We start from the raw sequence: 72,089 nt of genomic DNA, 5'->3' as shown, positions 1-72,089 counted from the left end.
ACCCTCAGCTGCCAGACCCCAACATTCCTCAGAGTGAAATCGTTCCCATACCAGCTCTGTGGCTATTAGAGCCCATGCTTCCAGGAAGTGGGGAGGTCTCTTGTCCAGGTGCTCATGGTTTTGGAGGTTCCTGTTAAGGCAAATTTAAAGCTAAGAAATAATTTCCAGGAGCTAGAGAGATGGTTCAGCAGTTAAAAGGACTTGGTCCTCTACAAGAACAACCATCCCTGACTCGAGTTCCAGATGATCTAACGCCCTCTTCTGGCCAATGAGGGTATTGCATGCAGGTAGTAGAACTACCTATACAGGCTAACTCTCATAGACATAAAAATAAAAACTGGTAAATCTTTAAAAACCAAAAATGGAGAAAAGAAATAATTTTCAATGTCAATTTGGTAGAAGTCTAACACTTATAAAAAATCCATTGTTCTTTGCATTTTCAATAAATGTCTATGTGGCCAAGTCCCAAGCAGGTCCTGCACATGTACTTGCAAAACAAAAGCTGACTAGTTCTGTGATAATTAGTCAGCTGGCATTGACTGAAGCTCTTAATGAAATGAAGCATGAACTGTTTGAGAAAGCAATTGAAAGCCATCATCTACGCCATGAATCATCTCTCAAAGGCACATTTATTAAATCAGAATTCATAATTTTGATATTTTGTCTAACAGTTTTGGTACTCTTTCGAGACTCTATTGGTGGATAAAAAAAAAAGACAGATGTTTCTAGAGCTAGATTGAAAGGGGTGTGGGAATCTGACAGATACCAATTAAACAGACCAGGCAGAAAAATGCTAGTACCCAATGTCTGTGGGGTTGTATTATGGTCTTGAGATAAAATTCAAAGACTTCTTTGTGTATGTATGGGCACTGAAGCAGGGTGAGACAAGGATGCTTTGGGGATCTGCCTGAGATCAGACAAACGGAGTGGTTCAAGAGTCTGATCAGTGATAGATTTGGGAGTTTGAAAAATGTCTTCATTTGGAGAAACTTCAGTCAATCTAGAGTCAGGATGATGCAGACACCTGTTTTGACTTGCTCAGGATACCAGGCAACTGGGGAATCAGACCCCTTCCTTAGTTCTGAGCTCCTCAAAGACACCTGCTCCTTTTAGTTGGAGCAAATATATATCACATCAATGTCACATCCAACGACTATTGTCCCGGGCACCTCTTTGGGTGATCAAATGAAAGTGGATTGAGAAGCCTGTGAAGATGTTTGGCTCTTTTGACTGCTGGCAGCAGTAAATTGGTGGATCAAGGTGACATTGTCCCCCACAGCTCAAAACGGCAATACTTCTTAGAGCCTCATATTCATAAAAGCAGACCTGGAATCCTTGTAGATGTCCCCTTGTGCTGAGAGTAAAAGGGACTTTCCCTTTTAACTGCTTTGACACAATACAGCCATTCTGCAGACTTTTAAGCCCATTCCTCTTCTGACCTGAACATGATCCAGCTGTTAATTTAGTTCATTCTTTGCACAGAACAACACCTATCCAAATGATGCCTTTCCTCTATTATATTTAAACCCGGTCCCTGAAGTTGGGGGCCATCACAAGAGTGAAGCTTGGCATGGACACATTTTAAAGAAAAGCAACTATCCTAGCAGGAGATGATATGCCCTTCCTTTTTATCTACATTAATTAAACAAGAGATAGCCAATGCCAAGGCCAAATGAAAGTCGAGAAAAAGTTACATGATGTGAATAAAAATTGCCAATGAATGCCAACAGATACAAACTTTCAACCTCTCTTTTCAAACAAACTGTAAGACTGGTTATTCTCCAGATGCACATGTTTACCCCCATCATCTCCTGACACAACAGTGGAGTAGGGCAGAGGAGAGGCCATCCATATCACAGCAGCATCTCTCAAGCTCATGTTAACAAATGTGTCTTGTGACCACCCAATTGCTTGACCCTCCCAACTGCTTCTGATCCAGTAGTCTGGGCGAGTATGGATCAACAATCTGCACTTCTAAGATCATCTTAAGGAACATTGATACTGGAATTGCTGGTTCACAATCTAAGAACCACTTCTTGATATCCCAAAAGTCCTACTGGCAAACCGACACTATTTCAACAAGAGAGTGTGGTGATATGAAATTCATAGATCTTCTGACATGGTATTAGTGCCACTGAGCAGTTCATTGTACTTCTTAGTTTGCTTTTATTTTATGTTCTGTAAACATCCTTGCCTCTCTTGGTTTAGAAATATCTACAGTATGACACAGACTGTAGCAGACAGGGATGCGTGTGTGCGCATATGTGTATGTGTGTATGTATATGTTATGTGTATGAATGACAGGGAATTATTATAATAGCTTACAGGCCATGGTCCAGCTAGTCCTACAATCGCTATCCAGCAATTGAAGGTCCAATAATCCAGTAGTTGATCAGTCAACAAGGCTGGATGTTTCAGCTGGTCTTCACTATACTTCAGAGTCCTGAGGGAGTAAGCTCTAATGCCAGTGAAGTAATGGACTTGCTAGCAATAGCCAGGGTAGGCAGGCAAAGAGAGAGGCAGCTTTTCTATTCTATCCTTCATATAGGCTGACAAGAAGGTGTGGCCCAGATAAAATAAAAAGATGGATCTTCCCACCTCCAACATCCTGGTCAGAAGTGGGTCTTCCTACTTCAAATGATTTATTTAAGAAAAAATTCCTGCATAGGTATACCAAGTCATATGTGTTTTGGTTAAATCCAAATGTGGTCAAATTGGCAATCGAGAATAGCCACCTCATGTCATGAGAATCATCAGGGTTGGCATGGAAAGGGCACTCAGAAATTCTTCAGATGCATGACAGCCACAAGCCCTACACTGGGATCAGAGGCTGAGACACTTGCCTGGATATTCAATGTTAAGCTGGAACTGAAACCCAGGTCTGAGGATACCTTGCTCAAGACATATCCCTAATACTTCTCTGGGGAAAGTGAATATCATGCTGAAAATAAGAGTGGCTCCCTGTTTACTGGATGGTCCCTCCCTGGACCAGTGGTCCTCAGCCCTGGTTGGCTTCATTTTAGCATCCTCGGGGGAATTAGCAAAGATAACAATGTCAGGCCCTGCTTCAGAGATTTTGACCAATTGCTTGGAGTAGAGCAGGTACATAGAACATTTTTAAAGCTCCCCAGGTGATTCTAAGCTGCAACTGAGCTTGGACGACTACATGGACCACGGGTTTCTCGAAGGCAGAGTATGTTACAGAAAAACAATTCTTGGCAAAAAAAAGAGTATTGAATGGAAATTCTACTGCAAAGCTTTATTAAAATAAAAAAGAAAAGAAGCAGCATCTATTGAGTACTTGTTAGAAACTCAGGCTCTTGGTTTTCACGAAGACCTCTCTTTGGGAGTACCATGGGCTACCCTTTAGCCCGCCCACTAGGACTCCAGACCTTTCTGATGGATGCTGTTACAAAAGATTCCTGGAACTGAGGGACACAACCATGTCTGGAAAAGCTGAGATAGATAAGAAACTAAAAGCAGAGTGTCTGAGGGACAAGTGATACATTGTCCAGAAAGATGGTGAAGCCAGCAGAAACTAGGCTGGAGATATTACCAGGGCCTTGATTGACAAGACATGGGAACTGATACAAGGAGAAAGCAAGCAGTGGAGGTGACTGGAGAAGTTCCTGGAGCTTCCTGAAGTGTGCACTCAGAAATGGGAGGTCATGACTTAAGCAAACAAGTAGTAGAGGGCAGTATCACTTCAATGGAGAGGAAGGGCCACCACCAAGGGTAGAACACTACAGCACTCAAGCATCTATGATTTATGGAGCCAACCACTGGGACTGAACAACAAACCAATTCTGATACCCTCTTGCTGCTGGCTGTGTGGCAACTCAGTTATCAGCCCTTGAGCAAGAGACAAAGTCTCTGAACTTTACCTTCATCATCTTCAATATGAGGTCAGGTTCCCATAGCAAGGGTGTGATAAAGACCAGAAAACTAGAAAGCAAAGACTGCAGTTAGCCCGGGGCTTACACTGAGTACTGCTCTAGGATGAAGACTGTATTGAGGGTTTCACATGATAAATTACAGCCCCAAAGCCACCATCCACATGGGACAGTAAGGAGGATGCAATCCCCCAGTCATGTAACAAGGAACAAGGAGTGTAACCCATGAGGAAGACGCACAATGAGGGTAATTTGTTCTGCACTTGGTGGTTGGGTTCCAAAGCTAGTCCACTAAATCTGCTTTAGTATGGGGTCTCGTTGAATTCATACCCACGGCCCCGACATGAGAAAACCATCAAGGTTCCTAAACTTGTCTAGTTTTCCAACCCAAGGACTGGCATGGCTGGCAGTCATACAACAGGCAGAGACTTGTCCTTTGAAGCAGTATTTAATGCAAATACAAAAGAAAAAAAGTAAAATCTCTATCTACAGCTATTAACTTAAAAGCATATGAACAGCCTAGCTTCGAAAATCAGCACATACAACAGGTGGCCACATTTACTCCTTCTCCCATATACCCATGGAGAAGGAGTGTGATCACATATGTTCTGTGCATGGAGCATGAGAAGAGCTGAGCTCACATAGCCAGATATTGTTGCTCTTCCATAGTTAGTGTAATCGTGTGCCATGCCTTACGCTAAGAAGCCTGGAGAGAAGGATGATAACAGGAAAGAGTATGTCCCATTCAGCCTTAATTGGGTTTCCATACTAGACTGCTGAAGACATCCCTCACACTATTAGGAGGGCAAGGCTGTTATTCCCATTTTATAGATAGGAAAACTAAGTCCCCAGTGGAATAAATAATTACAGCAACTGTTTTGATGATTAAAAGGCAGGGCTGGAATCTGAACTTACTGCATGTAAAATGAGAATAAAGATCATGTCATTCCTCTTCTTTCTAAACCTTGGGATTCTCATCCATGAAACAAATGGCCTTTTAAAAGAATTTCTTGAGTCTATACTGTCATCATCTATCTTTTTAAATTGGCAACCTCCTGGCGTTTGAGGTAAAGACACTTCTTTGTAGCCTATTGAATGTTAAGGCCAATCACCCACTCTTGTCTCTGACAGATCAGCAACTGAAATCCAGAGAGGAGAAGGGAATTCTCCAAGGCCACACAGCATAAACTATAGAAAACTAAAAGTCTTAAAGGTAGGGCCTTGGAATGAACATGTATCTTCATTTTTGCAAGCATACAGACATGTACACAATTAAACACCATGAATAATGCCATTCGTTATAGCCAATTATTGTGTGTGTGTGTGCCTGTGTGTGTCTCTGTCTGTCTGTTTGTCGGGGCATGTTCACTAGACTACACGTGCACCCATGCAGCTTACTATTTTGGATATGTTAGCTGGCCAGTGAATCCCCAAGAGCTCTCTGACACCACACCCAGTTTTGACATGGGTACCATGAATCCTAACTCCGGTCCTCATGCTTGTTCAGCAACATGTTATCACTGAGCCAAGTCTCCGGGCACTGCCATATTTAATTTTTACTATTAAGAAAAGAAACATTGGAAGAAGTGGTGACATAAGCTTCTCTGTCTAGCAAAGGATTCTTCTTGCTTTGTTGAGTGTCTAAAGGGAAGGCTCTAAAGGGAAGTGACTAAAGGCTCCAGAGAGCCTTACCTAGCTAACAGGAAGCCATTCTTCCAGGACAGACAAGGGGACTTACAAGCTCATCAAAGTCCTAGCAATGAAGCCTGGCTCTTTCCTTCTTCATCACAGACAAAGGACCCAATAGAGGAGAATGGCATAAAAAGCTGCCACACAACCACATACTACGTGTAACTAGTCTATATCATCATGCTGTGCGGGTAGAGGAAACAGCACCTATGAAAACTCTGAAAACCCAAGTTTGTCTCAAGAGACTGATCCACAGGAAGCATATTCCAAGTGACAGGCAGCTCAGCCCCTCCCTGTTAGAGAGCTAGAATCCGGGCCAGGCATATATGCCTTAATACTACCCATTCCACTCACCTCCCCAAGGCTCGCACTACCTCATCTGTCTCTGGGTTTGTGTTCTCTGTATACATGCATGTGGAGGCCACATATAGACACCAAGTGTCAGCTCTATCATTCTCCACCTTATTTTTTAAGACAGCATCTCTTCAATTCTCAGAATGCATTGGCCAAGACAATCCTTGTTTGGAGGCAGGGAAATGGTAGCTGACATGAGGTGAAACCACTAGCAGAGCATCATGCCCTCACCTATGTGCAGGAATCTCAGATGCTTTATACAAACTGTGCTTTACCACCCCTGACTTAGCCTCACTCTGTGCACTGAGGGGACTGTGTGGTTCTTCTACAATCAAACTCACAGAAGTATCTACCCTCCTACCATGTCCTCAGGATTTGCAGTCTCCAGATGTAGTAGGTATCAGATCTCTGACTTGAGCCATCTGAAAACTCCTTAAAAGCTGACCATGCACTCTCCCTCATGACTTGGACTTTATGTTGATAAATACAAACAAAATGTTAAATATACAGAGATGCATACACTTAATAATGTTAATTCTCATGGGAAAGTTTAAAAAATTCCTACATTAACCTAGCCTGGTTGGTCTTCCATGTATACTAATTCTCTAGAAGCCATGTACATAATGTCAGTGTGGCAAAGACATTGTCGTGTGCAAGTCTGACATCTGTACGGAAGGGAAGATAGGCTTCTCCTATGATGAAAGATGATTATTTACTTGATCAGCTTCCTAAGAATGTCAACTCACTCTATGAAGAATAGAGCTGTTTCTTCTGTCTAGTCAGAATCAGAAGAAACCTAGGAGAAGACCCAAGCACCAGAGAGGTTTCTTGAAAATGGATGCACTTGTCTGTGTCCATACCATCCTGAAAATACCCAATACATCCTGATCTCAGAAGCCAAGCAGGGTTGGGCCTGGATAGTACTTGGATGGGAAAATAGATGAACTTACATTAAGCATAGATAGATAGATAGATAGATAGATAGATAGATAGATAGATAGATAGATAGATAGATAGAGATGTGTGTGTTATATAGCCTGTAATATATATTTATATAATAAATAATATTTAATAATTCTAAATTTATTTTCTTAAACAGAACAGCCCCTAGTTTATGCCCCTGGATTTCTGTGGTCTGTATTGCTATTCCAAATCTGATGCTCAGTTCAGCTATTGGTGTACTATGTGTACTTAGTAAAATTTTGTTGGCCAGTTCAACACATCAAACAAGTGAGAAGGAATGTGCTATCTGTTGTTTAGATGGTTTTTTTTTCAGTTATATATTTCCCCCATTATGGTCAAAGATGGTCATTCCTAATTTTGTGAAATCAGCAGGGTATTTGAGGAATGAACAACTCTGAGTTAGAGTCTGTATAAATTAGTACAAAACAATCATCTGTGAGGCTCTGGGGGCATCGTGTTTGGTTCCCCACTGCAGCTGCTCTACAAGGAGACTCAGGCTTTATTACTCTTTAAAGAATTTGCAGGTGATTCCTACAGTGGCCAGGATCAGTGGTCCTTTAGCAATGATTCTGTGTCCCCAAGAGGAATGGCCTCAGCATCATCTGGATACGTGCCAGAAATAAAAAAGTGTGTAGGCTCTCTGCACATTTACCAGAGACAAAACACAGGAGTTGTATGGACTCTACATAGCTCTGCAGGTGAGTCTGTGAGCAAACCAGTAATGAAAGCCAGATGCTGTTCCCTGTGGGATTCCAGCCCAGCATGGGAAGATGAGGCAGGATCCCCTCCTTCAGCTCAGAGCTTGAGATACAGAATGGAGCCTGCAGGAGTTGAAGCAGCCCCAGGGTATGTGTCACTGCTTCCTGTTCTAAAAATTGCTACATCTGTGCGTGCAACTGCTAATAAAAATGTCTGCGCCGTGGGCTTGAGGGCTTTATTAATCACTACTTCGGTGTTCCAGATCATCCCTTTGCAGAAAGAGCGCATGCTCACCAAAGGCAGGCTAACACTATGTCTCAGTAGTTTCCCTGCATCCCAGCTCTAGGCCAGTGGGGATGTCCCAAAACTCTGTCATCTTGCAGTGTGCTTCTCTGGGTTCTTCCTTCATCCTTAATCTGTTTTGCTTGGCCTGTAGCCAGTGTCTCCCTATCTCAGGCCCACACAGACTCTGAACTTCTCAAGGGCAGCCCCTTGACCTTCTCAGCCTCCAGGACATCTTGGGGACACCAGGAAAAATGGGAAATTCCTATAGAAATGCCATACTGAAAAGCAGAGACAACAAAAGGAGAAGACCATAGTATCCCAACATAGAAAAGGTGGGCAGAAAGCAGAGGCTCAGAGTTTCAGTAACCAGCAGACCCATAGTAAAATGAGACAACCTCAAACAAGTAAAGATGCCCGGGTGCTACACTTAAGAGTCACAAAACAGTATACTGGACTCCATTACAAAGCTCAAAAATCATGTGTAGCAGCATCTAGCAAGTCTATTGTTACCATTTAGAGAATGACACTAAACACAGTCAAGTACATTAAGGGGAAATGGGAAGATTTCTGACTTCAGGTCAAAATTTATGGGCATCAAAAACTCAGTGATCAAGATATACTTTAATGCAATTTTAACAAACCCCCAAATTAATATTCTCAAATCTATGGGGAACCAAATAGCAAAATGTTGAATGCAGATAGCATTCCTTCCTATACTGATCTAGCTCTGCCTCAGTTTCTTCCTGATAATCTCTGTACTAGATTCAATAACACTATTTCCAAAGTGAAATAGACAGTTTGGTAAATTTAACTCCTAAAACCATGCCCAATGTTATTTAACTTGGTAACTGAGCCTGTTTGGTGTCTGAAGGTGAGTACCTAGCTCTCTTGTAAGTCATTTAAAATATACAGATACAAAACCAACTCAACTGTCCTTTTTTTTTTAAAAAAATCTGATTTTCAAGATCAAACAATGGACTTCAAACCATATAATGATTTGGTGACACTGTGAGCTCCTAGAAATATAATTCCACACTCTGTTGATTGCAGAGGCTGGGTACTTCACTAGAAAATAATTGAGTAGTAATCTGGTAAATCAAGTGAATGCTTCCATTCAGCTTTTGAAGAGAGAATGCTGAAGTAGAAGTGTTAGTGTGAATCCCCCCTCCCCCATCCTCTTGAGTAGATGACTGAGGGGAGTCCAGAGAAGCCCTTGTCTGACTTCCTTGTTAGGTCAAGACATATGAATCCCTCTTTTGGTATTATCAAAAAGTAGCCAAAGCATGTGTCCAAAATATCCCTCATCTGACTTGGCCCACATCTCTTCAGACCAAACACACTGAACTTTTGAAATAACAGATTAGAAAACAAAAAATTGTTATTGTTGTTTTTTAATTTTATTTTTGCATGGGGCTTAGTAGATATCAAAAGCATCATATGCAGGCGCTCTACACTTCAGAGGACCAGAGAGATCCCCATGAGTCCCCAGCTCCACATAATTATGCCTCAAAGATGGAAAGTTGGAACTATAGTTGGGATTCTTGGTGCCATCTGCATCAAATGTGTCATGGCCCAGGCTTCCTCTAGAACATTTTCTATGTGTAGTGACTAATCTCTTTCCTCACGCCTCTGGCCAGCATGGTTCAAGATGGTTCACATATCATATTTTACAGAGGACATCCTCAACAATTCTATTGCTTTTTCTGTATCTGTTCATGTATTCATTCATTCATTTGTTTGTCCATTACATAAATATCTGGTGGGGTTCTGAGGACCCAGTATGAAGGGGAGCTCAGATGTGCTCTACTGAGTTCAACATCTCCTGTTCTCCAGAAACCTAACTTGTCTTGTGATAAGCCAGTTAGTTTCACACTGTACTCCACTGACCTCTTCCCCTTGTTCTCTTGGCTTAGCTCTAGCACCTCAAAGCCAAGTCCTATTCTCTTTAAACCCTTTGGCACAGCAAGACCAATCTCAGAACAGTGCTCTGGAAGAAAAATATGAGTGAGAAAGCCAAGTTGCTACTGATCTTGAATCATTGTCCCAAGGTCTGTCATGGTGACCATATCCATGGACTTACCCTGTCCTGTTTCCATCTTTCCCCAAAGTCTCACTTGGGGTGTCTATAGGGAGCAGTGTTTTTTATGTCAAAGACAGCATCAGTGAGCTTGGGCAGGAATTTTCTCTATAGCTCCAATCAGTGTTCATTCTTGAGGCAGCTGTCCAACTGGCTACGAAAGGAGTTTTGAAGGCAGCATGCCTAATGTATTGCTTTTGATTGGAAAGGGAGAAGAGAGCACTCAGTGACCTACTCTCCTTAATTACGTGAAGTAAACACCTCCTCAAGTACAGCCACAGAAGCCTGATTGAGTCTTTGCTTCCTGGCCTTCTCTCTGGCCTGCTGACCAGCAGAGTGCAAGTAGAAATGCAACACCTGCTGGATTGCATAAGCAAAGGGGCCACAAGCACATCTGCTGGAGGCAGTGGGATTCTGCAGCACCCATTCTAGATTCCTGTTTCTAGATTCTGCATATATATATATATATATATATATATATATATATATATATATATATATATATATATATATTGATGTGTTCTCATCAATCTTCCAAGTTATACCCTAAACCTTGTCATGAATTACGGATTTGCTTATGAGGGACTGTACCATACCAGAAGGGACTTCAAACCTGACGAGCCATTGATGTCACTAAGAAGGATCCAGGAAATGGAATGAAGAGCACAGATCTCTCCATTAGCCTGGGTCTTCTCTTTAATAACTCTGAAAGTGGGGCAGGAAGAGACCTGATAATCTCATAAGTAGATCTAAGTAAGGCTGTTGTAAAGGTACTTTATGCAAACAGCTAAGCCAGTTCATAGATCTGGGAGAGAGGAGAGCATGACACACACAGGGAACAAATACAGCCTTCTCTTTTTCTGTCTGACCTCACTTTCCCTCCCATTGACTACAATCAAGAAGCTAAAGTGAGGAGTTGGCTGATATTCCAGAAAGACCAGCCTCTTAAGACAAAAAACAAGGGACATCCATAGTTATCCAGGTCAAATGGCTGTGTGACGCAAATAGCAGGATACATCAAGTCCCACTGACTGCTGAACAATTGACAGTATGCTGTCAGTTGGTCATACTCTTGCCTAAGTCCTCTGGTCACTAGGATGGATATAGACTCTTCTGCTGAACATTCTACAATCGCCTTCCCCTCTTCCTAGGAGGTATTCTCTATCTTAGAGATAAATCAAGCTTCCAGCTCTGAAAAGGGCCAGTCAGCCCCGAATGGTCTTGGTTTTCTTGGGTTGTGACAGTTGTTACCTAAGACCCTGGGAATGAAAAATTAAGAGTTTCCCCGAAAACTCCTAGTCTTACATTCCCCTGATCCACTCCTAAGGTTGTATAGCAGCAGCCTGATTTGTCATGGTAATTGAGATGCTTATCTGCTGGACCAGTCGAAAGACCTTGTTGGTCTAGAGGCATGAAGAACCCACAATACCCAGGAGACATTTTAGCTTCAGTTGTACTCTGTCTCTTGACTATCACTTCCTCCCCAAAGGCCCGTATATTAAAGGCTCATTCCTCAGAATGACATTATATGGAGATAATGAAAGTTCCCCAAGGTAGGGCATTATGGGAAGACCTTAAATCATAAAGCTATGTCCTTGAAAGGGATTGGAGAACTGTTTCATCCTTTTTGATCCTTGATCATAATATGAGAACTTTCGCTGTATCATGCACTCCTGTTGCAGTGTGCTGTTTAGTCACAGGCCCAAAGGAAAAGGCTCTCACCCTGTCTTAAACTAGAACCCCTGAATGTGAGCCACAATAAACATTTATGCTTTATAAGTTGATTGCCTCTGGCATTTCATTAGTAATGAAATGCTAACTAACACAGTATCCAATTCACAAGCTCCACATTTGTGTTCCCCAGTGGAATGACTCTTGAGTACCAGAACCTCTCAGTTGAGGATATTTAGAGTAGCTCTTTAAACAGGTACAGTGCTGTTTATAGAAATTGCATGTTTGTCAGTAAAAACTTATGGGAAAAAATCATAATCTATTCCACAACAAAAAAGAGAAACTGAGAAGAGGGGATTACTCTCCCCCAACTCCTGCCACCAACACTGGAGTACACTAATTTTCACACTCCTTCACTTGAACCAAGTGCTTCTCACAGGGACACACTGCCTTTGATTCCCTCATAAGTGCTTCATGGTTATGCCCAGACAGGCCTACAGACTCCTAGGAAACATGATGTATTTCCTTGTAGATCCCAAACATTGAAGAAGTGGTAGAAACAAAATGTTCTCTTATTCTGCAGACATTCTAGTATAGGTTTCTTCATTTTGACTGTCCAAGGTCAACATTTTACCTGGAAGAGCCTCTCATACCCACCAGTGACTAATTTCCAGGCCTCTGATGGAAGACCAAATGATAATCAGAGATAGAGGCATTAGTAAGGGCACCTCTGTAAAATCCCAAAGCTCCTTCTTGTGCCCTTTCAAATTAAAGAGTTCCCTCTACTAATATATTAATTAAAATGAAAAATTAATAACTGACCTCTATTATTTATTGGCTGTTTTGGAGAATAAAATATTGATATCCAAAGAGGAATCTATTTCAATGAAAGCTCCCTTTCTGGAGCATGCTTGATTTCAGTCACTTAATAAAGAGATAAGCTTACCTGCTACATCAGTTCAAAGACATCAGCTGTAAATGTTGATTTTGAACCAATAAGAAGATTATAAGTACTGTCATAAAATACCCTTCCAGGATGTAAATTATTCAAAGCTCTTCATGGGCAGACATAGTCTCTCATGTCTCAGTGATTCTGCTATCTGCACAACACACTTCATTATTAAAGCTAGAGAAGCCCTCTGTTGATAAAGCCCCCTAAATAAATGATAACTTTCATCTGCTTCTTCCAAATTATTTTCACACTGAGTTGTGGAATTTGAAATGTTTATGCTGGAGGTGACATGTCAAAAATCACAGCCTCTGTGGGCCACAGATACATCTTCATTGGGACACTCAACTCCTCATGACAGTCAATCCCCCTTAATATGATTGTCCCAAGAAGTCCTGGCAGCACAGCTTAGCTCATCTTGAAAGTCTCAGCAGCAAGAAGGACTGCAAGAGCTGGAAGTCCAATGGGGCTTGATAATTTACTCTTGGCATGACTAACCATGACTCAGCACTACTCAGCATGACTCAGCACAGTCTACACCAGTCATTCAGCCTCTCCCAAACTGGTGGTTTTGCATGTTTCTCTTGCATGGAGGTGGGAATAAAATGAATACCAGGTAGACTGATCCACAGTGGATAATTGCTTCTGACTGGATCATCAACTCTGGTACAGTGTCCTGGGATCCTCTCCAGAGCCTCCTAGAATATCACAAAGTACCCAGGGCCTGCCTCATCCTGGACGTACCTCTGGAGTTTGTTCACATAAAATCCAGGGAAACCCTGCTGCTCTTGAATACCCACTGCACATGCCCTCTAATCCTTGAAGTATCTTGTGGTTTCCTCATGTGAATCCTTTTCCTTTTTATCTTTCCTCAAATATTTATAGAGTTCCCCTCAAGTCAGTGGGTCAGGCGTTGTTCTGGGCTGTTTGCACATACAAACTTATGAAATCTTTGTTGTGATACTGCAATAAAGTACTATTGCTCTATTCTTTTTGCCAGAAGATGGACTTGAGTTCCAGGAAGCTAAATGGCTTGTTCAGAGCTACCTACTGAACAAGCAGTAGGGCTAAGATTGCACACCAAGGGTGTTTCCTATTTTATTTATTTATTTTTTTTTTTACTTCAAAGCTCACACACTCTTGCCTTCTCATTCTATGACCACTCTATTGCTCTGATCCCATATCTCAGTGCTTCTTATCTAGGTCTTTTATCCTGTGGGGCATGCTGGGTATTCTGCTGAAAATTGGCCTTGGGACTCATGATATATCTCTGCTCACTTGGGTTCTCCCTGAACCAGCATTCATCATTCATAGCATCCTAAGTAACATCCACTTTTTCCATGCACTGCTCTGTTTCTCCTTTCCTTCATCCTTAGAATGGGATCACAGTGGTACCTATATTTATATTAGCTACCGCTGTCATCCTAAAGGTTTCTGAGTATATCATCCTGACTCTGTGTCCAAACAGTCCCCCAACCCACACACACATTTCACTGAGCATTATGCAGCCATACAACTGAAAACTCAGCATATAGTGACTGGTAAGTAAGTCTAGAGTTACTGGTCAGTTATTATGTTTCTCAGAACACATGCTAATTGGAGTCAGAGCAGCTACAAGGGACATCAGAAGATGCATAGGCTTTGGGGAGACAGATGGCATAGATGTCCTGCTTATAACATCTAGGAGATATTCCCAGGTATATCACTGAGTCTTTACTTTTATATCTACAAAATATAAGCTGGAAAGAAAAGCTAGATATCAAAGCTGTCAGCTCACTACTGTTGCAAAAGAGAAACTGCCTCCAAAACACTGTAAATGGTCCTTTCCTCCCTTTGTTTTGTTTTGTTTTTTTTCATTTTTCCTCTTCAGCTCTACTTCCTTAGCACTAGCTCATACATACATAAGCATCCTCTGTTATAAGTGTCACCAATGTGGCACTATGTTCTCTTTCCCGCTACTGTTCTGTTTGGAGTGTTGAAGGTTTGACTTTTGTCTCCTATGAATGGCAAAGTGTAGTAAATGTTGCAGAGACAAGAACAGTAGTTTGCCTTATCTTGATTGACAGTTCCTTAGATATGTCCCGCAAATGCCCTTGGATGGAATTTTTTCTATCAACCACAAAAAAAATGATCTACTGTATGGAAAAGGGGAGCCTCAAACTGAACCATCTATCTCCCCATCTGCCTCTTGATGAAGACTCTGTTATTCTTGGATAATACTAACAAACAAAATAGCTGTCCATTGCAATACCCAAACAAACCTTAATAATTGCTCAACACTAATCTTAAATGCTCCCAGATTTACAACACACACACACACACACACACACACACACACACACACGTACACGTACACATGAAGCTTGTAAATCCCCTTGCTAATTCTTCAGAAGGAGTACGTTCTCAGAATTACCAAACATCCCCAGGTCCAGAGCAGACTCCATCTTACTATTTTGCTCTTGCAGTCATTTTTTCCTGTCAGGAGCTGACAATCAGACATGCAAAACAAGTGCTGTCTATGAATTTTGCAAAAGTATCACTTTGGGAAAACAGAAACCAAAACAAATTGAGAAATCATATAAATAATTACTTTGAGCTTCAACTCTAACATGAAAAGGGAAGGCATACAAGCAGACATGCTAATGAACAGGATTGTTTAATTACAGGGCCCAAATTAATAAATTGAAATCACTCCAGATTTTTAGTAAGCAGCCCGTCTCCCCATGTGATCTCAGAAGTGTGGGTTCTGGCTCCCAAAATGCTTTTCTTTTCTCTTCCAGTGTCCATCTAGAATGTCAAGAGGAAAGGAGTAAGGCCCTCATGAAGGAAAGCTAGGTCCACCAAGTCCTCACCTCTTTGCAGAGCTGTGTTGAGCCCTCGTCCTGATCGGCAGGTGCAGGCTTTCATTAGAGCATCTTCTCTAATTGGAAAACCCTAATTCACCAGCTACAAGAGTTCTCGCACATATGCTAAGGGCGAAGTTAAACCCAATACCACCACTGAACGACTGAATGGAACTCATTAAACACCCACTACATGGTGACACTCTCCCCTGCCACACACCTTCTCTACCTCTATTTTCTATCTCAAAGTGCTACATTTACAAAATTCATATGTATCACCCGTTTTTCAAGGAATAAAGAATGACATAGACAAAATCATCACACACATAGATACATTTCAATCTTTGTTGATTAAGGTTACCTTATTAGTAAACCTTTGTCACTGTGACCCACTATGTGAGAGAATGGCTTAAGAGTCAAATCCATCAAAGCTTCAGAAGATTCAGTCATGGTTGCAATAGCAATGGGATGCAAAGGAAGCTCTCACCTCATGTCAGATAGGAAGCAGGACAGGGCCAGAGATAGGATATCCTCAAGGATATTTCCTCAGTGGCCTACATCCTCCAGCTAAGCCCCACCTCCCTTGCCAAGTACCTGGATAGACTGGCAATGGAAAAGAGGGAAGGAATGGATCTTCTAAAGGAGAACTAGGTCCTCCTAGACCCCACCTTTCTGGCTAGACATGCTGAGCCTTCATTGGCTGGTCATCATCTCCCAAAATAGCACTAAAAAATGAGGACCAGGGCAATTTCACAGTCAAACCATAACTGAGTAGAAGGAAGACACAGGGCTATGAGAACTTTTAAAAGAGAGAATACAGTAGCCAGGAATCTCTTCCCTAAAGAAGTAGTAGTTAGTATGTGAGCAGAAAGGCAGGTATAAAAATGTACAACTAGAAAACAGTAAGAGCAACATGGTGGGCTTTATTTCACTTACCCTATGTTTTCTTTCCATCTATCCACAATTTTCCTGCTCCACATCTAACCAAGCTTCTGCTCCCAATACTGCCATGGAAAATTTGTGGGAGGCATGGAGGTTCTTGTGTTCACAGAGAAACACTAGGAGAACCAAGAATGTTTTAAAAGGGGGTGGAGGGATGTTCCTTCAAAGGTAGAGATTCATTACCCATTATCCTCTCAGAAAGCTGGGAGCAAATTTAATTAATAGCCTGTTGACCTTTGCTACCTATATGGCCAAGACCACACAAGATCCTCTCCCAGAACCTTATCATGAGTTTGTCGATCTATAGAACCTACCTTTATGGAAGGTGTCACATGTAGTCAATAAATAGAACCTATCTTCATTGAAGGTGTCACTTATTCTTTACATAGAGCTCTGGTTATATAACATGTCTTAAGCTCTACTGAGCACACAAGATTGAGCCAATTATCACCAAGAAACATTTTGGCAAAATTTTCCTGTTCTTAAATATGCCTAAAATAAACTACTCAGGATCAGACTCCTGGAAATCGAGACAACATTGGCTCATTAGTTGTTGAACTGAGCCACCTGCTTGCCTCCCAAAGGTGGATCCTTACTCTATTGACTGTCACAACTGCAGAGACCCATGAAACTTGCACTCAGGTAGTAAAGTCCATGGACAGTTGTGGTTCTCAACTTAACTGAGCCTTTAGATGTTTGAGGAGGGTCCACTACCTTTTTGAAATAACCTACCCCTTGGCTTTTTGGCACAAGCCTCTGGACTCTCCCTCTGTCTCTCTGGATTTACTAATGGTGATTAGTAGTTGAACCAGTTGGTTCCAGGTTTTTTGCATCTTATTCAAACTGAAAGAGGCAAGCCAACCTCAGTCAGAAGCAAAAGTTGAAGTGGAAATTTCTGGGTTCTTTGGAAACTTGGTCATGTCACATGATTTTCTTCTTTGGAAGCTGTCTTGTCAGAAGTCATGCGATATTTTTTCTGGAAGCTGTTTTATGGGAAAATGTTTTGTTGAAACGAACATGTGAGAGGGCATGCGATATTTTGCTGGAGGTGCTTGAGTGGGTATGTGATGTTTGAAAAGAGGGTAAATGGAATCCCATACACAGTGAGAGATTGGTTATTCTTGCATTGGTTCGCCTTGCAGCACTTTGCTGGTCTTCACTGATCTTTGCTTTTTGGGACTTCATAGAGATAAATGCGCAGGAAGATTTTTGTGGTATCCTGGCTGCTGATTCCCACTTCTACAGACTGGTGCCAATGCGGTGGAGCCTTGTAGTTTCTACGTAAAGAAGCTGCTAATGATTTGTGCTTGATGATTTGGACTGGACTGCTGCTTTTCTGACAGCAAAGATTGGAATTGCCCCAAAGAGTTACTTCTAAACAGGTCCACATTCCCCTTGTCCTATTAACCATCTTTCTCCCTTACATTTTGTTGTTGGGCTTGAAGAGAGGTTGAAGACATCGAGAGCCCTTATTAAAGTAGGTTTTGAAAAATCTAAGCCTACACAAAGTGATAGTAAAGATTAGAATACACTGTCAAGAGTTGCAACAGACCAAGGGTTCTCTACTGACTGACAAGTTTGAGTTACCTAACCATTTTTTTACAGTTCATATTGCTCCTCAGGATGCATCCTATTTTAACTATGCATTAGGTATGTGGCAAACAAGGATTTTTTTCTTCTTTAAAAGTAACAGGAGACAATTTATAAGCATATACCCTCAACCAGTCTAGACTAGATTTACCCCTTTATTTCAGTGCCTACATATATCCTAAAATCAATTTGGATAAAAACTGTCAATGAAAAGGGAGTTATTGATGTTTATTTGAAGAATAAAAGTGTATTTTGTTATTTTTAGTGGTACCCACACACAGCTCCATGCAGGTGGAGGGTTTTGGATGCTATGTTAATTATTAGGAGAGGGGTGGACATGTATAGCACATGTAGGTAATGGCCTCAGGTTAGCAAGAACACCATTACAAGAGTATGTGGAGATAGTCCAAGTGAAGTCCAAGGTAATACGATATTCCCTATGCTTGCTCACCACTAATGCTTCTTGAAAATTCTCTCAATTTCATCATTCGCCTCTAAGTCCTTCAAGGTTTGGTTACAAACATTTCTACACCTTTCTTTATATTCTTTAATGGGCAATCTTCCCTGAGGAGCATACTATTTACATCCTACCATGTCAATTCCCAAAATCTCCAGGGGAAATATAACCACTTGAATGGATCCATTCCCATCTACAGAACAATTAGAACAAGTCAGAAGGGATAACATGGAAAGAACTTGTGTGGACTCAGCTATAGCCAAGTCTAGTACCAGCACCCTACCTTCTTTTATGTGTAAATGTGATGAGGGGCTGCACATGTGAATATGTATGTGGAGGATAGAGGACAAGCTCAGGCATCATTCTTCCAGAGCCAGATGGAGCTTGAGGGCTCTTATGGAAGAACAGGAGGAAGGATTGTGGGCCCGACAGGAAAGGAACTCCATAGGAAAACTAACAGAGTCAACAAACCTGGACTCTGGGGGGCTCTCAGAGTCTAAACCACCAACCAAAGAACATAAACCAGCTGGACCTAGGCCCCTCCGTAGCAGGTGTACAGATTAACCCTCATGTGGGACCTAAACAACTGGAACTGAGCTTTCCCAAAAGCTGTTGCCTATAGGTGGGATATGTTCTACTAGCTGGGTTGCTTTGTCTGGATTCAGTGGGAGAGGAAGCACCTAACCTTGCAGAGACTTGAAGTGTCAGGGTATGGGGGAATATTCAGGGGCCCCCACTGGTTCAGAGGAGAAGGGGAGGGTAGGTGGAGGAAGGATTGTTGGGGGGGGGTTGGGGGAGGTGACCTGGAGGAGTAGAGAGAGCCAAATATAAAGTGAATACATTTAAAAAAAACAAGTAAAGTAAGTTTAAAAAAAAAGATGGGGTCCCTCACCAAAGTGGCTGGCCAGTGAGCCCCAGGGATCTTCCTCTCTCTACCTATCCAACCCTAGGATTGTCATGCCTGGCTTTTGTGCCTCAGTTCAAAGGATTGGACTCAGGTCCTTGTGCTTACAAGGCAAACAGCCCATTGTTTGAGCTACCTGCTCAGCAGACCCCCAATACCTTCCTCTTACACAGGTGCTGCTCATGCTCCACTTCCCTTTAGTGTTCAGGAACAATGAAGCACAGTTTTGTTTTGTTTTATTTTGTGCTGCGTTTTTGTTTTTCTTTGGGGAGGTTGTTGGTTGTTGTTGTTTCTTCCCCTCTTAGCCTACTCCATCTCTTGCTCAGGGTCTGCAGAGTTTGAATACTTTCTAAGACAGAAGCCATTTAGAATTTGTCTAAATATTGGGTTTTTTTTAAATCATAATCATGGTTTCTAAATAATGCCCCTGTGTCCTAGAGTCCATCTTCAGCAATGTATGGATTGTGGATGGCTTTGAGTTTAAAGAAAATCATTTACTTATCCCATTTGTATCTTCTGATTCCATATAGGATTTTTAGAATGTTTTGTGACTAGAAATGGAAGCAAGTTCACAAAGCATTACTGTTATACTCCCTCGGGGTCAAATGGTGTATTTTTCAAATTATTTGATGATTTTATTAGATTTTCAAATAAACTTTCTGAAGATTATGAACTCCAAAGGATAGATCAACAAAGGACTGGAGTTGCTTAAATAACTGCCAAAACAACCTCACATCCAGTACGGGACAGAGTTTGCACTCGGTTCCAGGACAATGGACTGATGAGACTCAAGGAAAAGGCTGTTGTGCCAATTTTATCTATTCATTAAGAAAGCAGATGAGTTCAGTGAACATTTAGGCTTCTGACGCCTGGAGAGAAAATAGCACACCACTGCAACACTTATTTTCTCTAGGTGGCAAGATCGTGAGTAAATTTATAGTCTTCTTTATGCCTTTCTGTAACATCCACAATGGGTATGGATTAATTTTATAATTAGAAAACATTAAAAATAAGCAAGTATGGTTATAAAGTAACTCAAGGGAATAATGGGGAAACAGAAAGATCTCTGACTCATCCCGGGTGTAGGGTGCGGGGGGGGGGGGGGCAGTGGTGACTGATCACTTGGTTCTGGCTCTGAGCCTGCTGTGACAATTATCATTTTGTAATCTTCAAGTACAACCTCGCTGAGCTTCGCCTCAGTGTAAAGTGGAGAAAATAAACCTGTACTGGTGGAAGCTCTTGACAATAAATGGTAAGAAGGTGTTTAGAGAAGAAGAAATTCATGGATTCACGTAAATGAGGAGCACCTCAGTGTGGATATGGCTGTACCCATCTGTGGATTGCTTCCCTACTTCATCTGTTATGACTCTCTCCTCCTGTGCCGGAAAAAATGGGGGCCTCCATAAACTGGGCAGAAATGTGATTTATTTCAAGAATTATTCTGTCTGACTATACTTAAGATCCCATGCCCCACTAAGAGCCCATCATTGTCACAACAGGAAATAGAATACACCCAGTCAATCCCATGCACTCACTTGTAAGCCTTACCAGCCTCATTTCCTTGATACTCAGCTCTCAGGTGGAATGTGTCCTATAAGATAAGGTCCTGGACAATCCACACAAGGTAGATGCCCCCATTGGCCGGAGGGTGCAATTTATTGCTTGAGAGTTTAATTAGCTTGTGAAATGCATTAAATGATAAGTTTTGGTAAACACAATGTGAGTATTTATCAGAAGGAAAGGGTTTCAAAAACAAAGTTGACTGTGCAGTCAAAAGAACCTTTTGTTAGAAACAAAAAGACCATAAGCAATGGAGTCCAGAGCAGATGTGGTAGTGTACACTTGTCATTTCAGAACTCCAGAAGCAAAGGCAGGAAGATCATGCACTCCAGGTACAGGTGACCTAGGGCTACATTGCAAGAGTTTAACTCTTCATCTCCTGAAAAGAGAAAAAGATAAAGAAGTTAGGTTGTGAAGAAAATCATCATAGCCAAGGTTTAAAGAAAGTGATTCTTTAAGTAGGCAAAATCCTTTATTTCCACCATGCCTGTCTGTCTCTGTGAGCTCTTTTTTTTCCTTATCTCTTCAGAAAATTGGACATAAAAATTATAGATGCTCCTCCATCAATAAAACTTCAAACTTTAAATAAATTAGATATTGAATAAGAAATTGAGATCCTGGCAAGAATATACATGGGCGTGTGTGTATGTGTGTGTGTGGCACACACACACACACACACACACACACACACACACAAAATGAACCTTGAGATATTGAAGGATGATAAATTGTCAGTTTCTCTTTAATGAGATTGAGTCTCATCACCATTCCCTATAAAGGAGTTGATAGATTTTGTTTTTAACCTACAGAGTTTAAAATCAATTCCCAACAGAAGTCGAAAGCTCTTAGCCATAAAGCTCCAAATATATCAATTAATCAATCAATCAAGTTGGTCAGTAGATCAGCATGTTTGTATTCAGGCCAGGTTTTACTGGGTATAAGGGGCAGGGAAGAGAATTAAAATATCCACATGTCACCTAAGGAAAACCATGACTCAGAAGATATCAATTCTAACACAGGCAATAGTGGCCATATTTCCATTGGAATTATGCTGTCTTGCTGTCTCAGGAGAATTTTACAAACAATGCATTTGATTTTTGGACCAGAACCAATTATAAACTTGGACCAAACCTTTGCAATGCTTAGATATTCATGCTTCCTATCCATCACCTAGGTTTATGGGGCATATCTAGACTCCTAAGAGATTTTATAGGAGGCAGAAATGAGAACAATGACTCAGACTAAGGCTCAGATTCCACATTCTTTTTATACTCTTCATTTTCTCCTTAAGTTATTTTGCCCTAATGCCATTCCATTAACCATCCAAATAGAAAAATAATGATCAATTTTATCCAGCTACAAATACATTAAGCTACAATAGTGACCTACCTGGAAAATATACCCATGGATACAATAGTGACATAAATGTTAGGAGAGTGAACAACTGCCTTTTGATCCAAGTCAAGACTCAGTCCATGAGATGGCGCCCATAACTGACACTGTTAATGAGGTCAAGATCCTAAAACTAGGTAGATCACAGGCCCTAGGGGGAAACCTACTACAATCATTCTGCAAAATGAGCATAGCAATAAAACTACTCCTAAGAATGCCTCTTTTCTTTATAACTTTCTATTGATCTCTTGGGAGTATCACATCATGCATCCCAATCACACACATCTCCCTGTCTCCTTATATCCACCTTTTGCCCTCCCTGCAAAAGAAAACACACACAAACGAATGAACAAACACCAATAAAAGCATAAAAATAATCTCAGTGCAGAAGCTGTAGTATATCACAGTATATCCTACTGCCCATACATCTTCACTTGCAAGTGTTCATTGCAAAGAGTCATCAGTCTGCACTGAGATCTCTGGCTTCTGTGATACCAGACTCCTTTCACCGGGACTCCTCCGGGTCATCACGTTACTGCCCTGTGTCATGGAGATCCTGCAGCCCTGGATCAGCAGGACTGGACCCTTCTTGTATCCCAGCTGTTTGACAGTAATATAGATTTGTGGATAGGTCAACTCAGAGCTGGTCAGCATGGGAGCTCTTCCTTACCTGCACCACCCACCATGGCAAGCTTTTCAGTGCTGTGCTAAGCCATGCAATGCCACCAACTACAGAAGTCAGGGTCAACTCTCCCACTATCATGCCCTCAGAGCTAGCTCACCCACACCCACACCTCCTGAACCAGCTTCACTGCCTTGCCCAGGCAATGTGCAGGTTCCACTCTACTGAGTGCTAATGAGGGAGTAGGGCTAGAGTTCACTCTCCCTCTCTCCCTCCCTCTCTTCCTCCCTCCCCCCTCTGTCTGTCTGTGTGTCTGAAGGGGGCAGCATTTCACCCCAGTAGCCATACCACATCATGCCAGTTAAATGGCAGGGATAGCTCCCTCTGCACTCTTGCCCTCCGGTGGCAGGGCTGGTCACTCACAATAGGTTACTCCTCTCCAGCCTCCAGTCTCAGTTTCATCTCTCTTCATAATGCCTAAGCTGCTCCACTTCTCTTTCTCTCCCATCTAACTACCACATAGTTGCACATTGTGGTGGCTCTCCCCCTGCAGGCTGGGAGTACAGCTAGCAGCCCCTGGGTGACACCCTCCATAGCAAATGGGTGTCTATAGTCCATTTGTGCTGTGAACTAGAGTACAGGTCTGTAGGTGGAATGGCGGTCTACAGGTCTCTGTCTGTCTTCCTCCTCCAGGGCTGCTCTGCCTGGATTTGATTCGATTTTTATGAGTCCTAGGCATCAGACAGCTTTCACCAAGCTAGGATGAAAAGACTGCCATCTGGTCGGCCCTAACTGATAGAAGAACAACACCAACAAGGTGCTTCTTTACCCGTTGCCAGGGCATCTAAATACATATTTCTATACTCCTAGATTAGTACATCACTAAACTACATCACAGCTTTTTCTTGTAATAGATGGCAATTATCACAGAAACTCACAACTGGAAACATGCAGAAAGCAAAAGACACAGCTCTAAATAGGATGTCTTCATTAAAGCTCTTCCTTTGTGGCTCTGAGATCCCTGTGGGAGTGTAGGTAGAAGAACAGTATGAGCCAGAGGTGCTGGGTAACTCCAAGGGACAGTGTCAGTGGGGATGAAGCACAGGTGTACTCACAAAACCAGAAAAAGATCCCAGATCAGAGAAAGGGAAATGGACACAGAGTCCAACCTCTGTCCAAGAAGCTCTTTGCCCAGAGCAGGCCACATGCTGAGAAACAGTTGGCCACCACAAAATGGACAACGTGTTTTGAGTTGTTTGGGGAGATTCTGTGTGTGTGTGTGTGTGTGTGTGTGTGTGTGTGTGTGTGTAGGTTTTTTTGGTGTTTTGCTTTTGTTTTTGATAAAAAGAATGTGATGTTTTATAGAGGAGGAGGGAAGAAAATTTGGGAGTAGGTGGAGAGGGGAAAGAATATGACCAAAATATTTGTATGAAAAACATTTTAAATATAACTAACAGTATGTACTTTGTAGATCCTCGAGGTTTAAATGAGAGCAGGTAAATGGAGTGCCTATGACAGGGTGTGGCTCAGAGTTAATGGTGATTTGCAAAGGACACGATCATCTTTGAGGATAGTAGTGCAATTCCAGCTACTAGGCTATTCCTACATTGTATTTTTATATGGTTTTATTTATTTTCTTTGACTTATGAATTCTTTCTTGTTTTTATTTGGATGCAAATTATCAGATTTCATTATCATATTCTCATTCATGCTTTGCTTTCATTGCTCCTTTTCCAGTACTCACTCTGCCTCCCTGACCTGTACCTCTCCTTTTCTTAGCAGACTCATCCCTCTTCCATGTCAGATGTATTCTGCTACCTTCACTTCCCCCTCCCCTTCCTTAAGACTTCATTTTCTCCTTTCATCCTAACCTTTCTGTTTCAGAACCTATACCCACCCCTCAATCTTTATTCAGTATGAAAATTAAAATCTGAGATTCACATATTCATATGAGGTGTTTGTCTCTCTGGGTCTAGGTTATTTCACTTAATGTAATAATTTCCATATCTATTTTTCTGAAAATTCATGATTTCATTTTTCTTTATGGCTGAATAAAATTACATTGTGTGTATGGACTACATTTTCTTTGTCCATTCATTCATTGATAGACATCTAAGCTGGCTCCATTTTCTTGCTACTAAGAACAGAGTCTCAGTAAATGTGGATGTGAACATATATGATTTAATTTTAATTATTTTTTGGTATGAAAAATATACATACATGTATATGTATGTGTATATATATATGCATGTTTTGCCCTTCTGTTTTTCTTACTGTTTTTCTTATATGTACTGCCCAGAACCCACCAAATGGATTTTCTCACCCTACAATAATCCTCTTAAATTCTACAGACTTCTCCTTTCATGACACAAATACCCTTCTGGCTTCAGACCAAACAAAAACTAATTGTCCCCTTGTTTGTCTGCATGTGAGTTTGTTTTTCCAGATAAAACATTTGAGACCCTGTTTCCTTGTCCCTTGGCATTTTTTTTAACATGCGGCAATGTTTGAGCTAGCCACAAAAATAGGGTTTCTTAAAGCAAAGAAGTAAGAGTGTGAGAAGCAAGTGGCTCTGTTTAGAAGCATGGTTCTTAATTTCAATGAAGCAGTGGCTGAAAGAGTGTGATAAATAGAAGAACATATAAAGTTGGAGGCCAGAAAAGGCAGCATCTTAATTAATCCTGCTTCTACCTCCCACGAGTTATGTGACCCTGGGGATGTTTCTAAACCAGAGCAAAATCAACCTTTGTTATTTCTCTCCCAAGAATGAATTTGTTGTGATTTATGGGCATCGTTTCATAAGATGCCCCACAAAATGATATTAGCAATTCTGTGAGAGTCACCCTGTCTTTTGGGCTGATAAAAATCAAGGGGATGATTTTGAGGGGAGAAAAGGTATTCAACATTCATATTCAGCCCAGATCCCATCCTATGGGGTTGGGCTGCTCCCTTCAAGCCTGGGACTTCATGCCTTAGTTAGTCTTTTCTGGAAATGACCTCAAAGACATACCTAATGAACTTACTCAATCTAATCAATTGACAAGAAATACCCATCACACCATACCATTCTTACTGCTCATTTGTCCCTTCTACCAGATGCCTGAACAACAACACTTCTTGTTTATCAACAATAGCAATAAGCACTATTTGTCAAATGCCTAATATGAGTAAGTGAGTATGCCAAACTTGTGTGTGACTTTAAGTCTCATTAAGGCCCTTTGCAACAGATTCTATCATGATCCCCAGTCAATGGCTGAGAAAGTGTGGGCTCTGAAAGGTTGTATGGCTTCTTAATAAGGATTTTTCAGGGATTCAAAATACTGGTGTATTAGTTAGAATCCTCTAAGGAACTGAGCTGATAGAGTAAAACTACTCACACACATGGTGGGGGATGTCAGAGGGATGTCTCCCGTGGGAAAGGCTCAGGATCTAGTAGGTCTTCAGTCCATTCTTAGTTTGGATGCTGGCTTCCCAGGGATGTCCTAGTCAGCTGCCAGTTTTCAGTCTCTGTTAGAATCCCAAAGAAGTAGGTTCCAACACAGTGAAGGATTGCCTCAGGAGAGATGAATTTGCCAGTTAAAGGAAAGACAATCAGACAGACACAACAAGCTTCCTTCTATGTCCTTGTATGTGGGCCAAATTTAAGGTGAATCTTCTGACCTCAGATGGTCCAAATTTAGAGTAGGTCTCCCACTTCAAATAATCCAACCAAGAAAAATCCCTCACAGATTCACTTAGTTCCTTGAGTTTTAGTTACTTCCAAATGTAGTTGACTACCAAGATTAGTCTTCACATGTAGTTTTTCATGGCTTGACTGCTTAACACAACTTAGCTCTGAGCAAGACTTGCCTGAGTCATTCCTTCTCTTCCTAGGCTCTCAGACATATCCTCCATTGTTTTATAAAACTTTCCTCATCCACTAGTCTAGCTTCCTGTTTAGGCTTTAGAGTAGGTCTTTGACAAGAAGAACTATGGAATTATGGGCAATTTTGAGACATTGAATGTGAGCTGAATAATAGTGTCTTTTCTCTGTCAAAAGGAACATGAGAATAATGTTCTCAGTTGTCCTCCACAAGCCCTGCTGGTCTTGGATGGAACATGCCTTCCTCTGGAGCCATTTGGAAACATAAATGAGATCCTGTTGATTATGTTCTAAATCCAGACTCCAAGCTGACCTGCCTCTAAGATCTCCCATTCATATCCCCATTTTCTTTAAGACTCAAATTTCAAAAAGCTGTTATCCTATTTAAGGAATTAACATGTTCCTTCTTGAAGCAGTCTGAGTACCAATAAAGACATGCAGTGTGCCAAAAGATGGGAGGGATTCAAAGAGAGTTTCATTTTGAAGATGCAGTGTCGGGGAGTGCAGGCAAAGCTCACTAATTGGATAGGACAGTCTAGGAATTTGTAACAGCAGAGCTTCATACCTCTTATACCAACCTTTCTGAAGCAAGGAAGCTAACAAAAGCTAAAAGGAGACAGAAAAAGGAGCCTGTCAAGGATATTCCACCCAAAAGGCATTCTAAGAAAGAGTTGATTATGAGAGATGAGTGCTAACCATGCACTGATGATACTGATTACTTCAGAAACAAAATCAACCAAGGCTATTGTGACACAGTACCTGTATGTCTGTGACCCTTCACTAAATTATGAAGTGTGCCAATTAAGCATGTTATGAAGTGGAAATTTCTGGTTTCTTTGAATACACAGTTGTGTCTTATGATGTTTTTCTGAAAACTGTCTTAAGAGAGGATGTGTTTGCTGAAGCAGACACATGGGAGTATGCTTTGCTGAGAACAGATATGTGGCGTTTTTCTGGAAGCTTCCTGGAAAAAGAGCATGTGACAGTTTGCTAGAGCAGACACTTGAGAGAATATATGATGTTTGTAAAGGGTATATATAATCCAACAGACAGTGGACGATGCTGTGTTGTATTGGTTCACCATGCTAATCTTTGATGGTCTTCACTGGGCATTGCTGACACTGGTCTTCACTGATGAAACTGTACAGTATTGGTTTGCCTTGCCACTCTTTGCTGATCATCGTTAGTCATGACTTCATAGAGAGAAACTCACCAAAAAAAAAAAAAAAAAAACTTCTGGTGATATTCCAGTGGCTTCATGCCACTTCCTGGCATACTGACAGAATCTCTCATTCAAACTGCCGTTGCTGATTCATAAACGGTGTTTGTGAGTGGATCAAGCTACTACTGCTGATTTGTGTGAACTGAACTGCTGAAATCCTGACAGCACAGATTGGATTTACCCCAGAGAACTATTCCCAAAAAGGTCCACACCCTCCTTTGCTCTATTAACCTTTCCTTTCCACTATCTCTAATGGATGGTGGGCTAGAAGGAAAGTTAAAACATTAAATACATGTATTAAGGTAGGTTTTGGAAAATATAAACCTATCGTGTTACTCTAACTGTGGATCCAAAGAAATCTAAGCTTTTATTTCCCCTACTTTGCCATCCCTGTTTTTCAGTATCAATGAAATGGGTGATTTAAATATATTCTTTGACCCTTGTGTAAAATCTTCTTGTAGTCCCCTATTGGCCGAACCAGTTTGAAGGCAGCAAGAAAAGAACCCAGTGATGGTGTCTGTGTAGATTTGTGTCTGCTACACAGAGAAGATCAGAAAGGACAGAGAGCAGGGCTCCAATGCATGTAAGGCCTGTATCATTTCTACTGAACCCTTCTTTACAATAGGAAGCTAAACATGTGAGTAGGCTGGCTCCCCACCCAATAGGAAATTTCTAGGAGCAACCACCCTCTTTGTCCCTCTGGGAATCTCTCACCAGTCACCTCTGCCTGGGGATGGAGCAGCCACATAGCTATTCTAGGCACAGGCCGTTGCATCCCCAGGAGAAACTTTGAGCATCATGAGGTTCAGCCAGTGACTTGATTCTCTAAGCCGAGTACTTTATCATTGCTGCCAGAGAACTCATCTGAGACTGAAGTACAACAGAGCTATTTCAGGTGAAAAAGGACAGCTGAGGGAGAGACAGTGCTCACAGGTAGATGCCTAGTCATAACAGTTATCCACATATCTTCCCCCAGCAACACCAGATAAACACACACACACACACACACACACACAGAGAGAGAGAGAGAGGGAGAGAGAGAGAGAGAGAGAGAGAGAGAGAGAGAGAGAGAGAGAGAGAGAGCAAGCACATTTCAGCATCGCAGCTTAAAGACAGAGCGGGAAATAGTTAAAAGGATCTAGAATAGTGGTTTTCAACCTCCCTAATCCTGCGAATCTTTAATAAAGTTCCTCATGTTGTGCTGAACCCCCAGACATAAAATTATTTTCATTGCTACGTTGTAACTGTAATTTTGCTGCTTTTATGAATCATGATGTAAATATCTATGTTTTCTGATGGCCTTAGATGACTTCTCTAAGTTGTTTGATTTTCCCAAAAGGGGTCATGAGAAATTCTAGTCTAGAGCAACCTGATGATTCTAGAAGACTTTTGTCAGAGAGAATGTACTTCCTGCTAGGGCTTCAGTGAGGGAATGTGGGCATTGGGTTCCAGGCTCAGGGATTTGAACTCTCCAAGGCAAGATTTTCTGAGGTCTGAAATTGGAGCCTATGTGAGCCCAGGGATTTTGATACTTCATGGCTTGCCAGCATTTTAGAAGTCATCTGGAACGTCTGCCCACAAGTATCCATGGGAGCCATCTTCCGACCCTCCTCATCCACCTCAAAGCCCCAGCAGGAAGAATGGTATTTATAGACCCCTGCCAGAAGGGTGTGCTGCTCATCACTCTTTTTGCTCAGCAGCCTTTCAGATCCCCTTCCCCAGAGCCTTGGAGTTCCTAGAGATGTCAAAGGCTCCCTTAGAGACAAATTCCCTGCCAATGCCACAGTCTAGAGAAGGCCAGTTCTCTTTTGTACAGAAGAGATGCAGACCTTGGATATTTTAAAATAAATATCTTTTCACTTAAGGATTGATACCTGAAAAAACAAAAGCTTTCATTTAAACCCTTTTTTCTGCAATAAAGTCAGATGGCAGGAAATCTTAAACCTGGGCTGAGTTGCTTTGCTCTGAGTCTCTTGGTAATTCTGTCAGGAAGAGGATTTTAATGGAGTCCCTGTGGTCCATATCACACCTCCGCCTCCATAAGGAACAAGTTGCTGAACACCTAAACATTCTCGGAGGGGTTCCTTTTGGTAAATCCAGAATGGTGGCATACCTCTTTTATCCTTGATTCCCTGCTTGACTGCATGTATTACAAGTCCACTGTAGATTGGTAAATTGCTATTTGGTTTTTTTCTGGCTGTGGCCTCAGGGAGCCCCGGGACTATTTCTGGAGTTACTCAACATACTACAGAGTCTGTATTCTTACTGATCTTAGACCTCATCCTAACTCCATCAGGAACTTAGTCTATCAGGTTTTTATTACATTTATTTGTGTTAATGTAAATATATATATATATGTATATATATATATATATATATATATATATATATATATCTTCCATTCTTTGTAAGAAATGAGAGAGACTATGAGCAAATATACATGTGTATACATGTGCCTATGTGTACCCCAATGTACATGACTCCTGTAGGAAAAGCTGCTTCATCTCATTTCCTTAACCATTTGTCACACTACAAACATATCCAGATTATCATCTGAGAGATATGCTAATTTTCTCATCCCCTGTTTACTCCTCATGAATTGCCTAGGGGAAAGGAATGAGACCCCAATGGATAGAGAGGATTTCAAGAGTTTCCCAATTCTGTTTCAAGAGCTCTGCTCTGTCCTCCCCAGTATTTCTACACTGTCTTCTAAAGTTCTTTCCAGTCTTTAAATCTACAGAATTCATTCCTGTCCTCCAGACCTTGGTTTAAAGGGATCCTGTGGTGATTTGAATGAAAATGTCCCCCATTGGCTCATTTTTAAACCTTTGATCCCAGTAGATCAAAGGGGTGTAGCCTTGTTGGAGGAGGTGTGTCAGTGGGGCTGGTTTTGAAGTTTCAAAAAACTCATACCATTGCTAGTGTCCCTCTTGCCCTCATGCTTACAGAGCAAGATGTAAGCTCTCAGTCCAATACCACACCTGATGAACGGCTGTCAAGCTCCCTGACATGATGGTCATAGACTCTAAACCTCTGAAACTATAAGCCCCAAATAAATGCTTTCTTCCATAAGTTGTTCTGGTCATAGTGGTTTATCACAGCAATAGAAAAATACCAAAGATAGCTCCTGAGATTCTAATGGTTTTCCCTCACATCTTCCATGAAAAGGCTAAGACCTGAAGCTTCACTCCATCCTCAGTCACATCTGCTTGGGGTCCTGATGACTGTAGTTACCACCAACCCATTGAATCGTATTTCTGTTGGTCTTTGATCATTTCTCCCACCAGACTGCCTATGAGAGGAACCACACTATAGCCTACTCTGGGGTTATAGCAGAGGGTGAGCTTGCCAAAGCAATAGTGCCTTGGCTTGTGTTGTGAGAAACAGACAGACAGACCTAAGAGGCATCCTTTCATTCTTCACAATAAGAGCAAGCTTTAGAAATGGCACTGCCCTGTCATTCCCAGCTTCCCTAGGGAGATACCACCCTCATCTGTCTGAGAACTTCACCTCTGACCTTCCAGTACATCTGCAGGGTGGTCTGGAATATGGATCACTGCTATTAACCCAGCCTTGGGCTTCGATGTTTTTGATTCTGTGTTAAAAATCCTTGTTGGTTTCAGTAAGAAAATAAGACATCATCCCAGGCCTGTGAAAGCTGTGTTTGTTTCTCCTAAGTCTCTGTCTTGATTGATAAGGCAGAGGGAGCTTCCAACATGGCACAGTGCCCCAAGAGAACTGCTGCTTTCTGTTTGCACACACAGCACACTCACAAAAACACACCCACATTCCATGATGAGGAATTCAGAGTCAGAAATACTTAAGTTCTAACACTGCTTCAGTCAGTTGCCAAGGTTTGTGTGTGTGTGTGTGTGTGTGTGTGTGTGCATGTGTGTGTGAGTGTGTGTATGCCTGTGTATGTGCATGTGTGTGTGTGTGATGGAACAGATCTTCTACTTTATATGATCCATATTCTCCTCTATACAAAGAGAGAATGCCTTGTGTGACTTGATTTTCCCTACAAGCCAACAGGGAAAGCATGGCAATAGGTTTGATTTTATATGCCACTCATTAATGTGTTTCTTATTCTCTGCATACAAATCTTTCTTTGCTCCCCACCAGCTCTCCAGAGAAGGAGATCCATAGGATAGATGGAATGTAAAGAACATCCCTATGCTGCCCCAGAATTGTGGTTCTATCCTTCTCTGCTTCCATCATGCTCTCCATGCCTCAGTTTCCTTAACTTTCCAATGGGGCTCACATTCATGCCTACCTCAGAGGGTTACTATGAGAAGTAAATCAGAAAAGAACCCAGAACTTAGTACAAAGCCTAGATATGAAAGCTTATTTATTGTCCATGGGCATCTCTCCAGAGGATGGAAACGTACAGCCTTTTGATGTGTTTCCCACAGATCCAGGGGAAATATGACCTAGAGTTGTGATGTTACTTGGGTCTGATGACCATAAGGAAGCTCCCGGGAAGGAGCATGTTGCCACAGATTTGAGCAGATTCTTTTGATTCCAGCTGTGGAATAAAGCCATGGCCATTGCCTGCCAATGAGTCTCTTGATGTCTTATACCTCTGAAGCCTTACTGTCAGGTAGGGTTTTTTTTCCAACTCCACTGTTATAGGAAACATTATCCCACCCGACTTCAGTGTACCTGCCTTAGATTTCAATGGCATCCCTCTCCCTGGAGTGATGATCCCCACAGTCTAAATACAGTGCCCCTCCCTCCACTTATCCATGTTGTTTCTTTCCCTTCCCATAGTTTCAGTTATCAAAATCAGTAATTACATAAATTTCATGCAAAAAGAGTCTATGAATTTTATATTGCGTGCTGTTCTAATTAGCATAATGAAAGCTAGGACTGGAGCTCAGTGGTACTCCACATGCATAGCTTAGAGTTATATCTCCAGCATTTCAGAAGAGAAGAAAGAATGATGGGAGAAACTAAGGAATGCTTGCTCAGTCAGATGATGAAATCATACTCCACCATAAGTTATCCTTCTGTCCTGTGTGTGTAATAGTTGCATTGGTTCTCCTTCCCAAAGTGCATATGCTCAGGTAACTCTTAACAATAGCACCAAAGCTTAAGGATAGAGATTCGTGGCAATCCAGATGCACTCAAGAGACATTGGAAATTACTTCTTTCAATTGTGAGAAGCTAAAGGTTTTTAGGTTAATCAGAGACAAAACTGCACAGAGCTCCACAGAACGTGTGTGTGTGTGTGTGTGTGTGTGTGTGTGTGTGTGTGTGTGTGATGTGGGGTTTAGTACTATACATGGATTTAGGTATCCACTGGAGGGGTCTTAAAATACATCTCCTATGGATGAAAAAATTGCCAAACTATGTACAACTTCTAGTCCCTCCCCCACCTTCTTCTGTAGCTCCACTCTAATAGGGACCTCTACACTCAGGTCGCCTTGGTAGGCTCTATTCAATTATAACTGTAACTACATTTGACAGAATGGACACCTTAAGAACATCAGCTTTCACCCTGCAGGTGCTTGGTAGAAGACAGGATTGCCCTCAGCCAGGTGTTAGAAGGCTGACATCATTCTCCCTGACTTCTATTCACCCTCAATGGGCCATATTTAATTCAAGATGCTAGAGCTGGCACCATTGCCAGATACATTTCCATGATGATTAAACATTAAACACACTAGTATTTCAAAGTATTTGAAATAACTCAGAACTAATGAAGGACTAATTGCTTCACTCTGTGTATTCAAATAGTGATGTTATTTTTTAAAAATGCATTCTTATGTCAACTGTTGCATCAATTAATTGCAAATTTTCCAACAGTTAGTCGTAGTGTGATTAAAGCATATGAAAATAATCTTTTAATTAGCTTTCATTTTGAAACAAATAGACAATTAAGCCAAAGAAGTAAGTGTGAAAATTCCATTGGTCTGCTTTGTTTGTTCGGGGAAGACACTTGTTTAAATAATGGCCATATCATTGGAAATTAGTTCCTTGGTATGTCTATTGGCTGTGGAAGTAACTTCATCTCTTGCCTTTCTTGGTACTTCTATTTTCTACAAGCACATATCGTTACTGATCTTCCCTGCCCCCCAGAAGCCTAAAATACATAACCAAATGAATAGCAGCCTTTCTCAATAATGTCTTTTTGAATGGAGCTATTCAAAGTACCAGCCAATTTTTATTAAAACTATCATAGTACACAATTCTGGTGTTTAAAAATAGAGAAATCTCTGGGGATGCTGACTGCTTAATCCACATACAATCCCACCCTATGAAGGAATAGAGTTAGAAAGGGGATTTGAGATGTTTTCTCAGGTACACGTTTGAGTGGGCCCCAACCTCTTTCCCGGCTTAAATTTTGTACCCTTAGGTGCCACACTTGCCTTGCTCCAAAGTGGTTTTACTATGCAGATCATTGCATAGGATACCTACTCTGTATTTAGAGCTATTCTAAACCCCATTAAACATGAAAAGGGGATAGTGAACCCATTTACTCTAAACTTTCTTATACTGCAAACAAGGAGACTGGAGTCTCAGGAAGAAAAGGATGAGCCCCCTTCTACTCAGTCAGGAGCCTTGGTGGGTAATACCTTGGTAAGTAATACATATGGGAGATCACTAGGCTCTACAGAGGGAGCACTCATCAGGAGCACTCCTTGTCCCTGTCTATTCTGAGCCCATGGCTTATTTCCTTAAACATAAAAAATTTCATAGCTCACTATAAATCTTAAAAATCATGTTGTAAACTGTGAACATAGGGATTGATATGGGACAATCATGTGACCTGTAGCATCACTTAATAAGTACCACATGCCCAGCAGTTAAACAGACGCCTTGTCTGCATTCTGTCATCTGATCTGTGTGTTAGATTCTGCAGACTTCATTCTCTAGGTAAGGGCTAAGCATACTTAGGTTCACACATATACTTGCACTACCAAATTGAGACATTCAAGCTCTAAGTGATTATGCTGGAGAAAATGGAGCTCAAACTTGGAAACATGTCTGGAGTTAACAGAATTTTTAGGTTTAGCCCTAAACACTTTAAATTCATCATCTAAAACCCCTCAGCATCCTTCACAAACTCCATAGTGCCTGGTGGGAACACCAGTGACAAGAATAATTCTGTAATCTCATCGTGATGGAAACCACATACAAGATTTGGGGGGAAAATCAATTTCCATTAGAACTGTTTGTTCAGTTGCATGGAGATGGTTGCGGGCCTGAGTTGTGACATGTAACAGAACTGTAGAATGTAAGGGCTCTGGAAGTCTCAGATACTGTATCCAACCTCCCTGTCACCGCTGCCACACGTGGTACAGCCGTGTTAGGCATGCATTTCATCAGAAAATGTTTTCACTATAGTGAACTGGAATCTTCTCCCCGATGACCTGGAGTCACAGGGACACACAGTACCCCTAGGCCAGGCTTCATGTGACCTCTTCTCTAAAGAAAATGCCCCCCCCCCGTCCTCAACAACCCTTTCTAGGACCTCTGGAACTTTATAGACATGGGATTATTATGTACTGGCTAGTTTTGTGTGTCAGCTTGACACAGCTAGAGTTATCACAGAGAAAGTAGCTTCCCTTGAGAAAATGCCTGCTGTAAGGCATTTTCTCAATTAGTGATCAAGGAGGGAGGGCCTCTTGTGGGTGGATCTATAAGGAAGCAAGCCAGTAAGTAACATCCCTCCATGGCCTCTGCCTCAGCTCCTGCTTCCTGACCTGCTTGAGTTCCAATCCTGACTTCCTTTGGTGATGAACAGCAACTTGGAAGTGTAAGCTGAATAAACCCTTTCCTCCCCAACTTGCTTCTGGTTATGATGTTCATGCAGGAATAGAAACCCTGAGTAAGACAGATTATATCGATACTACCACATGACTAGCCTCAAAAATGTCAGCTAAACTCTAAAGCCTTCAGTTTCCTCTTCTATAAACTAAAATCATTTGCACTTGCTTATGTGCCCTTGTTATTTTAAGTCCCTATGTAGGTAAGTATGGAACAAATGCTTTCTTCTCTTCATCACTGTGATTTTTCTAGAGGATCCTAAAGCTATGTAAAAAGGAAGATGAAGGAGGATATTGCAGGCCTATCTAAAAGGAAAAGAGCTCAGATAAAGTCAGGTCCACTTCCCTAAGGGGGAGAGAGGTATAAACAAATATACAGAATGGAGGCCCAATGGGATCTCTCCAGACTTAACTCTCCTGCAGTTTTGTTGAAATATCATTTAGGCTCTCCTAAGTCATCCACTAGAATGGGTTATCACAAATCACTGTGTGACTTGGCAGAACTCAGGGAAATGTGATCTCAAGTCATAAACTTTTAAGGGGGAGGTATTTGCAGTGTCACATTCATTTATACCATCCCATCTCATTCCTTTAGCCACAGAGACATTCAAAGCTCCCAGTGGGGAGCATTGGCCACAGAAGGGGGACAGCACTGAGTTAGGTGACTCCCAGCCATTCCTCTCTGTAAAAGTGAGAGTAGGTCTTTGCTGCAGACAATGGTGACTTACAAAGAATGGGCCCCTCCTCAGAGCCATGTTAAAATACACAGGGCCTTTAAGAGGTCTAAACACAAAGAGAAAACTTGAAAGAGTCAAGGACTCTTCTTTTTGGAACCAGGTATTGGTGACCTGATCTAGATGGAGGCAGACAGTATCTACTTCATCCTCCCCCTACCCTAGTTCCTCATTCTAGCTGCTAACATTAAAAAAATTCTAACTTTCCCAACTTGCAAGCAGCAAAATCCAGGCCAGTGTAGCAGAAATATCTTTAAAAACCCAGCAGGGATCAGTAAAAGGTTGGCCCTGGGTTAAAGAGAAGACTGGATACCAGTGACCTAAATTTCAAACCTGACAAGTATCCAGGTCAACTGACTTTTTGACCTTTCACTTTCACTGCACAGACACTATCACCTACTCTCTGATGGAGATTTTTACCCAGTTCAGGTCCAGGCCTCTCTTGCCTCACTCCTGGACATGCATCTTGATACACTAACATCAGCTCAGTTTTAACTCACATTTTTCTATAGTCCCTATTGGTTTGACCCTATTGGCTGTGCCTTCCCCCTTACCATCTCTGTTTCAATACTCTCCCATCCACTTCACGTCATCTTTAGCATAACTGGCTAATTTAAGAGAAGTGGTTGAAATTTTATTATAAAAGCAATTGGAATCCTTGAAAGAATGAATGAGACGTGCAGACAAGGAGATGAGTTGGAGTGTTTATACTGTGATTATCGAGGGTGATGGTTGCTGAAGTGGAGGATACAGATTGTTAGAGATCTGCAGTGGCTAATCTAGAGTTCTGTTCTTTGTATGGCAAGCTCTAAATGCAAATTAGTCAAGTAAATGAAAAATATCCTAAAGCCCTTAGAAAGAGCAGATCTAGATATAAAAATGCCTGAGTCGTGAGCACATCATGGTCAGAGAGGCAGAAAACAAGGAAAGGTCTCAAATATAAAATGTGGACAGCATGACAAATGCCACTGGAACCATAGATAACAAGGAGATGTGTGGAAAATGGTTGCAGAGAGCTATTTGGTGACTGTCACAGTCTAAATATAAAGTGGTCCCTCACAGACGCCTGTGCTGAAGGACTAGCCTCCAGCTGGTGACATTGTTTGAGAAGGAAGGGGATAGCCAGGACACCTTAGGAGGTTGTGGCCTAGCTCTCTGGGGAGTAGGTCACTGAAAGCACATCCTTGGAGTTAATGTCTTGCTCTGACCTTTTCCTATCATGCTCTGCTCTCTGGCTACAGGGCTTGGGGGGAGGGGACTTTCCCTTCTGCTGTGATGGTCTGACTCACCATACACAGACTCTGCAACATCGGAGCCCAAACAACCATGAACTGAAGTCTTTGAAACCAAAATCCACAGTAAATCTTTTTCTCCCTTATTTAACCACACACACAGGTATATTGTCAAAGTAGAGAAAAAAATCTAACTAACAAGGTGATCTCAAAAAGTTCAGAAGGCAACTAATTACACTTGGGAGCCCCTGAGTAAGGGTATGAGATCAGGAGGTTTAGACTCTAGAGACAGATTTTAAAAAGAAGAGAGGTAGCATGGTCACTAAAGGTAAATATGCCTGCCACCTTGCGGTTAAGGTTGAGGTTTTCCTTAATTTTTTTTAAAGATGGTAGTCATCTCTATGTTGGTGAGACTTTGTGTGTAGAAGATGGTGTGTGAGTGTGTTCCGAGTGAGGGATCAATAAGAGTGTCTCACTGGACCTGGTGTGAACCATCTTCCCCCTGACAAATTGAATGAGCCCCTAGATCCACTCATCTCTGCCCCAGTCAGAGCTAGAGTGCTAGAGTCAGTGCGTTCTGCCATGCCCAGATTTTAACATAGGTGCTGGGGATCCTCACTCAAATCTCAGGACCACGTAGCAAGCACGTCACCCACTCAGCCATTTCCCAGGCCCATGTTGGTTAGAGTAATCTTTTCAAAAAGCGGGGGTCCAATTTTTAAAGTGACTAATTAATCAGAAAGTATATCTTTTTATTTGTATATTAACTCATCCATTTCACAAAAACATTGGAATGTGGCAGACAGACTGATACTATCAACAAGTGGGTAAAAGCACCCATGATGACTGCTAAACAAACAAACAAAAAAACAAACAAAAAAACCTCTTTCTCAGATCTCAAGCTGGAAGGAGTGTTAAAAGTATTTACTACTGAACTGAGTTCCAAAGCATAGAAAGCATTTAGCTACTGCAAATATTTTCAAAGGCTGGAGACAGTGTAGAAACATACAAGGAGTCTTTTAAGTGTTGTGGCTACCATCTCCAATTACAGCCACTGCTCCGTCCCCTGCCTGATCCTCATTCTCTTTGAGAAAGACAATGTTGGTCCTCCTGATACAGTTTCTTCTCAGCTGCTCTAGGTAAACACAGCTAGAGAGTGCTATCTTCTAATCTCTGACCTCACCTACCAGATTAACTCTCAGAGTTGCCACTCCATTTCCAGGATATAGGTTGACTAACATGTTCAAACATGAGGAGAACACCTGCCCTTCCTTCTTGCATCCTGGGAACAGCGATTTAAAACAGATGCAGAGAGTACTACTATTTAAAAATGGTAATGAGAGGACTTGAGATGCTTCCAGAGCTGCCCAGGGTTCCAGTTAGGGTATTGCCCCCCAATCCTACCAACAAAATGGATCTACATGGAGTGTCTTTTACCTGCTTGGTGTCTGACCTCAACATTGACTAGTCATCTTGCTCTGAGAGCACCGTCTTCACATGTGTGACCAGTGGGACTCTGACTGTCTGGTTGACTGCTTTTTTTCACCAGGGAGATTTTATTAATTTCATTTCACTCCCACATCTTCAAGTTCCTCTTAAGAATGGCTGTCTGATATTGGGGTTGTTGTCTGATATTTTCTCAATGTGGAAGAAATGCTGTAGTAAACTATTCCTAGCTACTACTGTATTTCCATAAAGAGAGTGCAAGTTCTTTGAGGAAAGAGGCAATATACCGATTATATCTGAAAACTGTGCTCTGTCCTGAACTGAGTAACAGTGTTGTAGTCAAAGTCAATGAAGATATCTGAAAAAGTGATCCCATAATACTACATCACCCAGGTACCATCTAAGCTTCTTCAACTCCATCCTTTAATGCCCACACAACGACAAAATTGCCTGCTTATGCATTTTTAAGAACCTCTGCCCATTGCTTTACCCACAACAAGCTAAGAAGATTGCAGAAAAAATAATTATAGGTTAAATAGAAAGAGAGTAATCGAGGGATGGAGCCTGAATGGAATGAGATGACTTGGACCAGAATCAAAAGCCATGATGAGAAGAGGGACTGGGGGATGCGTGCTGGCTCGTTCTACTCTTAAACCACTCCTTCACAGAATCCACAAGAGAATACCCACAACCCATCTGCAGTCTTCTCTACAACAGGGGATGTATCTGTATTGTTTCTGCCTGTGGTGGTTAATATCGATTGCCAACTTGCTGGGACCTAGAATTACCTTAGAGACAAACGTTTGGGCATGTCTGTGGGGGTAGTTTCTATTTGAGTTGATTAAAGTTGAAAGACTCACCCTAAATATAAGCAGTTCCATTCTATAGGCCCACTAAACAAAACCGGGAGAATGTGAGCTGAGTACCAACATGCGTCTCTCTCTGCTTCTTGACAGTGGATGCAATGTGACCAGCCACCTTGAGATCCTGGAACCATGGCTCTCCTGCTAGGATGGACTGTACCATTAAACTGTAAGCCAAAACAACCTCCTCTTTTCCTTTTCCCCTCTTTCCCCTTTTTGTCCTCTTTCTCCCCTCCCTCCCTCCCTCCCTCCCTCCCTCCCTCCCTCCCTCCCTCCCTTCCTTAAGTTGTTTTTGTCAAGCATTTTGTCCAGCAATGAGAAAAACAGCTAGTGCATTTCCTTTGCTGTTGCTTTCACCCCTTCCCCAGAGCCCTTGTATTGAACCTGCTCGGCCTTGCTTTTGCTTACTAGGTTGCTCACCATTGTCTCCCTGGTGTGAGCTCATCATCTAAGACTGTCCTGGCTGGCAGTCCTTCTCTGCCTTTTCTCACTCCAGAAGACTCAGCTTCTCATATACTCCACAATAGGCTCTAAACGGACCCTATAGCTGAAAACTGCCTCGCTAAGTTCTGCTGAAGGAACAGAAAAGTGGAGGGGAGATAAAGGGTAAGTCTAGGATTATAACAGCGATTCACCTATAAAGCCACAATTACAAAGATTCATAGGCATCAGAGACTGGTGCAGGGTACTAAGCCTGTTTATGAGCCAGTATATCAGCCACAACCCTTTGTTTTGTTAATGTTGCCTGGGAACTAATGTCATTAACTTAGAAATATGATCTTATCGCAAGCAGAACCAAGTTGCTAGAACTTCTTTATCCAGACTTTGTTTGTCTTGGGAAGACATTCATTCAACAGTATTTGCTGAGAGCCTTTTCGCTGTGATGAGTTCTAACCTTAGTACAGCACTCAGCAACACAGAACAAAATCAATCCTTTTTAGAATGCACACTCTGGATAGGGTGTCTCAATACTAATGAAAAGCTACATACGTAACTCCCAAGCTATACCTCAAATAAACTCCATCACTCTGTACACGGGCATAATGTGAGAAACTGATCCAGTCTGAAGATCAGACAAAGACCCGAGGAGGAAAATCACATCTGAAGTCTGACAAGTAATTTGATGTTGAATAGCTGAAGGGAGGGTGCAAGTAAGGTCGGGTGTGTAAAGGCTCTGTGGTAGAAGAGAGAGAGCCTTGGGAGTCTGGACGACTGGAAGGAAATCCATAGTTGCAACAAAGAATGGGATGTGGATGACAGTGGACAAGGTCAAACCAAGCACATACTGTGGTGAGGATTTAAGCTGGAGTAACAGTACACATTCTTAGACATGGGCTTTAAAACGTTTAAATCTTGATGCTGTGTGGTGACTGGGTTATGGATTCCTTTGCCAAGAAGGGAGGCAAAAAGACTGAACTGTGGGTTATTGCTAAGGCCCCAAGGTGAGGAAGTTGGACTGCAATAGATATTGTGTGACTTTTTCTGGAAGGATGTTTGTTCATCCCAGGTAAGCTGCTAATAGCAGAGCAAAGAAACAATTCTGCTCCAGTGTGTTTATTGAGTTCACTAATGAAAATGTGAAATGCCTACTTACAGACACACATGTGACAAAGCACAAGGTGGAAAATGTCCCCTGTGTGGTAAAGACAAGAACTGAATCCTGGAGTTCTCCAATGAACTTGAAGGCAGTTCCACCAAAGAGTTTCCTCCCCAAGAAAATAATTATTTTATAAACTTGAGAAAGACCTTGTGACTCTTATAGCTTTCTGAGCTTCCTGAACCTCTTTAGTTTCAGGGACTGAGTCTTTCAAGTTTGCTCAGCTTCCTGAGTTTGAGCCCTCCTTCTTCACAAGGGAATGTTTCAACTCAAAGGAAATGGCTGCAGTGAAGAGGAACCACAGGAACATTTCTAGAAGGTAAATCAGTAGATGTTGGCAATGGGTTGTATAAGGCAGGTATCTTAGTTGGGCTTTCTGTTCCTGCACAAAACACCATGACCAAGAAGCAAGTTGGAGAGTAAAAGGTTTATTCAGCTTACACTTCCACATTACTGTTCATCACCAAAGGAAGTCAGGACTGGAACTTAGACATGGTCAGAACCTGGAGACAGAAGCTTATGCAGAGGCCTTGGAGGGATGCTGCTTATTGGTTTGCTTCCCCTGGCTTGCTCCGATTGCTTTCTTGTAGAACCCAAGACCACCAGTCTAGGGATGGCCCCACCCACAATGAGCCCTCCCTCACTGATCACTAATTGAGAAATTGAATGCCTTACAGCTGGATCTCATGGAGGTATTTCCTCAAGGGAGGCTCCTTTCTCTGTGATAACTCCAGCTTGTGTCAGGTTGACACACAAAACCAGCCAGTACAGCAGGAGACAGAGACCAAAGCATCAGAATTGTCCTTAGTGTCCGCCCAGTGTTGACCTGTGCAAGATACTTTGAATCGAAGCAAAACAGCTTCATAAAGCTAGATTTGATCAAAATGCAGGATTATGGCAGGCTGCTCATTTGAATGAAAAGGTGTACCTTTGCCATCCTTTCTAGAATTTCCCATAGTGTAACAGACCGTGCTTTACATCTTTAGACATATTTTCTCTTTAGCTCTGTTCTGGATTCTGTTTGATGCCAAGTGATTCTAACATTAGTCCATAGAGGAAGAAGGATTGGCTATCCTGTGACATGGAAATCAGAAATAACAGTATCAGGACACATACACCAGTTCCAACTTTGCAATGAACTTGCTATGTAACCTCGGGCATTTTCCTTCCCTCTCTGTACTTTCAAATCTATTTTGGGCTTGTTGAACAAAAAAATTGGTAAAGCAATGTCCCAGCACTGAAATCTTCACACACATAACCCCATCTAAACACAGGAAGAACACCCCACAGTTGTGGGTAATTTACCTTCTGCTTACCCCATATCCAGTACCATATTTTAAATCAGAAACTCCTCTCAAACAAAATGCAATAAAATTCGCTGACAATTTTGCTCTAATGAAAAATGTTTTAAGCAACAGCAACGCTTTTGGCAAAATGAAGCATCAAGATGTGTTCCAAACCTACAGACCCCCAGTGTGCAGCCACTGGAACATGGCTGTTTGTTCCCAACAAAATTAGCTGTGTTAACCTGCAGGTTCAGACTCCGTGGATGGTTTTTCTGAGTAGTGCTAATTTATATCTCAGACTTCCCTGGTGCCACACACCTGATTGCTTTGTCAGCCACATCCTGGAAAGGAACATCTGCTCAGAGTGTCTCAAAGCTACTTCCAGGCATACATTCGAACTCTATACACAGAACTGCAGGTTAAATGCACCTGATCTTTCATGCCTGCTTCCAGGATCTTGGTTCACTGCACGGACACTGACCAGAGTGAACCACCTGTTCTGCCTGACTCCATTTCTCTCAGTTCATCATTGCATGTTCTGCTTCAGCTTCAAGAATTCAGAAGGCTTGTGCTTCCACCACACTGATTTCAATGCCTCTACATTCCAGATGACTTCTCAAACCCTAGGCATGGTGTTCTAGAATCTTCAGAAATCATCTCCAGGTCACATTGCCAGCCTTACCTATGTAGAGTTAGACCACACACCCTCCCTCTGAGATGTATTGGTTGTTTCTCCCTCGCAGTATAGCACCTGCCTCCACACTGGCTTATTTTTACAGAGATTATTCCCTTTAGGGGGGCTTTCTCCTTATCTTTCTGCATAATGAACACCTACTCGCTTGTTCAACAAATGTTTGAGCACCTACCATAAGGCATCATATCCTCAATGATCGCTGAGACAAGTGGGAAAGACATATAAATGAACTGTGAGGCTACAGAAAGATGTGTGCTGTGGTACAGATTCAAAGGAAGATTGGAAGATTTTCTTTAAAAAAGAATCATGTCCATCCCTGATTTGAACCTTAAGAGAGGAAGGGAGTGAGGCATGAAAGAAAATGGAGAAGACAGAAGTATGAGGGAGAGAATGAATGTGGTAATAAAAAGTAAACTAGCTATAGTATGCATGCCATATACCATGCATGTTGGAAAGTAAGAGTAGAGGATATAGAAGTTGGCACTGACCTAGTTTTATAAATGAGCTATATGACCCATAAGAAGTTTTTGCATTCCTCTGAGGGCAAGGGGATGATTCTATAGACTTCCATAGAAGAGTGATGTGGGAAAACATGCCTCTTAGTTTGCTAGCCTGGGCTACAGGAAAACGAACAAGGTTGGTAGGCAAAAGTGCTAGTCATGCTTCTTTATTTTTTTGTAGATTAATTGCTTTCAGACAGGGTGTTTCTATGTAGCCATTGCTGTCCTGGAACTCACTGTGTAGACCAGACTGACCTTGAACTCTTAGAGATCTGCCCGCCTTGTTTCTGGAATGTTGGGATTAAAAATGTTACACCCAACTGGTCATGGATGCTTAGAACATGACTTGAGAGAAGGAAGAAAAGAAAGGAGGAGAAGAAAGGGAGAGAAGGGAGTGATTTCCTGTTTTGTAATTCCCTGAATTCATTCCCAATAAGAAGAACAGATTCATCTCACTAGCCCAGGTCTCCCCAGGAAAACTGGTACAAGTCGGATTCTAGTATGATAGCTTTATTAATAACATTAGAGAATATTATCTAATTTTGCAAATATGGGTGCAGAGACATTAGTAGAGCCTTTCACTAATGGGAGCAGTTTCATAGGAAGCATCCTATTCAGTTGTCCCTGCAGCCCCACCAAGGCAAGATGGTGAATGCAATCATCGGCTCAGGCAATGTCCTCTGCATCCTGAAAGTATATAGTCCCCCAAGCCTAACCACTGGCTTTAGTCTTATCCAAGGGAAACTGCATTAGAATTAGAAAATAAAAATGTATTCCCTTTAGTCATGCTTCCTGTTTCCTGAGGTTACACGCTGATATCTGGAACAACTTGTTAAAATATCCGTCACATTTTTAATGTGCAATCTTCCCCACAGCCTCACTCGTTTGAACTTGTTGTTCCCAGCAGGTGGTGCTATTTGGGAAGATTGAAGAACCTTTAGGAGGTGGAGTCTCACTAAAGGAAATGGCTCCCTGGGGGCAGACCTGAAAGCTTTATATCCTGTAGCCCTATACCACTTCCTGTTCAATCTCTGATTCTGAAGTGAGAGGCAATGTAAACAGCCTTCTGCTTCTGCTGCTCTCTCTTCTGCTGACATGACTTCTGCCCCGTGATGGCCTGGATCCCCCTGGAGCTATAAATAAAACTAAACTCTTTCTCCCTTAAGTTGATTTTGCAGGGGTAGTTTATTGAAAGAAAGTAGCTGAAACAATATTCTTCTCATTGAGATGATTATGATAGCAGAAGGTTCATGATATTTTGTTGTTGTTGTTATTGTTGTTGTTTTATATTAGCTCCTTATTCTGCCCTGTAAGAAGGTAGTTATTCCAAGGTACTCTAAAAATAATGGGAGCATTTTAAAGGCCTTGAAGAAAACAAAAACAAAAGTTTGAGGTCTTCTATTACATACTGTTTTAAGGTTCTGCACAAGACATACTGGATCAAAGCAAGTAGATTATATTGGGACAGCATCATTCCATAAACTCACACCAGTTCATTGGAAATTGCTACTAAAAAAATATACTGGGAAAAGTCCTGGGCCATATGTGTGCTGAGAGAAAATATGCTGGGATCCATTAGTAAAGTCTGTCTTGCAGGAAAAGGGAAATCACAGCCTTCTTGCAGGAGTATGCTGGAAAATATTTAACATTTTAGAAAATATCTAAAAATGAATAGCCCTGACTTGAGGCAATGGCCAATTTTCATGGTGAAAATGTTCTCACTGTGGCCAATTTCAAGGCACTAACATGGCATGTCTAAAAGAAGAGATAGATACAATTGGAAGATGTAGATACAATCAGCTCTGTAGCCTATTTGCCATGTAGCAGTCAGTGGGAGTCATGTAAAGTACGTGGCTTAGCACTCCATTCATAGGCTCTCTACCTCCTCCCCTTACGTAAATGTCCTTGGGATAGTCTTTGGGCTGGAAAAATCATGTTTTTCTTTCTTGCATTAAGTATGATTTATTGTTCAATCCTCATTTACAAAGCTCTAGCACAGAACATGGGCTCCTTGTCTACAAGAACAGTGGTGTAGAAACATGAACATTGAAACATGAACATCAAAGCATGAACAATGACATTGAGTCTGTGGCCAGAAGAAGGGACCTCTTCTAGATGCAAAGCTATTGAAGTCAATTCCATTAAAAGGGACTGGCGACCAGGCTGATGGATGCCTAATTGCCATTTGCCTTTTACCCGTGGATGCCACAGAGACAAATGCTTGTTAGACAACTGGAGCTCATTATCCAGTGACCAAAATTGATTTGCCATGCTCTTTCTTGGCTGAGCAAGACAGCTTTCTGAAGCACACCAAATTCTGATAGTCACTAAAGGTAGTGAGTCATAAACCCTAGAAAGGCTTACATATCAACAGCTGGTCTGGTCATTGTCTTCATGTACACATTACTTATGCCTTAATTCTTTGGTGTCATATAAGCCTCACTAGTTATATTTGGGACCCTTTAGAAAACACAGGAAGTTTACTGCATGCTAGGGTTTGAGGACCTGAGAGTCAATATGGAATTAGAACCAGCACCAAAATGTACATTCATGAAGGCTCCAAGGAATGCTTATACAAGACCTCAGCATAAGGATGCACAGTCTGTGCACTGTCCAACTCCAGGAAGCAGTGTTTTACGTGAGCAGACACTCCTGCATCTATGTGCCCAGGCAATGGAGCAAGATGGGAAGCAAATGGCCTGCAACCAAGAAAAAATGTTGAAAGCAGTATAGGCAGACCTACTGTGGCCAACACCATTGCTATAGAAAGAACCTTCTAAAATTGCTTTGAACTAGACTTAGCATTGTAGAGATGGGGAAACTGAGACCTAAAAAAAAAGGAAAAAAAAAAAAAAGGAAATCCTCTCTGGGAAGTGAGGGGAAGGTTGTTGCCTGACGAGAAGCAGCCCTCACAACTTAAGCCTAGCAGTGCTTGTAAACTCAGAGAAGTAGGCGCAAGGGTGCGAAGCCAGCAACAAGATTGGAAATGAGTCTGGAGTCCAGAAATAGCATAGAGAGAAGAACATTTCCCGAGCACAGTAAAGGTAAGACGAGCAGATGCCAGCTAGTCTATAACTATGAGGCAGAATATTTAGAGGGTTTATCAGCACATATTAACCCTTTTCATCTTCATAATAGCCACGAGTGGTAGAAATTCTCTTCCTTATGTTCAATGTCGAAGAGCTGAATGTAACTTCTCCAATTCACCATAACTAGGGGCAATTTGAAGCTAGTCATTCCCAAGTTGGGATATTATGCCCTTGCTACTTAACGTCCTCGGACCATGCAGCATCAGTGCCATCTCAGAGCTAGTTAGAAGACTCAGATTCTCTGGCTCTACCAAAAGCTGTCCAAAACAGAACCTACATTTTAGCACTTGTCTCATAAGCACTCAGTTTCATTGTCACTGTTCTAGAAAGGCCCTTACTAAGCATTCTTCACTATTTTGTTTCCTCTAGCATTAAATCCTTATGACTTTTCTCTAGTAGGATTTGGATGTGTTATTCTGCCATTCCTAGCTGATATTAATTTTGAATTTAAAAAGAAAGAATGGAAGAAAGGAAAGTAGAAAGAAAGAAGAGAGGGGGCAAGAGAGAGAGAGAGAGAGAGAGAGAGAGAAGGAAAGAAAGAAGGAAGGAAGGAAGGAAGGAAAGAAAGAGAGAGAGAGAGAAAGAAAGAAAGAAAGAAAGAAAGAAAGAAAGAAAGAAAGAAAGAAAGAAAGAAAGAAAGAAAGAGAGAGAAAGGGGCAAGGAGAGAACAAACATGTCAGGATGACATTAAAGCTGTTACTTCCTCTTCCTTTTTTTTCAAACGAAAGGGAAGACAACATAAGCATGTGTGACTTCTCTCACGATGGTGACACTGCCAAGATGAGGCTTGTTTTAAGGTGAAACAACTGTTCTGCGCTGGCGACTGTCCCAGGGCTTCATCTGGCTCGATGTGACTTTTCATCACCTCAGCTGTGAGCAGGAAGAAATTGAGTGGATCTTGCTGATGCGGATGCTAAGCAGCATGGGAACAAGGCTGAGACCATCTGATTTCACCTCTCTTAGCCTCAAGCTGTCAGAGCAAGCCCTGTTCTATCTTCCTCCCCTACGGGAAACTATACAAAAGATACCAAAATGGAAGAATCAACCTACCAGCCATTCAGTTGAACCTCCTCATGCGGACCACAGGATTCCTGCATTCTGACCATTGCTCAGCAAACCAAAGTGGGGAAAGAGAAGATATGTATCTTAGGTCGCTGTGATCCCACTGATGTTCTCTCTCTTTTCCCTCCATCCTTCTCATGTCCCCCACCCCATTCTTCCTTGGGTTTTTCCCTCCACTCACACCTCACATCTGGAAGTAGAAAATAGAGACAAGTTGTCATTCAGCAATGAGAACTGTGGTGGATGATCTGGATGCCTGACTCACTCCCCTGCTCTTCGGGTCCCTACGTAGATGTACCAAAACTGTCTTTCTACAAGCATCCATAGCTCTGGCCACCACATGGAAAGCCACATGAAAGTGACCAGGACATAACACCCCTTCAGTCAGTCCTGAAAATTGAGCAGGATTTGATACTCCTGACCTTCATGTAAACTATCTTGGAGACTCTTGATCTATGCAGATATAACAGATTCCCCAAAAGCAGTAGGTCCAGATTGTACTTCATGGTAACTTACTTGATAAAAACACCTGAAATCACTTCCCAGTAGCCACTTGTCTGCGAATCTTCATGTCTGGCCCAGAGTCTGTCTTGTAGCACTCCTACAGACATGGAGAGAGACAGAGAAATCAAGTTCTGTGGAAATAGAGGGTAATGGCAGAGAAGATTCGGAAGTCAAAGGTTAAGAAGGCAGAAGAAAAATCCAGGGGACTAATTCCTCTTAACTCCAGAGGCAGCTCAGCCCTACAGGGTTAAGTCCATCCCTAAGCCCAAGAATATCTTATAGAAGCCATTCTTCCCTGAGGAAGGCATACAGGTTTCCAATCTCTGCCTCCCAGAAAGCTTCATTGGATCCACAAGATAAAACAAGGGAAAGGGGGGATGAAGGGAAGTTAAGGAGGTAAGACCTGTAGTCAGACCAAGCTATCCCCTCCATGTACCTGATACTTTGTTAAGCACTTAGCAAGAGTTGGCCCATGCATTCCTCACAATCCCGAGGGACACTACAGTCATGATCTTTATCAGCTCTGGCAAGAGAAAAAGTGTTGCGAAGAGGTCAGAAGTAGTTATTTGTATGAGTTGAGCATTAGATACAGGTTCAAATGCAGACGGCTGGTCCCCTAATGCCATAGCAAGCCGGTCCATGTGGCATTTGTTCAGGTCTGCCCTGCTTTTAACAGATGGGCTTTCATCTTTCCAGGACATATCAAACCGGAAAAAAAATACATAAATGAATAAGCTGTAGTCTCCAAAATCCTGTGCCTTTGGACCTCTCCGCTTACATGAATTCAGTCCCAAGTGAATTTCGGGCGTTTTAGTGAAGTCAGAATGAAGCCTGAGCAATGCTGAGACAAGGTGCCAATGCTCAGGGCAGAAACATAACAGAACTGAAATTACAGTTTAGTGCAGCACCCTGGAGAATACTCTGCATTATTCCCACTTTGCTTCCAGGGGAGAGCAAAGACCAGTTTGCTTAAGCACTAACTCCTCAGAGGCTTTCTGAACTTCCAAACTCACATTCCTGGATTGGCGCCCTTCAGGCTCATGTCATCCAAGGCGCTGCAGCAGGTGGCCAAAGCAGGTGATCTTCAGACAGTGATGGTTTATGAGTAGCGGTCCCATCAGCCATGGAGCAGAGCCCAGAATTCTAGACTAACAAAGCAAGTAGATATTAGACTGTCATTGCTTTCCATTGCCACAATAAACAAACACAAACACGTGACCCAAAGCACGCTGGGGAAGAAAGGGTTTACTTCATCTTAGAGGTCCATCACTGAGGAAAGTTAAGGCAAGAACTCAGGTAGGAATCATGAGGGAAGTAAGGCTTGTTGCCTCAGGCTTTCTCTGCTTTCTACTCAATACAGCCTAGGCCCACTAGCCTGGGACTGTGCCACTCATAATTAGCTGGACTGCCCATACCAATTGGAGACCAAAAATATGGACCACAGGTCAATCTGATGGAAGTAATTCTTCCCAGGTGGGTCAAGCTGATAACCAAGGTGAGTCACCACACAGAGGTGATCCTGCTGGAGAGATCCTGCTGGAGGGTCCCAGGGTTCCAAGCTACTCAGAGCCCTAGTATTTTCAGACGCCCACCATCAGCTCACTATGTTCCCTCAGGGTCTGCTCACCTCATCCCAGGGAATTCTTTTCTAAGGCTACATTAGGAAGCCTCATTCAGACCCAGCACGAATTCTCTCAGTCTACCCGAGGCATGAGTTCCTTCTGTTTCCTATAGGGCCCATGTTTATAAAAATAACAATTCACAATTCAGACACATGCCTGCAAGTGGACTGAGGATCTGCAGAGGGAACATGGGTTAATATTTCAGAATTTTCCCATCACCCTCCCACAAAATCACGAGACCTCAGCACTAGGAGCTATTCATCTAGCATTCAGGAGAAATGTGAACTTTTTAGGATAAAGGTCCTAATTTTTCTTTTCCTTTAGATTCCAAAGGTCTGGATGAATTTTCTTTTTCTTAAACATATTTTTTTTTATCCCCAGAGATCCAAGAAGTCAAAATGGAGCCTGAACCAGACAAAGTCTCTGATTAAAAGGTACCCCCCAGAGGAGGAGCAGAAAAGAATCTTTTTAAGAAAATAAAAATAGAAAAAGCAATACCAAAGGCATGGGCTTTTTTGCCTCTAAGAATAGCAGCCGCCGGCTCCCTGTACGATGAGCCCATCTTCCGAGGCTCATTGTGGAGGGAGCTAGAATCCATTTTCTGTTTCAATTGACGTTAATTTCATCCCAGCATATTTCAGGCCTCTCATCATAGGATGATTCATTGCTGCGTGTAAGCGAGTACAATCAGCTCAAATATTTGTAGTCTCCCTGCAATTGCTGTAAGAAAACAGGGGACTGCGTGCTACACATCACTCCTCTCCCTCCCAGCCAGACCCAACTCAGGACTAAGGTGTTGAGCTTAAGAGACACACATGGCTGCTGCTTCTGCTCTGCTGGGTGAGATTCACACAGAACGTCCATCCCGAGAGACCACCGGCTGCTGCCAAGGGAGTCCTTCTGCAAAGCGGGGGGTGCCCCTGAGAGTCTAGCCAGCAATGCTTGCAAGGAATGAAATGTTGGCAGAACTTGCCCTCTCACACCTCCCAACCCTGTACCAAAAACAAACAAACAAACCTCTCACTCAGGACATTCATTTTCCCAGTGGTTATCTTAGCATCCAAGAACTGCATGGAAGCAGGTGCCTTTAGCGTCACAGCAATAGTACTAGGGAGGGAACTAGGAAATAGGAATTGCACAAGACTGTGTGCAAAGTCGCCTAAGCAAGAGAAGGATCCTCTGTCTCGTGGGGGCACACTTGCTGCTGCTCTTATTCCATGGAGTTTATTTTGAAATGGTTTTTCCCCTCATCATCAAGTGTATTCATTTTACAGAATGTTTGGAATATGTAACAGCAGCTCTATGACCCCAATCCTTGACGACAGTCACCACCAAGACCAGCTTCAATGGATGTCCAACCTACAGTCACAAAGACCTGGCATTTAAATTTCTTGTGTAGTGTTCAGCGGTCAACCGTCATCTCAAATATCTTCAATACTTACTGTATTTTTACTTCGCACCATGCTCTGACTGTTCTAATTACTATTAATAATTTAGCATCACCTTGTTTATGCAAAATCATCTGTTGATTCAGAAGATGTTTATTAAGTACCTCCTGCATATAATGCCAAGGTCCTATGAAAGTTTCATGGATACCTCATTGGATAAGAGCATTGGGTGCACAAATGTGAGAACCAAGTTTGCATTCCGGCACTCCTGTAAATGTTTGGTATGGCCACACATGCATATAACTCCAGTAGGGCACTAGAATAGAAGGATCTCTGGGACTTATTGGAAACCAGCATAAGCTCCTGGGTCAGTGATAGATCTGCCTCAGAAGAATAAGGTGGAATATAACAAAGCCAGACACTTGACATCCTCTTTTGGTCTCTACATGTGTTTGCACATAAGCACATGGCATGAAAACACACACACATCTCATCAAAAGGTGGGTGCTTTTTTTTCCCCCATCAACACAAATGAATGCACTGATCAAGAGAGATTAAACTCCTTGCCCACTTGGAGAAAAACTCATCTGACCCCCATATAAAGGATAGGTCAGTCCAAGGAAGAAAGGGTACACGTGATTCTATGACATCAGTGGTAGTGTGTTCTTCATATCCACGTGTACAAAATGCTTTCATAGACACGTGAGGGAAGAGTTTGAGGTGTAGGCTGGTGTTATTTACGCAGAGAGATGAGATGGCTTAGAGAACACACCTGTAATTACAGACACTCTTACAACCTAGCAGCAGGAAATAGGGAAACCCCAGAGCTACGGCCCAGGGAATGTGCTAGCTGCAGCTCCGACCTTGCCCTTTCCTGGATTTTCTGTCACTTTTTTTTTTTTACAGCCAAGGAATGGCAGGGAATCTCTTCCCCTTGAAGACCAAGGAAATCTGCTTTTGAAACCAAGAAAGAGCGATTTCCTCCAAGCAGTGGGTAGAAAATGTAAAATAAAGAGAGGAATTATCTCAGTTACACGTGAGACACTGGAAATGCACAGGACAAACCTCCACTGCCTCTAAATCTTATTTCTCCTCAAGAAAGAGAAATATGATAACCTTCCTTTCCCTAGACCAAAGGCATCTGATACGGATGTCCCACGTTTACATCAATATACCCCACAGGATATTTGAAAGTTCTGATTTCATCTTTAATTTTGCCCCCATCAAGGTGAGTGTCTGATGATACCACTACAAGAAGAGAAGTTTCAGTTCTAAAGCCAAGAGCTGTAACCCCATACATATTTACCCACCTTCCATGGGTTCTGAAAAAGGGGAATGGTTAAAACTGTGATCAGCCTCCTGGCATTTAACACCGCTGGTCTTTCTTTTTGTTAAGCAGTTCCAAAGATAAAGCCTCAAGTTGCAATGACTTAGAACACAATGGTGTTTAACACAGGCTCAACTAACTTTCTCCTCTCATGCTGTCTTGTTTTGGCTGAACCCACAGCCACCGCTACGCTGTATCATTTTTCTTAGAAACACTAATAATGACTGGAAGAAGTATTCAAATTTCATATCTTTGAAGAGACTGGAGAACTACTGGGAAATTCTTTCCTACAAACTGGGTTTGCCTGTTACTGACCTTGATCAAATGGGACTATGAATCCAATGCACGCTCCTTACTAAGTCCAAGGTTACATTCTAAAAGTTAAGTCTGGGCACATACGTAACAGATGGTTCACATCTCCCAAAGGCAGCTGAGTTAAGAGCAGATGTAATGGACCATCTTATGCCCATATCCAACATCCCACCTCAAAGACATACTGAGATGTCACCCTGCATTTCCATATTTGGACTTTCTCCATAGTTATTGCTAACCGGAAGGATAGATGCAGCCTCAAAGTTGTTGTCTGTGAAGTCAACATCCAACCACTGAAGGGTGTCCTTGGCTTTACTCTTCAGTGTGACAATTCTGGGCTATGTTTTGTACAGTTCACTAAAAGACCTTCAGCAGGACTCGGATCTGATACTTGGTGATTCCAAAATACATTCTGCCATTCCTGTCCTTCCTCCCTTCCTTCCTTCCTCCCTTGGATGACTTCTCTGTGCCCCATCTGTTGCCTGGGATCATCGTCCAAACAAACTGCGCATGTCCTGGTTATCCCATAAGTTCTGCTTTCAAAGAAACTCACATTAGATACCACCTTCCTGGTTATCCCATAAGTTCTGCTTTCAAAGAAACTCACATTAGATACCACCTTATTTCCCTTTCTAATGTCCCTCAAAATCTCTTTGTTTTCAGGTAAACCTGGCACTCCTCTAATTACTACCCAAGGCTCTTAAGAACTCAATCCTTTTTCTTTCTTAGTTGAAAACAGTTTGTGTGTGTGTGTGTGTGTGTGTGTGTGTGTGTGTGTGTGGTGTGTATACACTCCCAACTACCCTAATACATATCCCTTCTTTTTCTCTCTTATTAGAAAAGAAGCAGGCATCTAAAAATAAATAATAAACAAACCAGAATAGGACAAAACAAACAGAAAAAAATGAGCCAAAGAAAGAGCACAAGAAATACATACAGAGTCAGAGACACACACATTCATACACAGAGAAATCCCAAGAGCACAAAATAAGAAAATGTAATGTATAAGTAAAACATCTGTAAAGTAGAAAAATGACCAAACAAAATATTATGAGGGGAAAAAACAACTCCAAAATACCACTGGGTTTATTTTGTGCTAGACATCTACTGTCAAGCATGGGGCACACCCTGAAGTGTGGTGGATATACCAGATGAGACTCTATTTCTTTGCAGGTGGCTGTCAATTGGCTAGAGCTTCTGGGTTAGGGATGGGGCTCCTGTCCGCTTCCCCTCTCTGTGCTGAGATCCCATCTGTCTTAGACCTGTCCTGGCCCTGTGCATGCTGCCACAGTCTCTCTGAGTTCATTTGTGTATCAGTCCTGTTGTGTCTAAAAGGTCTTGTTTCTTCAGTGTCTTCCATCCCCACTGACTCTTACAATTATTTCTTCTCCTCTTCCTCAGAGATCCTTGAGCCTCGAGGGAAGGGATTTGATGGGGACATTCCATTTAGAAATGAGTGATCCAAAGTCCCTCACTCTCTACCTCGTCCAGGTACAAGTCTCTGTGTTTGTTCCCATACTGCAGGAAGAAGCTTCTCTAATGATGGCCAACCAAGACACTGATCTATGGCCTATCTAGTCTCAGGCTCCAGTCAGATAGTAGTTAGTAACTCCAACTCTTATGTCATTATTGCATTAATTTGTCATGCAGGAAGGTCATTAGAGATTGAGGTTGTAGCTGGGAAAACCCAGCTCTTGATTCTTATTCCTCAGTTAAACTTCAAGTGCTAACCATACCTGAAGCTAAAGCTGACCACTCACTGAAGACCTTTCTTTTCTGCCTCTTTATTTCCTTTTGCCTGTTATTTTCCTGCTTGTGCCTTCAGATTCTGAAGATATCACTAACACCTTGCAAACTAGGAACAACCTGACTCCATCTACTTTATGAGGACCCACAACTACACTATGCTGCCTTTTGAATGTTGCTATGGTTGGTGTACAGCCTTACTTCCACTGTGAAATGCATACTCTCTGAGGCCAGGATCAAGTCTTAATTTGTCAATAAGTCCAGAACTTTACACATATATGCATTTTAAAGAGCCACATGGCCTCTTCTGTTCTAAGCTGCTTTCGGGGTCCCCTAAGTGTCATGAATACCTTTATCATTTAAGGGGGAGTTAGTTTTTAAAAGAACGTGAAGTGGCTCATTTAAACATCGATAGATGTAGCCACCCTGCAAAATCTCCTCTCCTGAAGGGAGTTGAAAATGTTGCTACAAAGACATACACTGGGAAGCAAAGGTACCCAGTTGAGAAGATGGGACAAACTTGGAAGGATACACCGAATAGAGACAGAAATGATGCAGCTCAGTGAGGAATAGGAAATGCACAGAACAAGGCCTGGAAACTAGGGTTCCAAATTCCTGGCAAACGTTCTTTCCACTAATTCATGCTACAGCTCACAAAACTCGAAAGGCAAGTGAGAGCCAGACTAGCTTTTTAGCAGGACAAAATGCAATATTCTTAGAAAAGTAAGTCAGGAACAGGGAAGCAGTGCATTGGGAAAAATAATTGTTCTATGCACCCCAACTCAAGCAGAATGTAGCAAATCTCCCCAGAGTAATCAGGTAGCTATTTATACAACAAAGCTTAGGAAAGGAAAGAGGACAGAGGCAGGAGTAATGGTGTTGATGGATAGAATTTGGGAGTGTGTACAGTGTATTCTAAATATTTTCTCTTGCTTTCGTACCTCTATGTGTGCAAGGCAAATCTTTCCCTCTACTATGTGCCTTGTATTAAATATATGTTAATGGGCTGGGTGAGACTGGAAAGGCTTTGTCAGATTCACTTCCCTTCCTCTAGTGTTGACTGATTAGCTCATCTGTCCCTTCCCCCATACTAGAACTGAATTCTGTTTGCAAGGAGAGCAAGACAAAGGGTGAATGGGTGGCCAACCAGGTAGAGAGATGGAGGTGAGGTGAGCAGTATGGCTCCCTTCTTGGCTTCCTGCTCTTGACTTCTCTGTGATTTTTCTCTCCAAAACCACTATCTTCCAAAGGACTTAGGAATTGCCTAAGGAAGGACAAGTTTGATTTCTTTCCCTAGCCAGTAGAATGTCTACACAATCCAGAAATCTCCAGACTTCTGGAGACTCTGTTTCTCTGGCACAGCAACACTTTTTTTTGTCTCCATATCACGCAGCTAAACCATCCTGAGGAGTTTCTGAAATGCCAGAAAGCTGTCACACAGATAGGCATTCTACAAAAGAGTGGATTTAAGATCCTAGAGTAGGTGGTCCTCCCTAGTCCATGCTGAGCTCCACAGCTCTTGAGGCCATTGACTCATCCCTGTTTTAGGCAGTTTCCCCATAAGAGATGCCTCCCTTCTCCCTCTCATCCCAGCCTTTTGCATAATGTGCTCTCCCCAACCCATTTCCATCCTGTTTATTTCAGGAACTCCAGCAGTCACTATTAGCCTGACCTACATTTTTTTTCATGTCCTAGGTGTTCACCAATTATCATTAACCCAGTATGGTTTTAAACAGCCTTAGAAGTAATTATAGCAGGGAACTGGTTTTGCATCTTTCCAATCAACAGGAAGAAATAATAAGAGTTTCAATCATGAGCTAAGAAATCTGCTTCTTAAGCAAAAATTCAGGGAAGGGGGGAAAAGGCTACTTGGGAGAAAAAGTAGCAAAAATTTCTTGATCCCTTCTTATGCATTAGATATTTTCATTTGTATTATCCCTCAGTCCTCCTAAAATTTTGGGGAAAAGGTGTCACAATTGCCAAGTTTACAGTTGGGAAACCTGGGGCTTAGAGAAGTTGGGAGTATTCTGAAGTTAAAAGCATCAGTAGATGGGCCGTAAGATGGTATGGCTCTGTTGAATGACACTGAAAAATTGAGTTTGATCCTGGGGACCCACGTAATAGAAAGAGAACCAACTGATGAGAAGTTGTCTTCTGATTTCTACTCACAGGCTGGGGCACATATATGCCCACCTACATGTACCACAAACACGTGTGTGCGCATGCAGTAAATAAGCAAATAACTGGTAAATTGAAAGCAGTTTGGAGCCATGCCAGCAAACTTGTGGACAGTGTGACGAGGGCTTCTGAACAGTCTTATCATTACTGTTTTCTCTGCCGAACAGAACCCTAACACTTAAACAAATGCAGCCAGTACCATCCTTGACCTTGGCCTTAGCCCTGCCTTATCTCCTGTGAATATAGGTGTCTAATATTCAAGCCACACCTAGTCAATAGAGGTCCTTTCCAGAACTTTCCATATTATAACTGGACAACAGTGTCAGATCCTAGCTTATATTTCTGAGATAAAGTCCTACAGCAATAGAAAGCTATTGACAATGGAAGAGAAAGTTGAGAAGGGAACAGAGAGGGATGGGAGTGCCTGATCTCTGTGCGAGTACTTCCCCAACACCCAGGGGTGTCTCTTCTGTCCCTGGGACTCAATTGTTCAGTGCTTCCTGGTCTACCATGAGCTAGGACATACTCCCTCTGGTTGTCTGAGATACTAGATTAGCAGCCAAAACAGGGTCCAAACAAATACCAAAGTCCTGTGTACATGCTTTCTAGTCCTCATTTGGGGACTGAATGAGTAAGATCAGACTGAACAAAAATGCCCCTTTATTATTTAGCACAAGGCTAACTCACTTATAAATCTTACCATTCCTGAGATCCAGTTAAAAGAAATCTATGATTTATTTCACTCAGCTCAGTCCCTCATTTAATGAGCCAAGGAATAGAGGGATGTAGCTCCTTCATGGCCACTCATAGTCCATCCCTCAGCCTCAGTCTCAGCTGCCATATCTCCAGAATGAGACAGCTGCATGAACCAGGGTTTCAGTCCCTCATCATGGGAGCTGGGGTTTACATAACACATATTAAAAATGGATTCCCTTTGTTATCCTTTATCTGTGAATTATGGATTTGATGTGCCAGCCATATTTTCCCAATGCATATTAAAATGCATAACCACTCAAGTAAAACATGTTTGACTGTATGCCACCCAAATCCACTAGGGTTCCACACACACTCAGGAAAATAATGGAATTGCCGATCTCTAAGAGGCTGACAGCCATGTCAGGGAAGGGCACAATAGGAGACCAGCTCATTCTAAACTTGTTCAACAAGTGCTCTGGAGCTTTCGCTCCAGACAGGCCACTCTGGGAAATCATAACATCCTTGTAGCTCCATCTGACAGTCAGTGAGCTTTCATGATGAGCTGGGCACTGGACTAAGAACATTACAGCTGGTGCCTCGTTTTTATCCACTGAAAATCCCATGAGTTAGGTATAACTTATTTCTGAATCTCAGAAAGGTGAATTATTCATTACTTAGCCCCAAAGCAAGTGTATTAGTTTTCTACTGCTGCCATAACAAATCACCACAGATTTTGTAACTCAAAGAATCACATATTTATTATTTTCCCGTTCTGCAAGACGGAAAGCCAACAGAGGTTTCACTGGACTAAGAACAAGGAGTCAGCGAGACCGTGATCTTTCCAGATACAGCAGGGAACAATCTGTTTCCTCACATTTTCCAGCTTCTAGAGGCCCCCATATTCCCTGGCTCATGGCCTCTACTCCATCTTTACAGTTAGCAATATGGGCTGTGACCTTCTCCTGCTGCCAGCTCTGCCGCTCTCTGAATCCAGGAATATTGATCTGCTTTTAAGTGCTAGTGACTTGGAACTTCCTGGATAGCTGAGGATAATCTGCCTTAAGTTCTATTTCCTTAATCACTCCTGTGAAGTTACTTATGCCATGTAAGGTAGCCTGTAGGAGGGTCTTGGTGAGTCACAAATGGACATCACCATGCAGCCCCTGTCTCCTTCAAGCAGTAAAGGGCAGATCAGCCACTTCTCTATGAGAATCAGTCACCAAAGGGCACAGAACTAGAAATGCCCAGAGGGCTGCAGAAAATGTGCCGCTCTACCATTTACTATCTGCTTTCCCGTGTCTCTTCCCAACTAGCATAGAAACAACACAGAGGAAGGATTCCCCGGGTGCAGCTCAGTCTGAATCTTTATCATGAAGGACTACACTAGCTAACACAGCAGTCACAGCACCTGAAATGTAACCACTGTGATCAGGATGTGCTGTCCGTGGAACATAGATGCTGCACTTTGAAGACAGGCTGAAACGATATAAGGTATCTTAATACAGAAGCCAGAAGAGGACATCAGATCCTCTGGAACTGGAGTTACAGGTGATTGTTAGCTGTCATGTGGGTATGGAGGACAGAATCCAGATCCCCTGCAAAAGCAACAAGAATTCTTAACTGCTGAGCCATCTGTCCACCCCCACTACTAGTAAGGGGCTGTCTTAGTCAGAGTTTCTATTCCTGCACAAAACATCATGACCAAAAAGCACGTTGGGGAGGAAAATGTTTATTCAGCTTACACTTCCACATTGCTGTTCATCCCCAAAGAGAGTCCGGACTGGAACTCAAGCAAGTCAGGAAGCAGGAGCTGATGCAGAGGCCATGGAGGGATGTTGCTGGCTTGTTTCCCCTAGTTCGCTCAGCTTGCTTTCTTATAGAACCCAGGACTGCCACTCTACGGATGACACCAGCTACAATGGACCCTCCCACCCTTGATCACTAATTACAGCTGGATCTCATGGAGGCATTTCCTCAAAGAAGATTCCTTTCTCTGTCATAACTCCAGCTTCTGTCAAGTTGACACACAAAACCAGCCAGTACAGTGGCTTACATGATATAGCTACCTGACATTCCTGATCTAGAATATGTGATAAACAATGAGTCCTGGTACATAGCAATCCAATGAACAAAGGGTAAAATAAAAGGCTAAAACGGAGCCTGGTAGTTTCAAATATACAGGCCTACTGAAGAGTTGCTACAAACCCAAAAAGGCAGGCAGGGGAATGGGGAGGTTGTGCAGCACTTGGATTTTAATGAGCAACCAATGTTTTGCAAGTGCTTCCAATGGATTAGGTTGAACTGCCTCTGTCCTTTTTGCTAAGGCAGAGCCAGTGAAGGACTGAGGCTAGGAAATGCCTTCCCTGTATTTCTGTTTGAGGAAGACCATTCTTCATAACGGACTGGGCTGAGCAGGGACTTGATCCTCAGGCAAACGGGAGGCACATGAATCATGCCCTTCTGAAGATACAGCAGCAGTTAGGAAACAACATGAAGGAGATCTTGGGCAAGAGTAGCAGGGGAGGGAGACCTTGTATCTCAGGAAACCAAACTTTGTAAGAAACAATTAAATGGAATTAGATGAAATTGTTAACAGAAAGATCACATCGCAGGGAGGATATGTGTTCTGCCCTGTTAAGAGCAGCAGAACAAAGATGTTAAGGAGGGTGTGTTGGGGGGATGGAGTAACCATAGCAGACTATAGAAAGGAATGTTTCATTCTGGAGATCACACGCAGCTTCAGCAGAGACAATGTAGCTGCCTGTGAGCCGGGTCAGAGCAGCAGGTGGCAGAAAGGCTAGCGCCAACCTGACCACAGGGGCAGGCATGCCTCTTCGTTGCTCCCAAAGCCAGCCACTAGCCCTCCCAGGGCTTCTGGGCTCTTTGTTACAGAGCCCAGGGCAGCTTGCTTTAGAAGAGAGGCCAACAGGTTCAGAGACCTTCCTTTGCCTGGTCTGCAGAATGCCTTCATTAAATATTGCAGAGAGCAGAACGCCACTTCAAAAGCTCTATGCAGCTGTTGTGGCTGGAGGCTGGAGTTGGGTGAGTGGCCCGTGGCTGCATAAATCTCTGTTCTTTTTTTTTTTTAATGTCCTCCCCTCTTCCCTGGTCCCAATTAGTTTCAAAACCGAAACACGGCCCATAAATGGTGAATCCATTAAAGGACAAAGGAACCGTGACATAGGTACTAGGGAGAAGTCCCAAGATGAGGAAGCCTAGGCACTGAGGAAGGACAGCCAAAGGAAGGGAGACATGTGACAACCTCAGCTCTGAAGCAAGTTCAGCCTTACTCTGCAGTTCAAGAAAGCCTGTATCTAAGGTACATGAAGATGCATATTCACAATAGTCTCCAACCCCAGACAACCTGGGCTGACAAGACTTCTGCTCACAGTAGAACCAAGGAGAAGGGAGATAAAAGGAAAATTGAAAAGGGAAGCTCCTCATAGGATAGAAAGTGAGAGGCTGACTTTTTTTTTTCTCCCTGCCAAAGTCCCAGGAAACTGAGGAGAGCAAACAGATTTTAGAGCATTAATTAAACCAGCAAACAAAAAGAGACTGGACAAGGAGACAGAGACAAGGAGCGGAGGCAGCTGAGGAGAGAGAAGAGATGAGCTAGACCCTAGGGGAGGCCTGCTAGGACTGTGGGGAGACAGGGAAACAAGACCTTTTACCATGTGGATTACCAAAGACTCAGTAGCCAGTGGGGAATCCTCACTGAGCTCCTCTCCCAGAGCCTGTAAAGTAAGGCTGAGTCAGCCTAGATGACTGCTCAGCAGGGATGGCCTGAGCCTGTGACTCATGGCCAGGCCATCTCTTGTAGTCCCGAACTCCCTGACTTTGCTAACTATTCTTTTTTTCCAGTTATTTATTTATTTATTTACTTATTTATTTATTTTTACTTATTCACTTTGGATCCCACTCACTGCCCATGCCCTCCCACAATCCTTCCCCCATCCACCCTCCCCTTCTTTTCTGAGTGGATGAGAACCTCTCTGAGTACCCACCCACCTCCCAAACCCCAACCAAGGCATTTCTAGTCTCTGCAGAGCTAGGAGCTTCCTCTTCCACTGAGGCCAGACAAAGCAGTACAGCTAGAAGAACATAGCTCACATTCAGGAAGCAGCTTTTGGGATAGCCCCCACTCCAGTTTTTCAGGACCCACATGAAGACCAAGCTGCATACCTGCTACACATGAGCAGAAAGGCCTAGGTCCAGCCCGTGTATGTTCTTTGGTTGGTGGTTCAGACTCTGAGAGTCCCAAGGGTCCAGGTTAGTTGACTTTGCTGGTCTTCCTGTGGCGGAGTTCTTATCCCCTTCGGGGCCTCAATCCTTCCTCCATTTCTTCTATAAGAGTCCCCAAGCTCCATCCACTGTTTGGCTGTGGGTGTCTGTATCTGTTTGAGTCAGCTGCTGGGTGGAGCTTCTCAGAGGACAACTTGCTCCTGTCTGCAAGCATAACAGAGTAACATTAATAGTTAGGGGCTGGTGCTTGCCCATGAGATGGGTTTCAAGTTGGGCTGGTTATTGGTTGGCCATCCGATCAGTCTCTGCTCCATCCCCCATGCCTGCATTTCTTGTAGACAGGATAAATTTTGGGTTGAAAGTTTTGTGGATGGGTTGGTGTCTCTATAACTCCACTGGGATTCCTGCCTGACTGCAGGAGATGGCCTCTTCAGGTTACCTATCCCCAATATAGTGAGTTACAGCTAAGGTCACCTCCATTGATTCTTGGGTACCACCCTTATCCCAGGTCTCTGTCTCATCCTGGAGATGCTCCCCACCTCCTCACCCTGTCAATTGCAGATTTCCATTCATTTTCATAGCCATCTAGTCATCTCTCCTGTTCTTCCCCACGCCTGAACCCGAACCCCCCCATTCACCTCCCTATCCTTCCTCTCTCCCGGTTCCCTCCCTCTATCTACCTCTTATGACTATTTTATTCCCCCTTCTAAGTGAGATTCAAACTTCCTCCTTTCTTGTTTAGCTCCTTTGGGTCTGTGGAATGTAGCATGGTACCTGTATTTTGTGGTTAATATCCACTTATAAGTGAGCATATGTCATGCATGTCCTTTTGGGAATGGGTTACCTCACTCAGGATGATATTCTCAAGTTCCATCCATTTGCCTGTAAAATTCATCATGTCTTTGTTTTAAATAACTGAATAGTATGCCATTGTGGAGATGTACCACATTTTCTTTATCCATTCTTCAGTTGGGACATCTAGATTTCCAGTTTCTGGCTATTATTAATAAAGCTGCTATGAACATAGTTAAGCAAATGTCTTTGTGAGATCTTGGAGCATCTTATGGGTATATTCTCAGGAGTGGTATAGCTGGGTCTTGAGGTACAACTATTCCCAGTTTTCTAAGAAACTGGCAAATTGATTTCCAAAGTGGTTGTACAAGTTTGCACTCCCACCAGCAATGAAGAAGTATTCCCCTTGCTCCATATCCTCGCCTCACCAGCATGTGCTATCTCTTGAGGTTTTTGATCTTAGCCCTTCTGATGGGGGTAGGATGGAACCTCAAAGTTGTTTTGGTTTTCATTTCCCTGATGACTAAGGACTTTGAACATTTTTTTTTGAGTAGCTAAATATTCTTAAATATTCAGTTCTCTATAGCGCCCACACACTGGGGTGGTGAAGTATGATTCCCTTTTTATTTTCATTACTTAAAAAATATATACCAGATTCAATTGGGTTTTTTTTTCTTTCTATATGTGTGGATTCTAAGTTTGAGCCATTGACTTTACCCCAGTCTCCCTACTAATTATGTAAGTCTCCTCATTCACTCTTCAAACATATCAGACATTTCATATTTTTAAATAATTCTCTACTGATACTACACACAAGACCAAAACACTGGTGGTGAAACTGATAGGTTACTCCGCCCCTCGTGTTTTATTCAGAACATAGGTGTGTTCTGAATGAAAGGATGAAAACACAGTCAATTCAATGAAAACAATGATAGAATCACATAAGGGAAGTCAAGAGTGTGTGAGACTGAGGGACAGCTCAGCCTTCTCTTTCTAGGTAAGACAGCACCCAATAATGTTCAAATAATAGAGGTTAAGACATCAATACAGGCAGTTATTGCACATGTACAGATGAATGCCAAGAGTCGCCTTCAAGTCCAGAAGGTGGTCATTCTTGGAAAGGACAGTTAAGGGAGAAGTTGAGTCTACAGACTTTTCATAGTCCACTTTGCAGAGATGGCAGCCCCACCAAATATGTGTCTGACTTTGAAAACAATCACCTTCCCATCCTTCCTGTCTATTCTCAAGTTCACCATCTCAACTCCAGGATTTACCTCTTCTCACTCACCACCATTGACACGGTCATTTCTTAGTCCCTACCTCATTTTCCTCACGATTTCCATGGAAAATGCTTGAGTCTATAGAAAACATACAATAGACTTCCACATCCTCTTCATTTATTCACCAAGTATTAATGTTCTCCATGTTTTCTTTGCATGCATCAGTGCATGTACCAAATAAAACACTTGAAAGCATTTTAGCCTGCATCTCCTTAAAAGATCATTTTCCTGTTTAATCACAAATAAAATTCACAAGTTTAGAATGTCAGCTAATTTTAAATTTGTTGGCTATGGGGAGGAGAGGTTTTGTTTTGGTTTGGTTTTTGTAGTGTTGTCTCTGGTAGGTTGACCATATTCCAGTGCATGGCCTCATGTCCATGTATATAGAGGCACTACTAATTCAATCCAATGGCCTCTGAAGTAGAAATAGCAGGAAGAAGAGGAGGAACAGAAGGAGGAGGAGGAAGAGAAGAAGAAGAGGAAGAGGAAAGATATGAAGTGGATGAGGTAAAAGGTGCATGTGTGACGAGATCTTGAAGTTGAAGGTGGATGAGAGAGGAGATTGGAGGAGTTGGTAGGATACCAGGCAAGAATATGATAGAAATACATAGTTTGGATGTATGAGCTTCTCAATGAACAAATTAAAACATTTAAAAAGTAAAAATTTAAGGAATTCCATTTAGCATTTATTCCAAAAAGATATAAATATTTGCACATGTGCATATATATACATAAACATACATGTTCATAATGTGTATGCTTACATAAACCCACATATTTATATGCATGCCAGTTTTATGTTTTATGTATATGTGCATACATTACACATGTATACATATAAATTTCCACATGTGCACACATATACATAATATATTCATACACACACACATACACACACACACACACACACACACACACACACACACACACACATACACACACACACACTTGGTGATGCAAAGTCTAATTACTCAGTTAAGACGGTAACTACCAGATCTCTCATCTACAAAAGACCATCTGTCCCCCATAGTGTGTAGTTAATCTTAGAAAACATGTGTATATACTGTTCCCCCATAGTCTCAACATCCCTTATGAACTATACTTGAATCCATGACTGCATGGGTGTTGTAAATTATGGTCTTTCCATTCACTCCACATTAATTAATTGGCATTATTCTGTAAAGAATTCCCTCTGTTCCATCTAGGAGGAAACAGCAACTAGTGAAAACTGTGTTATTATACTGGTTGCTCAGAACTGTTACCTAAATTTGGCCTGTGAGAGCCTGAACAAACTGGTGGCCACACACGTTAATCTGCTCTGCATGTCTAGTAGCTGTGTGACTTTAGAAAACAGTTCATCTCTGTTTCTAAGGCTTCAATGGCATTTGTGTTAGAAATGAATGAATGATGACATTAAAAACATTTGGATTGTGCCTGCCGTGGGCTAGGCCCTGGGGACTTGCTTCTAACTACATGTTCCACTCAGCACAGAGGGAAAGCTCACAGGCAAAGAGCTGAAGAAAGAAAGGGATGAGGTCAAAACCTTTAAGGAAGAAAAAAAAAAGGTTGGTGAAATGGCTGTCAGTAAAAGAACATGTGCAAGCATGAAGAGCTGAATTTGAACCCTCAACCCCCATATTAAAAGCAGCATCACTTGAGAATAATCTGCAGTTAATCTAATTATGATCCCTGAGCCTTGCTGGCTAGCCAGTCTAGCCAATTGGTGAGCTTCAGGTTCAAGGAGAGATCTCGTCTCAAAAAATAAGGTGGACAAGGACTTAGGAAGGCACCCAACCTTGACCTCAGGTCTCTACATACATGCTCATATATGGGTACATGAAGAAGGAGAAGAGGAGGAAGAGGAGGAGGAGGAAGAGGAAGAGGAAGAGGAAGAGGAGGGATAGGAGGAGGAAGAGGAAGAAGAGGAGGAAAGTAGGAGGAGGAAGAGGAGGGGAGGAGGAGGAGGAGGAGGGGGGAGAGGAGGAGAAAGAAATAAGTAAGCAAACTTGAACCCTGCTCTTTTTCTGTCCTTTCACTGAACTCCGAGCCCATAACTACTTCCTGGCTGATAACCAGCCCCCATGCCTACACCATCATTCATGGAGAAATAACAGCCCTGAACTAGCACGGGGCTGTTAAACCCAAGTCCTGGCTGACAAGACATGTTCTTTCCCATCTGCTGCCTTCTGTACAATGCTGGTCTTATTATTTCCAACAACACAGTTCTCCGTGAATTTGCTTGTTGTGCCAACTCAGCTTTATGTAAGTGCATTTCTTGTTGTTCTATTTCCTCTGTATGCAAGTCACTGATGCAAGGCAGCAAAACCCAAGTCTGCCAGATCTCCCTAGAGAATAACTAGCCGTAGCCTGGTTTTATCTCTTTGACCCTAAAAGACACATTAGTCCTTAGACCCATGAGGGGCCCCTGAAATGTGGGCGTTCAGGATGGTCAACAATGAGAACAATGGGAAGTAGCTGAGGCACAGAGGAGCTGGTTGTATGATTCTCCTCCAGTGCAGTTTCATAATTGTCCACAATAAGTTGTAAAGAAAGCCTTTGAGGTACAGGCATTTCGTGTGGACTTTAAAGAATAAATAAGAGTCTGTGGTCAAATGAAGAGCAGAAACGCAATCCAAGCAGAAAAGGATAAATCACAGGAGCAGACCCCAAAGATATACAGCCAGGTGGGCAGTTACTCTGCATCTACTCTAAGCAGAAGTTACAATTCCATCCAGACACTAACCATCCAGTCAGCCAAAGATAAAGCCACAAGATAAGGCCTCCATCCTCCACCACCCTGTCCACTCTCCTAAATACCAGCCAAAGTCCCCAGGCCACCTGCAATTCTGGCCAATTGGCAATAAATGTGAGAGTTCCTATGATCCCTTCAGATTCAAGTTAACTAGAATAGCTCTCAGAACTCTGAAAAGTTCTGCACAGTTATTATTTTACTACTAAGACTAGCAGCCAAACAAAAATTGTCCCGAGTACACGCCATTAGTATCCACTTCTCTGGAGAATCAGGACTGGTCAATCCCACTCCTACACATCAGGATGTTCCCGAAATGGGAATTCCATTGAGTTTAGGGGTCTAAAGTTGTGTGGGCTTCCTTAACAGCAAGATGATTGACAATCCAGTCTGAAGCCTCCTGCCCCTCCTCAGAGGTCAGCAAGGCTCCAAGCCCTAAGCATAGTATCACAAGGTTGGCCTTTCTGGGGACCAGCCTCTATTCTGAGTCATCTCATATTTGTTATATGTTTGGGAGTGAGATGGAGAGTTTCACGAACAAAGACATACTATTACTCAAGAGATTCTGAGAGTTCTATCTTCTCTGTGTCAGGAACCCTTTATCTTAGGCCAGATGAGTCTTCCTTGCCTCTACCACACTGGTACCATGGTGATTCATTCTATCCCTTCACCCATGTTATGCAGGGACTCTGCAGCACAAGTACACCCACAGCCTCTCTTTTCATTTTTATTTGACACAGTGCCTTACCAAGTGATCAGACCTTCAGCTCACTCCATAACTAGCAGGCCCTGAACTTTTGATGGTTTTGTCTCAACCTCCTAAGTAACTGAGATTACAGGCCCATACCACTCTGTCTGGCTTAGACAAACATCTTATTGCCAAACAAGGGTGTGAGGAGAGCATAAGGCAAGAGAGAGGTGCTGAGGTTTCCTCCAGGCCACTGCATTCCTCCAGAGCATTGGATGCCTCCTCTGTGATGTCCATTGATCATCTTAACCCTAGGACATCACTATAAGATATGTGTACAGGGGAGGCAGAAGGGGAGAAAGAGAGAAAAATAAAAGAGAAAAAGAGTGGGGGATTTCAGAAAGAGTCCCTCTCAGGTCCAATATCACTAGACTAATCAAAGGTAGCAAGAAGATTCAAATCTAAAAACATCATTCCACTCTGTGTTTTAGAATATAGCAGAAATCAGAATGAGATGAAGAAGAGACATACAAGACAGAAACTTGGGCTGGGGAAACACAGTGGTAGAACACTAGCCCGGGATGTATAAGGCCCTAGATTCAGTTTCTAGGACTGGAAGCTAAAACGGAAAGAAATACAAGAGAAAACTGACACAGTGTACCTAAGGCATGCTTCTGTTGGGTTACATATATCCTTAGACATTGGTAAGTAGAAGACCAGGGAGACCTGAGCCTGCAGTTGTGTGGAACATGGAAAGAGGAGGACCAGGGGGGAAGACAGGACACAGACAAGAGCTGAGCCCAGTGTACAAAGACAACTCCAAACAAGAGAAGTCATAGAGGAGGTGGTACAAGGGTCGGGGGAGGCAGAGAGAGGATGTACTGCAGCTAGCCAGTGCCCACAGAGATTCATGACCACTTTGCAGGTCAATAAAACACAGGCGAGCCTGGTCTGTTATCCAGTATGTAGCCTCTGCTTTCCCTGCACATGTGGCAGGTGGTTCGGCTTTTATGCAAATTAGCTTATAATTCTTTCATCACAGATGTCCCTGGTGCAGTGGGTTCTCCCTGCCCCCCAACAATATGTGTCAGCCACCCCTACAATGCAGAGTCTCGCCAATATTTCTCTTACTTCATGCTACTGTATGAAACCTATAACCTAAAACCAGTGACCTAAGGCCTCTCTTAGTTCATTTTCTGTTGCTATTAATACCACAGTCTGGGTAGGTTATAAAGAAAAGAGGTTTATTGGGGCTCATAGTCCCAATCCAAGGTCAAGAAGCCATGTCTTGATTGGCAGAGTCCAAAAGCAGGGCAGGGATCACACAGCAAGAGACAATACACCTAGCCAAATTGGCTCCTCTTACAGAATCACACCTCAGATAACTGTTAACCTGTAAATCCTTTAATCCATTAATCGAATGAATGGATTAATTCATTCATGAAGGCTGAGCCCTAATCACCTCTTAAGGGCCTCACCTGGTCTCTCCTCTCAAAATCTCATAATGAGGATTAGACTTCAGCATGAGTTTCAGAAAGGACAGACCATATTTACACTGCAGCAAAGCTTGGCACAACATCCCAGACAGGTTGAACAAAGAAAAGGGACAACCTTTTCTTGCGAGGAACAATGTCTCCCCCTATCACAGAGGAAGTCATCAGAGTCCTTTCTTAGCTGGGAAGCCACCTCATATCTGTTTAAAGTGTCACCAATCATATTCCATGAAGGTATAGAAAAAGTAAAGTAAAAGCTATTGTGTAGCTGTTTCTGCCAAACTAAAACATTCTCTCTTGGAAGCAGAAAAAAAAAGCTTGTAAGCCTCAGGAGGCTAAAGAAATTTGCAAGGCTTAGAAAGATCAGGAAACAACTTACAAGGATCAGGAAGCTCCCCAAAATTGCAGGACCCACAGGACTCAGGCCTGTGGTTATATTTATGCACAGTAAATACTGAGAGAAGGAGACAGCTGGCTCCATGTTAGGCAGGAAACTTCAAGAATGCAGCTTTGGGTGGGTGAGATGTCTTAGCAGCTAAAATTGTTTGCAGCACAAATCTGATGACCTAAATTCAATCCCAGCACTTTGGTAAGGTTTAAGGAGAGAATCATCTGCATGAAGTTGTCCTTTAACTTCCATACATGCATTATAGCATGCATGCCTTGTCTACATACATATACAACACAGGTGAAAACAATAATAATAAAAATGAAATAAAAATTTTTAAAAATGCAGCTTTTCTGAGTCATTGCTCACATAGAAGTGGGATTTCTGGTGATGCAGTTGCCCAAAAGTCAGCCTTGCATTTATAAATAATACCAGTAAATTTATTGATCGGCCAAGCTACTCTTGGATGGAATCACTTCACTTTCTTGCTCATCACTGATGCCTATATAGAGTAAATAGGTATTTGTTCATGTCTTCCTAAGAAAAATAATAACAAAGGCACAGAAAGATGGGGGCCAAAGAGGAAGAATGAAGAGGAAGAGGAGGAGAAGAAAGGGGGTGGCTCAACCTCTACCTTTGCATGATCAATTATTCTTCCTTTCAAGATAATTTCAAGGAAGCTTCCCTCACCTGCTAATCTAGCCACTGCTTTGAATCCTGTGCTGTTTGCAGTTCATTACTGCTGTTGCTATAATTACCAGAAGCCTGTGGAGTCATAAGGAAGAACCATTGGACTCTAGTGGCAGGCAGTGTGTCTTCTGTTACTTTATCCAATACTTGTTTAACTAGGTCAGGCCAGCAGCTGACCACTGCTTTATAGGTAAGGATGCTGACCTGTGCTGAGGTTATATGACTGCCTCATGGATTCTAAGCTTCTCAGCATGCAAGCAGTAAAGTCACTCTGCAGATGGGAAAAACGGAAGACTAGAAAAGGGAAGGGATTCACTCAGTGTCACAAAGCCAGTCAAACCAATAGCAGGAATCGATCTAAAACTCTGGGTTCTAGATCTTGTACTATTTCTCAGTCAAATTGGGGATATTTTATTGGTTCCAGAGGACCGCTGTCCAGGGACCAAGGTATATCAGCTAGGTTGACTGTTACTCTGCATTCTTAGATCTCCTCATGAAAGTTTGGGTCAATAGTAATGGCACCAAAGAGGAGCATATTCAGAATGGGTAGACCAGAGGCTGCAAATTGATAATCCATAGTCTGATCAGAAGTGGTTTTGTTTCGCCTGCAAGCTGTCATAAAAATAGATTCAATGCCTGTCTCAGTTAGCTTCCCTTTAGCTGTGATAAAATATTCTGATAAAAGCAATTTGCAGGGAAAGGGACTTTTGCTGGCTCATAGTTCAAGGGTGTGTCATGGTGGGAATGTCATGATGGCCAGAGCTTGAAGCAGCTGATTCTATCACATCTATGATCAGGAAGCAGAGAGGGGTGAACTCATGCTTTCCAGCCCCCTTTCAGTACTTAAAGAGTCCAGGACCCCAGCCAGGGAATGTTGCTACCCACAGCAATGGCTTCCCATCTCAATTAACACAATTAAGAGGCTTTCCACGGGCAGGTCTAGACTCTGCCAATTTAACAGTTAACACTAACCAGCACAGTACTTTAAAATGGACAAATCGTACATGCAAATCTAAGCTAAATGTTGGCAGTATTTTTCACTGGACTTAGTGATAGCTTGAGCATAGATGTCTATACCCAGACAAGGATGGGCAAAGATTCGCCAAGCACTGTGATCCAATCAGAGTTTGCCCTTCCTGTCTCCATCATCCCCATTCAGCACACAATTTTTGGTATAGTTTGTGACTGCCAAAACACTAATGGGTCAAACAAACAAGCAACAAAATGACATGAACCCAGTGTCTCATCTACCCCAAAAAGTTTCTGTGTGAAAAACAGTTTCAGAAGCTGTGTTGCGACAATACTTATTGATTGATCTTCTGTAATATGTGATATCATGTATGACTCTTCTTTTCAGATTTTCCTTAATTTTATCTATTCACTTTACATTCCACTCACTGCCCCTTCCTAGTTACCCCTCCCACAATCCTCCCCCCATTCTCCTTCTCCTCTCAGCAAGTAGGCCCCCTGGGTATGTCCCTACCATGGCATATCAAGTCTGTGAGGCTAGGAAAATCCTCTCCCACTGAGGCAGCCCACCTAGAAGAACACATCCCACACACAGGCAACAGCTTTTGGGATAGACCCTACTCCAGTTGTTCAGAATCCACGGGAAGATCAAACTGCACATCTGCTACACATGTGCAAGGAGGCCTAGCAGGCAAATGAATGGAACTTTAGAATAACATCCTGAGTGAGGTAGCCTTGTCCCAAAAGGACCTGCATTTGGTATGTACTCATAAGTA

Source organism: Rattus norvegicus, chromosome 19, assembly GCF_036323735.1.
Source record: "Rattus norvegicus strain BN/NHsdMcwi chromosome 19, GRCr8, whole genome shotgun sequence".
NCBI lineage: Eukaryota > Metazoa > Chordata > Mammalia > Rodentia > Muridae > Rattus > Rattus norvegicus.
Note: the sequence above shows the minus strand (reverse complement) of the source record.